Here is a 72,089-nt window from a genome sequence, read left to right as displayed (position 1 = left end):
ATGCAGCAATCGTTGAATGACTCATAATTTGTTTATGCAGTGTGATGACACCGTGTACTCAATTTACTAAAGAATACATTTATTTAAAAAACGTTCCTCTTACAAAGTGATTCCATGCAGTATGTGTTATGAGTTGTAGAAAGGCGGTGTTAGTTTGCTATCCATCTTCATCCTTTCTTACTTTAATGCCTTGACTTTATTCATGTGGCTCTGGGTTGCTTATGGAAATGTAATCACTCACATTAAAACTATAACAGGAGCTTTTAAGAACTCCATCAAACAGAGTTCGGTCTGTGTTGGCATTCATGGCAGCTCAACCTACACATTGGCTCCATTCCAAACTGCAGTGAGCTACCTAGCTAAACAGAATTCTTGATGCAAAGGGTGCTCCTTAAAGTAAACAGAAAATTATGGTGGTGTTTAATGATGAGTGCAGACTGAATGATTTACAGACTTCCTATTTTGATTATTCCTGTTTGGAATTGGTTTCTGTGGTTACTCATTTAGTTCCTCAGCAAGTACCTTAATGGAAAAATGACATGAAAAAAAAAGCCAATCACTTTGATGTCAATTGATATCAATTTGTTGTTGTTTTAACGTCAATGTAATTTAACAATATATATAAATATATATATATATATATATATAGATATATATATATATATATATATATATATATATATATATATATATATATATATATATATGTATGTACGTATATATATATATATATATATATATATATATATATATATATATATATATATATATATATATATATATATATACACATATATATATATATATATATATATATATATATATATATATATATATATATATATATATATATATACACATATATATATATATATATATATATATATATATATATATATATATATATATATATATATATATATACACATATATATATATATATATATATATATATATATATATATATATATATATATATATATATATATATATATATATATATATATATATATATATATATATATATATATATATATATATATATATATATATATATATACGTACATACATATATATATATATATATATATATATATATATATATATATATATATATATATATATATATATATATATATATATATATGTGTGTGTGCTATTACTACAGTAAACATTGATGTATTGTCATATATTTAGCCTTGAAAACTTCATTATTTGGTTATTTGTTTACATTATTACAGTTGTTGTATTATCACAGCAACTATGGAAATATCTCAATGGATTAATTCAAGCACTTTACTATGGTTCAAAAGCACTTAATTTCATATGGGCAGTGTTAAAACGAATAATCTCTTTCCAGTATCTTTTTTTTTTTTTTGAAACGTAAAATTTTAATAAAGCAGAGCATGATACTAGCAACACCAGTATCATACAAGTAGGGTTTGATTAGTGAAGCCCTGATTAGTAAAAGCTGTTAAGTGATTCTAACTGAAGGTACATTTCAAGAAGTTATGGAAATACCCGCATGAAAATAATACTATAGTATTAATGTCTAGCAAATACTAATCGTGATTTTAAACCATCTTATACTGTATATATTTTAATATTTAACTGTTTGTTGTATGGCATACTTAAAATATCAACTGTAGAGAACTCATTAATTCATTCGTTCATTGACTTTAGTAGTCCCTTTAGTAATCTGGAGTTGCCACAGCAGAATAAACTGCCAACTTTTCCAGCATATGTTTTATGCAGCGGATGCCCTTCCAGCTGCAACCCATCACTGGGAAACATCCATACACACTCATACACTACAGACAATTTAGCTTACCCAATTCACCTATACCACGTCTTTAGACTTGTGGGGGAAACTGAGCACCCGGAGGAAACCCACGTGAATACGGGGAGCACATTCCAGCCACAACCCAGTACTGGGAAACACCCATAAACCTTCTCATACACTACGGGCCAGTTTTAGTTCACCCAATGCATTTATACCACATGTCTTTGGATTGTGGGGGAACCCGAAGGAAACCCACACGAACACGGAGAGAACATGCAAACTCCACACATAAATGCAGCCAGAGCTTGAACCAGCAGCCTTCTTGCTGTGAGGCAACTGTGCCAGCAACTGAGCCACCATGCCATCCACAAAATAAACTTAACTTCTGCTAAAAAAAAAGATGCCAGTCTTTTCATCATTGTCTGCATTACCTTAACAGAATACTGAACATTAAGGTTAACGTGACTCCAGCTGCTCACCTTCTCCTCCTCACCTTGGATTATCGCTCCCTCAGAGGACCACACTTCAGTGGTTTTAAACCTCAATCACAGCAGAGCTGGAACTGGTTGCCAAGTCTCTCCAGAAAGAGGTGCTTATCCAGTTCACTCCTGAAATGAAGGCCCATCAAGTTGATAAGACACCTGGTCCCCTCTTAACACAAACTAACATTAACAGTGATGGTATATATATATATATTTGAAGTCAGAATTATTAGCCCCCCTGAATTATTAGCCTCCTGTTTATTTTTTTCCCCAATTTCTGTTTAACGGAGAGCAGATTTTTTCCACACATTTCTAAACATAATGGTTTTAATAACTTATTTCTAATAACTGATTTATTTTATCTTTGCCATGATGGCAGTACATAAAATTTGACAAGATATTTTTCAAGACACTTCTATACAGCTGAAATTGACATTTAAAGGCTTAACTAGGTTAACTACGCAGGTTAGGGTAATTAGGCAAGTTATTTTATAACGATGGTTGGTTCAGTAGACTGTCTAAAAAAAAAAAGCTTAAAGGGGCTAATAATTTTGACCGTAAAATGGTTTTAAAAAAATTCAAAATTGCTTTAATTATAGCCAAAATAAAACAAATAAGACTTTTTCCAGAAGAAAAAATATCCTCAGAAATACTGTGAACATTTCCTTGCTCTGTTAAACATCATTTGGGAAATATAAAAAAATAAATAAATGAATAAATAAAGGGGGCTAATAATTCTGACTTCAACTGTGTATTATATATATATATATAGTTAATTGAATGCATTGTCAAGAGCATAATTCATATTATTTGCAGCACAGGCTGACTTGAAATACATGCCTCAGCCTATTTATATATTTTTTTAAAATGCATTGCTCCGGGTACTTTTCAATGCACATTTCAGATGGTAAATCCACTAGAGGGTGCTGTTTACATATTTTGTGACTCTGAATTACATTACTATAGGATGTTTTGTTATACATTCTTGTATGACTTGTCATAGACCAGTAATCTGCTGACATAAACCCTACCCTAAACCAAACCAATTGCTTTCAATAGCAAACTGTGTAGCATGAACAAACAATGAACAATACATTTATTACAGTATGTAAATATTGTATGTATGAAAGTATGAAAATGCAGTTGTACATTGTTAGTTATGTTAACTCACAGTACAGAAACTACTGTTAACAAGCATGATGTTGTTTTTAATAATACATTAGTAAATGTTGAACTATGATGAATAAATGCTGAACAAGTATTGTTCATAATTAGTTCATGTTAGCAAATCCATTAACTAATATTAACTAATGTGCGACCAAGTAGCCTACTGTACTCCATGCCCCTACATTCACTTTGAAAAGTGTCACCTTTCATTTCATTTTCATTTCTTGGCTCTTGGTAATATTTATTATTATGATTATTATGATTATTATTATTATTATTATTATTATTATTATTATTATTATTATTATTATTATTATTATTATTTTAACGATCTAGCGTTTGGAACAGAGCCAGTGTTTTCTGTTCATCACCTCAACAGCTGTACACGTATGTGTCGGTGGGTCTATATTTCGTTGAGAGGATCTACAGTTCTTTTGTCCAGGTATCCACACTTCCAAACCTCTGTTCAACTCCACAGGGCAGGCATGGATTAGCCAGTCAAGGCTTTGAAGTCAAATTCACACCCAGAGTCAATACACAGCAAGAGCCCCTCAGGATTAAAATCAGATCCACCCCATGACGTTACTTTGGTAACTCAAAATAACAAGGAGCAGAAGCGCTCAGAACTCAGAGAACACCAGGAAATTGAGAAGAAACCTGTTAATGTGTGATCTTTTTTTAATGCGAGAGATACATTCGTACTGTACATATAAGGTGGTGCATTAATGATAAGCAAAGTACATGATGGATGCCGGGTTAGTTTAGTTCTTTTTTAAGGCCATTCTGCATTTGGATCACTTTGACCTGGAGGAGATGCACAAAAAGATTCAGGCTATAACTTTTATGTGAACCTTAACGCAAGTGATCAAAAATTTAGTAAGTGTTTCATGAGACAAGTAATACATTCATTCATTCATTGTAATTTTTATGGATAATTTTTAATATACGTTTACAGTGATAATAATTATGACCATTAAATAAATGAATAAATAAACAATTTCCTCAGTTATTTGCCATTTTACATGCTAAATCTTTTAATGGGCACCTAGTTTACCCCTTTTTAAGACTTAATATTAATATTATGGTTCTTCTGAATGTGCCAGTTTAGATTCAGTTCAAAACACAATTCAGATTTTTTTATTAAAACGGTTTTAAAGTGTTTAGTGTGTTAAAAAGTGTCATTTTGGGGGGGTGTACACAGGTCATTGTTTTACGGGTGTGTTGCTTCACATGAAAATTTGTTTCGACTTCCCGCCCAACTTAACTAGAGGAGCCAAGAGCTCCTCTGCTTTGTGTATGGCAACAGACAGGCAGACAGAGGCCCAATCTCAATTCTATTTTTGTACCCCTACCCCTTCCCCTTGGCCCTTAAAACTGAGGGTGATGGAGAAGCACTTAAAAATGTACCCCTAAGAATTGGGACAGGACCACAGCACCTGCACATGTCATCATATGTCATCGAGATCTCTTGGTTCATATGAGATCAGACAATAGCGACTGCTGTAGTTATTCCAGTTGCTTTGTTTTTTGGGATTTATCTTCAAGAAATCACTGAAGGCATATATCATGTTATCATAACGATCTAATGTGGCAATAATATCGTAACTATACTGTGCATTTACACAGTGGACATATTCATTTATGTAAACACACGAAAACAACATTAAAAAACTGACACTGTAAAAAGCTCATTCCCAGCCACTAGACTTTTCTGACAGGGTATTCAAGTGTCATCAAGTGTCAATGTTGTGGGACTGCTATACAGGATTTATTATTATGGATTATTGATCGCGAAATTTAGCGGGTTTTATTTTAGCGTTTTCTTTTTTTTTAAAGCATGATGGTAAAAGATGAATGCGTTTATGAATATATATTATAATATGAATATATTAAAACATATGTTAAAATAACAAAATTTGTAATAATGACAAAAAAAATACTGATTTGTGGATCTCCTTACTTCTGGGTTCAGCAATACTGCTGTTGTGGCAGGTGTATTCTGGGAAATGTTCTTACCCCTTGATTTCGAGTGTGGTCCTGAAAAATCTTCGTTCAAAGGGTTAATCTAACCCCTCTCCTTAGCCCTACGCCTTCAAGCTAAAGAGAATTGGGACACCCCTACCCCTTGACGTGAATGCGTAAAACGAGGGGTAGGGGTAAGGGGAAGGGCTAAGGGGTAGAATTGGGATTGGGCCAGAGAGAAGCAACATGAGTGAGAGGAATAGCATTCAGTCGTACATGTACGACTCGGACACAGACCAAGCAGACACTACAAAATCATTTGTGTCTTTGTATATTATTACAGCAAACTGTGTGCTAGTTTAAAACTCTGAGCTTGTACACTAACCACGCACCCTGAATTAACTTTGACTGAGGCTATAACTAAAGGGCGTCATACACCAGATGCGCTGCTCAGAGCAGCGACACGGCACACCAGACGCGCACATTTGCATGTTATTTAAAATGAAACTATTCAGATGGCGCTCTGTGGCACGGCAGTGTCTTGAGTCGTGGCTTTGTGCGACTTGCGGCATTGTTGTGTGTACACTGATAGAAACCTATGTTTAGAATTCTTAAATGCATGGCGCTGCAACTTATTTCCAATGGAGGGACGCGCACATGAGGCACTTTCCAGCTGCACCTAATTAAGATGACAGGGAGCTTCTGTGACCGTGTGAAATGCAAACGACTGAAGTTTAAGGAAGATGCAATGAAAAGTACACGTTTGCAAACTCACCTAAAGTTACAAACAATGGCGCTGATGAGAGCGATCATGTTGATCTTGTGTTGAGCCCAATGAGCCTTACATCTAAAAAGTAGAGCAAGGGTGTTCCTTTGGTAACATCGCTTTGACTCATGCTGAAAATGGCAGACGTGAAACAACAAACTGAGGATATGGTAGTGCACGCCTGTCAATGAATTTTGGTGGGCGGGGGGACTGAACTCCTACTTCAAGTTGTGGTCGATCTCAAAACCACCGTTTTTATGTTGTTAAATTAAATAAAAAAGCACTGGGTGTGTTTATATCACCACAATATGATGGTTTCTACACTATACCTACGTATATGTCTGCCCAAACAGATTGAAAATTAATTTTTTCACCATAGGTGCCCTTTAAAGTATATTCATTTATATGTAAGCAGCCAGTTTGGAAGTTGATAACACCAGTTTGCTAAGATGTCGGAGTACATAAAACAGCCTTGAGTAAGAATTGTACTTTGTATGAGTTCTTTTCATTTGTATTACTGACCAACACATATGGTAGATATTGCTAAAAATAAAGTTCAACCAGAGCAGCTTTTCAAACATATTGCGGTCTTTTTTTTTGTATATTACGACATTTTAATGCATTTTATTTTGAAATGATGCAATTTATTCAGAATTTACCAGTGTTGGATCAAATTAACCTTTGATAAATGTTCACATTTATAAATCTTTCTGACCTCCACATATGGTAGATGTCGCTAAAAATAAAGTTCAACCACAGCAGCTTTTCAAACATATTGCAGTATATATTTTTGTATGTTGTTATGATGCTTTTTAATACATTTTATTTTGTATTTTAATATGATGTAATTTATTCAGAATTTGCATCAGTGTTGGATCAAATAAACCAATGCTAAATTAGCACATTCAAAAACCTTACTGACCTCCACATAGTTTATATTGCTAAAAATAGTTCAACCACAGCAGCATTTAAAACATATGGCAGTCTATTTTTTTGTATTTATGATGCATTTAAATATGATGCAATTTCTTCAGAATTTCCACCAGTGTTGGATCAAATTAACCATTGCTAAATTAGCACAATTATAAACCCTACTGACCTCCACATAGTGTTTATATTGCTAAACATAGTTCAACCACAGAAGCATTTAAAACATATTGCAGTCTATTTTTTTGTATTAATGATGTATTTAAATATGACGCAATTTCTTCAGAATTTCCACCAGTGTTGGATCAAATTAACCACTGCTAAATGCATAAATAAATAATAGTATGGACCTCCACATATTGTAGATTGTTACGCTGGTAGACAAGACAGAGGTGGTTGTCTTTTCACAAGTTTTATTCAAAACAAAGTCACTAATCACAAAGGCAATGCAACAGGTTGATGTATATGCTGTTGTGATATTCATACACAGCAATATGAGTGTCAATAGTTGTAGCATTCGATCTCACTAGCGTTTGCTCTCTGTAGACACAGTGGGAGAGTATACAGACACACAGTACATCTAGTAGATAGTGGGTCTTCTGGTAAACTGTATTTTAATGTATTTTATTATGATGAAATGTATTCAGAATTTTCACCCGTGTTGGATCAAATTAACCATTGCTAAATGCAAACAATTATAAATTTAACTGACCTCCACATATTGTAGATAATGCTAATAAATAAAGTTCTACCACAGCAGCATTTAAAACATATTGCAGTTTATATTTTTTGCATTTTAATATGATGTATTTTAACGTATTTTATTTCGTATTTTAATATGATGTAATTTATTCCGAATTTTCACTAGTGTTGGATCAAATCAACCATTGCTAAATGCACACAATTATAAATCTTACTGACCTCCACATATAGTAGATGTCATTAAAAATAAAGCTCAACCACAGCAGCTTTCAAACATATAGTAGTATAGCAGTATATACAGTATCTTTGTATGTTATTATGATGTTTTTAATGTGTTTTAATTTGTATTTTAATACTATGTATAATTTATTCAGAATTTTCACCAGTGTTGGATCAAATGAACCATTGCTAAATTAGCACATTTATAAATCTTACTGACCTCCACATACAGTAGATAACACTAAGAATAAAGCTCAGCCACAGGAGCTTTTCAAACATATTAGACAGAGACAGCTGTAATCTCACCACACGTTCTTTATGACAATTCTTACTCTCGGCCTGTGTGAATCCATACCGTTTTAATGAGATCCATGTGTTTTCTTCACCAGTTAAAAATAAACAAGTAATATTCAATAGGTCTTCTGGTTTGAATGAGTGCCAAAGCTGGCGTCTGTCTCTAAGGTCAACTTTGCTTTATTCCTTCTTAATTTCCCTCTTGTCCTGCAGTCATGTTCAGTCTCTTCTGGCTTGCTTTTATTGTCTGTGAACGCACAGATGTCAGCTGGTATTGACATAATCAGGAAAAGTGGCGCTGATGCAGTGACATTTGCGGTAATAGCATCCTGCTAATGTTCACATTCACACCGGACCACATGGGACAAAGGACAAAACAGTACAAATATACACAGAGGCCATGAATTTTGAGTGCACTCACACAAATACACACATGCAAGAGCCACGCACATGCACACACACACACGCACACACACACACACACACACACACACACACACACACACACACTTCTTTAATATGGAAGAAATAGTTAATTTTGACACTCCTAATATATATATATATATATATATATATATATATATATATATATATATATATATATATATATATATATATATATATATATATATATATATATTAGGGGTGTCAAAATGAATTGTTTCTTTGGTGCACCATGATGCAGATGCAGAAAATTTGTTATGCGTTCAGTAATAGATCCTAACCAGTATATAATATATATATATATTCTGACCAGTGATGATATACAGCCATATCGCACTGCTACGTGTGAAAAATTGCGTTTACGGCATAATTGTGTACATAAAAAAAGAAAATCAAACATGGAGAGTCTCAAAACCCTTTTGTACAAGGAACTACTTTCTTACACCATTCATTCACATTTGCAGCTGATGGTGAAACCAGCAGAAACCGTTGCGTAAAAACACGTCACTTTAGAGCTAGTATTTGAATGATTATCTAGCAAAATGTCAAAATAATGACAAAACAGGTTACTTTGCTTACATGTTAGTATTATAAGGCTGAACGGCATGAAATGCCATCAGTCTACAGAGATTTCCCAGTAGCAATCGGGAGAGCACAATAATTAATCCTGTAAAAGCCAAAGCAAACCAAACACTAGCAAATTACTATGGTATAAATACAGCACTACAACATACAAAAGAAAGAGATTGATTTAGAATGTCACTTATCTGTTTTATAATAATTTGATCAGCTGTAGTTTGAAATTATGCTGAGTTTTTCTATTCTAAGCACTTATTATGCGGTCTCTGTCACCATCTTTTAGCGCAACCGTCTTTGCTCTGCTCAGTATAACAGAAATTATATTTAAATAGCCACTATCCTTATAAATAAAGCTTAGTTTGATAGAAATCGATTGCATAGTTGCAATCTAAACAACTACATTCTCACCTATAAAGCCTCAAAAGTACATTATGTTGTCCAACAGCTGCAATATTTGTCAAATTGTAGTGAGTCTATTGCTCTGCTGTCACTCTGTGAGGGCGGAGTAATACACAAAAGGGAAGAGGCTGTATGAGTGCTTTTATTGCAGAAAATCAGATTCGAGAACCAGACAAAACTGTTTTACATAAAGCTTACAATTATTATTATTATTATTATTATTATTATTATTAGTAGTAGTAGTAGTAGTAGTAGTAGTAGTAACATTAAATATATGTATCATTTCAAATGCAAAAGATAAAAATATCTACACACAGTTATAAATACATGCATTGTAAAATATATAAAATGTCGTATCATGAATGCTGTAAACAAGTGTGCACGTGTATTCAAGATTAGTATTAAAATAAACAAATAAAAAAAAAAATAAATAATAATAAAATATTTATTTATTTACTTGTTTTTTTATTATTATTTATAACTAGAAATGATTAATGACATATTATAATTACAATTGCATATTGTATCATTCTCCCCTGTTAATAATCTCATTTTGAGTTTAAAGTCATCCTTGTTTTATCTTTGACTTTTACACTCTCTATTTGAGTCCCGGGTGTTTCCGGTCACACATCTCTGATGGTGTACACTGTGAAACTCATTGTCTTTCATGTAATTACTTTCAGCTATAATAAGACTGTGTCCTGCCACCAGCTGTGCTGTATGTTTTGTGCGGCTAATATTATGTAAATGTATAAGTTAATCGTCATTGTCCTTAGCAGGAGCTTGTTTGTGTTTTCAGTTTGTCATGCTGGGCTGAGAAATGCAGGAGATTAAAGACTGACATATTATAAATGCAGCTTATAAATACTGAAGCTAGTTATTCCATTTGTTATTTCAGTGGACATTTCATAGCAGTATGTCTTTAAAGTCTTGTCTTCTGAAAGCGAGTGATCATTTCCATCATTATTGCTGTAAAAAAAAAAGATATTCAGTTTATTCTACACACAGCATGTGACACCATTTGGGAACCTTGCCTCAGACTATGGCATGCTTTTCAGCTATAAACAGCAAAGCAATTATACTGTAGAGTTGAAGACATAAAACAATGAAACATAAAAAAACAAATCTAAAACAAAAAGATTTAACTATTTGCAGCCTTCACTTGTGGCTCGTTTCCACTGACTGGTACGGTACGGTACAGTTCGGTTTGGTACGGGTCACCTTTATCAGGCTTGCGTTTCCACTAACAAGGGTACCCTTTTGGTGGGCGTGGTGTATGACAGAAAGTTTCAGTCGACGTCATTCTCGCTCGAAATGTCTACAATAAAGCTGTATGGGTCGTTCACATATCATATGAGAAGCACTTCTCACAACACAGATGCTTTACACACATAAATACTTGTGTAGAAATGTTTATTATTAACTTTTCAATGAACATGAGTTGATTATAACTGCAGATATTTGACAGTGCGAAACAGACTACTGTAACGTCTGTAATTATATTAAATAACTAAATAAATGAACATATATAAACACATACAGCTCCTTACAGTCTCCGATATGTTACCAACTACAGAAGAAATACATATAGCAGACATTTTGTTCGTATTTAGGTTCAAAACAACACAAAATATAGCCTACAGTCAGTGAAAACCTCTCATCTGTGTCTGTAATCTTCAGCAGCACATGTAGCCTCTGTTAGAGAGTAATTCCGTCATTCCCAGTTCATATTAGTCCAAAAGGTGAAGATAATAAGTTAGTTATACATGGCATTTTGTTCATGTTTGCTGAATAATAATGTGCTCCTTTTTTCCGGCTTCTCCTTTGTTTCTTCACGCTTCACTCTCAATGTCAGTGTCTAACAGGATCAGGTTTCAAAAGCACGTCAATAATCAAGCGCAGGTTATTATCATCAGCTCAAGAAATTTGTTATTTCAGATATAATGTTAGACGCGCGCTTGCGCTAGCAAGAAAGCGAAACCGCTCGCGCCTCAGACTGGCTCGTAAAAAACTACGGGGCACAGGGTAATTCTGCTCTTCTTCTTGGCTTTGTGGCTGTACATCAAGACGACGACAAGGTTTGTTTGAGCCCAGATTGACCATGGCTCGTTATTATATGCATTTATAATTCCGCTATAATCTCTCGCTGTGTATTTCAAACATGGCGGGTTTTTTGTTTTCATTCTGGCTTGTTGCGTAAGCGAATGACATATCTCTGTAAACCAATAGCGTTCAGCTGCGCGTGTAGCTCCGCCTTTTGGTACCCTTTCTCGTGTTTGGTATCCTTTCGAAAGGGTGCCGAAAAAGTGGTACGGTACGGTTCGGTACGCCTTTTGACAGTGGAAACGGCCATAAAAGCGTACCAAACCGTACTGTACCGTACCACTCAGTGGAAACGGGCCATTGGTGTCCAAATGCTTATGTGGAAATACACATGAAACTACTTTTAAAACAACACAGCAAGTTTGAATTAAAACCAATACAATTTCCATTACAACCAGAACATTTGTCATAGATTCAATTGGAACATTCCAAGGTAGCATCCCTGATAACAACTGCTGAACTAATAACAGTAACAAATTCGAATTGCATTGAAAAGTGAATTTGTCTACATTGTCTTTCACTGTTTAATATGATTTACTGTGATAACAACTGGCAGGATGTACTTTATTCCTTAGGGCTGATTTATACTTCTGCGTCAAGCACACACGTTTGCTCCGGCACAGCATTTGCACAGTCACATAGCCCTCATCATGGCTGATGCTGATGCTTACGCGCACCGCTCAATAAAAAGTAACTACATGTTGCAACAACGCATATCGCAAGCTCTGTGATTGGTCAGCTCCGTTCATTGATTGATTAATCTGTCAGTCATTTCCTCCCCGGTTATGTCACTCTTACGTCATAGCCAATAGGCAAAGACCCCCATCATAAAAGCACGTATCAGACCCCTCACCAGCCCTTCCCTTAATTTTCCGCTTGTTTATGTGTTTGTGTGATGCGTTGCGTTTAGAAAGAAAACCCTGCTGACTGTATATCTGTTGTTGCCCGTTTTTGTGTGTGCACACTATCCGTCCGTTATCTCATTCCATTTTCTCAGTTTACGTTGTTTACGAGGCTTGGACGAAGCAGACAGGTAAGAAGGTCACGTAACATACATCTTGCAACACGTAGGACTATTCTTGTGTTTAGTACATTATAAGTTAAGGGCTAACGCCACCCCTTGTACTTTTTGGATAGACACGATAGATAGTTAGGACTCTGAAGACTCGTCGCGTGTTTATTATTTTGTTTTCAAATCTTTAGTTAGTTAGTTAGTAGACTTTATGGTCCTCACTTTAAAACGGAACAAAATTAGGATTCTTTAGTGATTTACCCTGCTGTTGAGCTCCTTTCCTCCTCATCCCTGTCTATGAGGCGCCGAACACTGTATCAGTGCACGAGAGAGACCATGTTCACTTCGCTCCATGCTGAAAAGATGCGTTTCTTTAATAATCAATCGTCCTTGTGTCGCACGACACAACTAATCAATTATGAAATTAGTTGCCAACGCTTTTAGTAATCGATTTTTATCAATTTAATCGATTCATTGTTGCAGTCCTATTAGTATCATTAGTAAAAGTACTACAACAAATTAAATTGAGTGGATTACTTACAATATTGTTGTGTTGTTCAAAAACATAGTATTTACTATAAATTACTCCCTACAGAAAAAAAAAAAATGCTTAAACCAGCCTAGGCTGGTTGGCTGGTTTTAGCTGGTCGACCAGCTTGGTTTTAGAGGGGTTGTGGCCATTTCCAGGCTGGTTTCCAGCCATTTCCAGCCTGGTCTTAGCTGGTCAGGCTGGGAGATGACCAGCTAAAACCAGCTTGAGCAGCCTAGACAGGCTGGGAGCCCAGCCAAAACCAGCTATGTCCAGCTAAAACCAGGCTGGTCAAGCTGGTTTTAGCTGGATTTAGCTGGTCATTTTCCAGCCTGACCAGCAAAGACCAGGCTGGAAACTACCTGGAAATGGCCAAAACCCCTCTAAAACCAGGCTGGTCAACCAGCTAAAACCAACGGTTTAAGCTGGATTTTTCAGCAGGGCTAAAGTATTTAGTATTTTTTGTAGCCCTATATGGATGCACTTGGGCACATTTGCAGGACAAACTATAAGTTAATTTAAAACCAACTCAACTAACTCAACTAACAAATATTTAAAAAATCTAATCAGCTTTTACAAAAGCATAGCATCAGAAATAATATTATTTCATCTTAACATGTACTTTTCGATTTAATTCGATTCACCTTTATTTGTATAGCGCTTTTACAATGTAGATTGTGTTATAGCAGCTTCACATAAAAGGTCATAGTAAATTGGAACAGTGTAGTTCTCGAGATATGGTAAAGAGGAATCCTGCTTAACAAATAACCCCTCTCCCTCAGTCATCTTTCCATCAAGTAAGTTAGCCTAATTGTTAGCCTAATTGGCTGGTGACATCACCGACCAGAGTGAGAGGTGGCAGTAACGCACCAAAAAGTTTGTTGTCGACCATCGCAAGACAGGAAGAAGAAGAAATCATCAGTCTCGCAATCATACGGATTTACTTTCATTGGCATCGACGTTACCGCCACGCTACTGAGAAATGTAGTTAAGTTAGTAGCATCACTACTTGTAGTGGACGCTACTGCCCAACACTGCTGTCTGCAATACTTGTTTCTTATTCCACTTCACATTGGACTGCTGATAAGCTTTATGCAAGGGATGAAGTAAAAATTTATTCTTTTTTCAATTCTTTTAAACACAAAGCTGACAAAAATTAACAGCTGCATTGAGCATACACTAACCTACATATTATTTAGTTACAAGATGGTGTCAGCAGTTAAATACAAACATAAGTGGGAACGTATTCAATAATAATCAAGACGATTCAAAGTTCCCATATGAGCCTACGATATTAGGTTCAGCATTTACTATTTGGGAATAACCTACCTTGGAATGCCATGATTGACCAATCAGAATCAAGTATTCCAGACAGCCATATAATAAAGCAAGATGGCAAATGTGTTAAAACATAAATGCTACATAAGTAATACAAAATACTAGCAGTACTCTCGCAAGACAAAATGCTAGCAATGTACTACAGCATGCTATTTGTGTGGCAATAAAAATATGATGTTTGATTGCTAGAAAAATGCTAACTCACTGAAACATACAGCTAAATCACTAGAAACCTGCAACCTATGAGATAAGTTATGTTAGCATTGTTAAATTATGTAGGTTATTTACTGCAAGCTGTGCTGTCATGCTAGAAACAGACTGCCATTAAACATGGTAGTCGAGTGCTAAATCAGCTTCCATGCTAGCTATCTGATAAACAACAGTGTTAATATATGTTGAATCATGCTAGCTGTATGCTACAACATATTAGCAGTGTGCTAAATCATCTTAGCAGTGTGATAATACATGCTAGATCTTAGCAGAAACATGCTATACCTACGTAGCAAAACAATTGCACTGCAATAGTAGAGACATTCTCTCTACGTGAAAATCTTAGTAATTCTTACTACGAGCATGCTACCTATATGACAAAATGCTAGTGATTTTGCTAGCTAATATCCAATGTATTGTCAGCTACTTTGGAACTTTTGATATTGTTTACATTCCAAATTCTTACATTTTGAATTAACTTCTCACAAGACAGAACAAAGTTGTTTAATATGTATAGGCTACTGTAGCTAGAATTTTATTAAGCCTAGGCTACGTGTTCCAATCTTGTAAACTTAAGCGAGACATTCATATTGTGGACAGTCTTTGTTTCTAACAGAGAAGCAGGTCTAATCTGAATAAAACATTAAATCTGCCAGGCTTTGCCATGTAAATGCATGCTAATTTATGTGTGAGTGATGTGCAGGTGTTGAGCTGATCAGTTGTAGAGGGGCAAGGGGATGTGATTTCTCTTCCATGTTCATTTGTCATCATCAGTGTTTTTCACAGGGTGGTCAGGGAATGATTCGAACCCCACCCCAATATAAATATAGCTTACATGTACATGCTGAGCTCAGACATTTTCATTGATATACACTATATGAATAAGTGGTTGACATTCAGTAAAAGTTCTAACTCAAAACAACAAAGTAATACTGTATATAGACTAAAATATATAAGCCATGATGATTTAGCACACACAATAATGTGCTCAGATTAGCATGGCTAATGTTTTGCTAACAGTTGTATTATGTGATTCACTGATTATATGAAGAGCTGCAGAAATAACCTTTTACAAAATGTATTTACATAAACAAAAGATGTATATTGCTAATGACAAAACTGGAGTGTGAATTGTCTAACTCAAAATGTAATGTGTATCTATAGATGTTTTTGTCATGGTTCTCTTGGTATGTGAACACTGACAGATGTTTTAGGACTTTTACATGATCACATGAACATGATCGTGTAACACTGAAAGGAATAATGTCTTCTGAAATCTGGGCTATGTATTTATTGATATTTTGTATCATCATATAACTCATTATAAAAAAAATATGTATTTATCAAACACATTCTTATATAGAACTGTACTAATGTGATCAGGCAATCCTAGGACCTTTGTGGGAATGTGCAGTTTTGTCCAAGCATAAACAGGTGTCTGTCGCCCTCGTGTGTCAGTGATAGGAAATACACTTTCCATCAGCCACTTCTGATGTAGAGCAAGGTTGTCAAAACTTGACCCTGGAGTGCTATGTCTTGAAACGTTCAGTTTCATCTCCAAATACCCTGATAATTAGGGTCTTTCTGTCATAGCCTGTATCTGAGATCGCAGCCTATCTACCCTCATTCGCTATTCCCTGCATTAGTTCACAATAAAGGAGTGAATGAAAACGAGTGAGTGATTTCGAGCAATGAGTGCACATTTTCTTTGATAAATCCTTGATAAATAATTTGATAAATCCTTCAGACAGATTATATTTTCAACTTCTTGGTCAGACCCTGTGGTAGTTAAATAACATGTCTCTATGAACAGGAAGTCGCTGAGACTTTAATTTTACTGAAATTTGAACTGAAATCGAATTTTGAGTAGGGAGTGGGTTTTTTTGCACATCACTCATAACAATCTAATGACAGGAGGGGCTTGGTTATTAATATTGTGGCTGAAGCCATCAAACTGATATCAGCAGTAAAATACAGCCAATCAAAATGCAAAAGCAAATATTCAGGATTTGGTTGAAGATTATCATAAACAATTTATTATTATTATTATTTTTTTTTTTGTGGATTAACTTGCACGGATTAATGGGCTATATGCACACAGACTTTTCAAGAGTTCACACTTAGCTGATGATTGATTATTAGCAAGTTTGGCATGCTGTCCCGGGAGAGAGCCCTGAGCCCAAAAGGTCCTTGAGCCCTGGGCTCCCTCCCGTTTGCAGGAGCCTTTAGCTCAGGTATCTCGACAACTCCCCCCTTGATAAGAGCTGATGACTAAAATGAATGCTATGAATGATATGCTGCAGGATGAGAGTTTGACTGTAATGCTAAATTTAGATTGATCAATTCACTTGTAGTTCATGTTTTTGGAATATGTGAGGAAACCAGAGAACATGGGGTAAACCCACGCGAGCACGGGAAGAACATGCAAACTACGCACATAAACAACAGCCGATCTGTTAAAAGACTAGAACCGGTGACTTTCTTGCTGTGAGGCAACAGTGCTAACCACTGGGCCACATGCCACCCTATGAAGGAAAAGGTAGAGAAGTAGGGGTGGAAGCAGGGATTCTTCAAATCAAAGATGGCTGTAGTGAGAAACCCTGGCTCTTTATAGTGGGTTAGGACTGGCCTGATTGGTGGATCATACATAGCTAATGTTTAATCATAATCATGTGATCCTCTCGAATTTAGTTTATAAATAAACTTCACTTAATTTTCAGCAGGCAGCCCCAAGGCTTCTGGTGAACTGTCTTTCCATTACAAAATTGTCATGTTTAAGATCTGATTTCTTTAAAAAAAATCAATGATCTTCACTGCCTGTTAGATATATACGATATGAAGCAGGTCTCAGATCAGGAAAGCACTGCATTACATTCTATTTCTCACTGCCATGTCTTTAAAATATGACAGTTTATTTTACCCCTGTATTTTCAATGGAATTTCTGCACTAGCCTGTTGCTACTGATGGCGCAAGTCTAGTCTTTCATCTCATTTACGCTTGAACAACTAAATGAAAGCTTAAGCCTATTTAACTGAATGCATTGTAGTTACATTACAACATCAATGCTGTAAAAACAGCCTTGTGAAATTTAAAATAGTCACAGCCATATCACATATGCAGTCCAAGACTGGTTACTCACTGAAGCTAAGCAGGGCTAGGCCTGGTCAGTACCTGGATGGGAGACCACATGGGAAAACTAGGTTGCTGTTGGAAATGGTGTTGGAGAGGCCAGCAGGGGGTGCTCAACCTGTGGTCTGTGTGAGTTCTAAATCTTTCCAATGAGATGTTAAACTGAGGTCCTGACTCTCTTTGGTCATTAAAAATCCCTTGGCACTTCTCGTAAAGTGTAGGGGTGTAACCCCGGTGTCCTGGCCAAAGTCCCTCAATTGGCCCTTATGATCATGACCTCCCAATCATACCCATCCATCAAATTGGCTCTATCAGTCTCTTCACTCCACCAATAGCTTGTGAGCACACTAGCGCCATTGTCCTGTGACTGCTGTCGCACCATCCAAGTGCAGGATGCTGCACACTGGTGGTGGTGTGGAGAGACCCCCCCTTCATGATTTTGATGCTCTTTGGGTGTATGGCCTTACACAATAAATGCGCTATATAAATACACATTACATTAAGCTTTCACCAGAAGTTTATCATTGGCTTTAAAACTCTAGCTGTGCATAGAGCCCATTGTTCCCCTAAAGAGCAACAACATGCACTAGCAAATTAAACATTTATATTTAGATTTAACACAAACTGTAAGGTTATTCAATTCTAAATTTTTTTTAATTTTTGTATGGATTTTTTTTTTTTCGTCTGAAAAATTTGTCTGATGCGTATTAATTAATCCGTTGCAAAGAAAATGTAGACAGCTGTCTAAAAGTAATGAAACAAATGTTTAGATTTTTGTCTTGTAATGTTCATTGAACAATTATTTATTTAGAAACGTACACTGCTGTAATTCCGCTGTAAGTACCATCTTGTGGTCATAAACAGAAATTAGTTTGTTATGAAAACTCTCACAGTACATTATGGGTATTCTCAAGCTGCTGAGTAAAGCTGAGGTCACACTGCACTTCCATTCATACGCACACAAATGCGTCAGACCGGAAACGCAAGCTTGTACAAAAAGTTTCGCAGTTTGCTGCGTTGGAAAGTTCAAGCTTGGTGAACTCTGACCTGCGAAATCACATCACATGATTTCGTGAGACCAATCATGGATCAAACGCTCGCTTTTTAAATGTCTAATCCTCTTGTCTAATTCAGCCCCTATTCGCAGCGCCTTATTGCCCACTCTCAGTCTCTGGGCATCATCGTTGGACACCCAATCAACTTACCTACCTGTTCACTGTTAATCCTCTTACTTCCCTTCCCCTTCATCCCACTGTTCTCTCACCATCTCCTTCATCCCTACAATAAAGTGTAGCTCAAAGTGTGTGAATTTAAGGGTACTGTAAGGGGAGCGATAAGGTAGTTTGACCTATACTGTACAGGACAATGTACATCCAAGAAGTGTGGACACCACTGTTATATAGTGCTTTATTTGTTTGTATGTTTGCTTGGTTAGACCAATCCAGAAGTTTTTATCTCACTGATTTCTTTCACAAAAAAAAAAAAAAAAAAAAAAAAAAAAAAAAAAAAAAAAATATATATATATATATATATATATATATATATATATATATATATATATATATATATATATATATATATATATATATATATATATATAAATTAATTTCCAGGAACTTTTTGAAAATATATTAAATTCCAGTGTTCCAGTGTACTGTATATGATTGTTTTACCGTTCATCGCGATAACCTAAATAAAGTGGGGTAATGTATTTTATATGTAATGTAATGTAACGGGAGCAATGTGGTGGCTCAGTGGTTTGCACTGTCACCTCACAGCAAGAAGGTTGCTGGTTCGAGTGCCATCTGGACCAGTTGGCATTTCTGTGTGGAGTTCTCCCTGTGTTCGTGTGGGTTTCCTCCGGGTGCTCCGGTTTCCCTCACAGTCCAAAGACATGCGCTATAGGTAAATTGAATAAACTAAATTGGTCGTAGTTCATGTGTGTGAATGAGTGTGTATGTATGTTTCTCAGTACTGGGTTGCAGCTGGAAGGGCATTTATTTAAAATCAATAAATGTAATAGAATGTTAATCGCAGACCTAGTACAAACACGCCACTCATGTCTGGTTTTGGCCTACAAAGTATGTCATCCCTAATGCAGCAGCGGTGGGCCAAGAAGACAGAAATAACATATGAAATGGTAAAGTTGGATGTTGTTGAAAGTAAGAGTCAGTATTCAGATTTTGGCCAGTTAGAGTTGACAAAATTAGCAGAAAAATCACAGCCCCAGATTCTGATTGTTCACATAAATGGCCCAGTTGGATGAGTTCAAATGTGCTTCATATATAGAGCCAATTTTAGAACGCATGCTGTTTGAGGCAATGAGTTTGTCGTGTTCAGAATGACTTGAAAGTCTGATCCTGTTGCTTGATGCCAAGTTTTTTTTTCCACTGTATTCATTTACAAAGCAAATAGTAAGTAAAAGATGCCAACATTCATGTAGTGTATTCAACCCCTTATGAGGCCATATTGATGCTTTGCAAAATGTGCATATGAAATCAGCAACAAAGCTCTTTACTGTTGTGTCTCAATATGCTTGATACTAATAAATTTTGTACTTAAATGGTCTTCTTGTTATTTTCATCAGTGTTTTTTTTCTCCCAAAATGCTCTGTTCCAAACTCTTGAAGACCAATATTTATGAAGTAAGTTCAGACAGTAATTGCTGTGTTATTGAATTGGCCTTTCTATGAGGCAAAACTAACATTATTTGCCTGCTCCAGTATGCACCAGCATAAATAGGGTGCATTTTACACTACTTTGGACCTGTCAAATCTGAATTCGTTCTCCAGCTTTCCTGCAGAAACAAACAAAGTCAGGGCTTTTTGAGGAATGTTATATTCACCAGGGGTCTCATAGCACTTATGTGAAGTCTTATACTTGCATCTTTCATCATTATGGCCAACTACCCATTCGTTGCTGCTTCAGACTTGATGCTGTGAGTGTTGCGATCACTTTGATCATATCTGCTTGCTAGAATACTTGTGTCTGTAAAAGAAAACTACATTTTTCCCAAAGGCAACAACTTGAGAGATATGTTAACATGATTGCACGATAATACAAACTGAAATATGATTACTGAAATGGAATGAAGACATAAAAGTTTGATCTTTGAATGTCAGTCTTCATGTTGGTATGGAAACCTGGATTATATTTACAATAATTTACAGTTCTGGGTCTACAAACATGCCAAAATCATAATTTGCAAAAAAAAGTTAACTGGTAAACTGACCATTGCTAACTTTAGTCTATTTTTATTATTATCTAAAGTATTCAAGAAATATTTTACCCAAAACTGAATATTTTGGCATTATTTACTCACCCTTCACTTCAATATTGAACACAATATAAGATATCTCGAAGAAAGATGGAAACCTGTATCTGTTGACTTCAACAGTATTTGTTTTTGATCACTGGTTTTCAGTTTTCTTTAAAATAGCTTATTTTGTGTTCAGCCGAATAAAAAAAGTCATAAACGCTTAGTTTACTGTTGTGGTAAAGCAGGAGCTGAGCCGAAAGGCAAAGCTCTCGATTTACTGGTCAATCTACGTTCCTACTATCACCAATGGTCATGAGCTTTGGGTCATGACCGAAAGGACAAGATCTCAGATACAAGCGACCAAAATGAGTTTCCTTCGCAGGGAGGCAGGGGGCACCCTTATAAATAGGGTGAGGAGCTCTGTCACACAGGAGGAGCTAAGAGTAGAGCCTCTGCTCCTCCACATCGAGAGAAGTCAGCTTGTGTTTCGGATGCCTTCTGGATGCCTACCCAGGGAGGTGTTACAGTCATGTCCCACCAAGAGGAGGCCTCGGAGAAGATCCAGGACATGCTGAAGGGACTATGTCTCTCTGCTGGCCTGGGAACACCTTGTGATACCCCAGGAGGAAGCATCTGGGGAGAGGGAAGTCTGGGGTTTTCTCCTGAGACTGCTGCCCCCACGACCCGGCCCCAGATAAGCGGAAGACAATGAAATGAAGGTTTGAAATCACTTGAGGGTGATTTAAATAGTAAGTACATTTTCTTTGGGTGAACTAACACTTTAAGTGGTGATTTATCCACTGGTTTCACCAGGGGTTGCTCAATCCCTCTCCTAGAGCAATAGTTCTCAATCACGTTTTTTGGAGCCCTCAACACTACATGTTTTGTATATCTCCTCAGTCAAACACACCTGATTCAACTCATCAGCTCATTAGCACAGAATTCAAGACCCGAAATGCTTATGTGGGACAAAGGGGACATGCAAAATTATTGTGAGTATTGTTGGGTTCCAGGAATGTGGTTAAGAACCAGAGAGCAGCATTTCTCAATACTGATCCTAACTTCGAATCAATCTGCATATTTTGAATGTCTCTCCTATTTAACCCAGCTAACCAGCTTGCTAAAAAGTTCCATGTATAAACTGTGTCCTGTTCGACACGTACCTACGCAGTGTGAACTCTTCCCTAGTATCTTTTCCTTCAACTCTAACGAAGCACGAGAAACTCTAATTGAAATCATGGCGTAATATTCTGGAGTCTACTTTGCAGGGCACTTGTGTTTAAATTGGAACAAATGTCTGATGTGAAGAGAGAAACATGCTAAATGTAGACTGGTGGGGCATGGGGACCGGCTTTGAGTAACCCTGTCTTAGAGGAACACTGGCCATGCAAACTTTAGCTCCTGCCAGCTCCAACAAACATGGTTGGAAGTTTTTATGTTTTGATCAACTCTTTAAGCGGTGTTGTTTAGAGTAGGAACCCTGCAGGACAGTGTCATTCCAAAACAGACTGTTAATTCTGGGAGATTTTAATATGCTTGTTTCCTGCACAAAACAACATCTTGTCAAGAATTGCACCATGAATTCTTCACTCGTTTGTCCTACAAAACGGATCAAAAACTTCAGACTAGAGGTTTCTAGAGAGCTTTATTATCTGGTTCAGGTGTGTTTAGTCAGTGATGAAGCTATAGCTTGTGCAGGACAGTGGACCTATTAGGAATCTTATATTCACAATAACACTGATAACACAGGAAGGCAAAATGTATGGTCCTTTTCATATAAAAAAAAGTCATGAACTTGATTTAACTTCTAGTTTTCATGTAATTATCTTGAAATATTAAATTCTGGAATCTCCAACCAAACATGTATTTTAATTGTTTCTCTGTAGCCATATCCTGTGTACCACAATTATGTTTTTTTTTTTTTATACAAATCCACAGCCACACATTTCACAAATGTCTATAGCTGCTTCTACTTGTCATATCAAAGAAATTATTACCAGCACTTCAGACACCTCAAAATTGGTTACATTTTTTAATACAGCTTTAGAATTTACATAATGTTTTCACTCTCAAGTTGCTGGGATGAAAAAAAAAAAAAAAAAAACAGCCAGACATCCAGCCCTGGCTTAATTGAGCACCACTCTATTAGGCAGGAATGTAGGACAGCAGGGTGTAAGGCGAAGAAAGAGGACAATTTCTGTCAAGACTGCAAGAGCTACACTAGTTACCTTTTGGAAATAATTGCTAAAAAGGCTCATAGCTATGATGAAAAACACAGAAATAAAGTTCATTGATTGATTGATTGACACAATTCAAGTCATTAAAAAAAGAACATGGATCTTAGACCCACGAGTGGAATAGTGATCTAGTTTAAGGCACATGGAACAACATGTTGTTTCCGTAGCCTATTATAGCAGAAGTTAGCCAAATGCAAATTGTGAAAAGAAACAATCTAATATAAATCCAACAGCAACACGAATGCCATGCCAGAATTACTAAAGAAACATAAAATGGTTTAGCCAGAAGAAATTAAGAACAATTGAGAGACTCATCATACATGTGCAAAACACAGATTTGTAACAAACAGGCTTACGCATAATTGTGTGATCCTATCTGATCATATTTGTGGAACATAATGGAGTAACACAGGATATTTTACCTGTTTGGGTGGACATGGTTTCCAAATGAAGTCTCAGCATACACTGGTTCTGTCAGGTCAACAAATCGCAAGAGAAACTTGCATGATGTTGCTTTAAAGTACAAAGCAGCTTCTGCTTCTGTGTCACATTATCTGTTCTGGCTGAGCAGCAATCAGTGCCCTCTACAGGTGAACACATCCCAAGGAAAAGTAGTTATGTCTTCGGACACAACTACACAGGTAGAGTTCAAATACAACATAAGGTAGAAACATAAATAGGCATAATAATTAAACCTGTTTACATGAAATATCAATGCAGCCCTATTTGATATTATTTTTCTTCAAGGGAAAATGCAAATACTGTATGAGTACGCTGCACTTCATTATTAACATACAGTATTTTGTTAAAACAACTTATATTGCCTATTTTACAGTGTACTTTATTTAAGAGTGAGTAATCTCGTTGTCATAAAAGCAACAAGTTGATTTTACTTTAAAAATCAGTAAACATATTGACTTAACTTTTAGAATTGTGCACATTTGTTCTACTTTAATAATTATAAGGCAACAAGTTTACTCTCTTTTTTAAGTAAGTCAACTAATCACATTTTACAATGTAGAGCAGGGGTGCCCAAACATGTTCCTATATAAAGGGCCAAAAAGCAAACTTGATTGAGGGTTGTGGACCAAATATATATATACCAAACTGTTATGACATTTAGTTGATGTGTGCGGATATATGCTGCCATCTTGTGTTCTCTCTGTGTGTTTATGCTTTTGTTTGAAGGAAGGCGGTTCCTGGAGGAAATTTGAGGATGGATTCGATTGGTTCTCATCTCATCTCAACCTTCCCTGAACAAAAGGACTTGCTGAAGCACTGATCAAAGCCTTTTGTGCCACAATGACTGGTTTATGTGTTAGCTTTGTGGTCCTTCAGCATATTTCTCTGTTTTGCCCACCATTGAGCACTATGCCAGAGAGAGATTGAAATTTGTTTGGTATGTATAGAAACGTTTAACAAAGTGATTAATGTTATGACTTTGTCTTAGTTTTTGGTTATTTCTTGTCTCAATTTATAAGTTTCTTGCTCATTCATTTCTACGCATAATGTCAAGAGTTGTGGTTAATACAATACACACTTGTAATAATACACACTTGTGAATAATTGTGAGAGGAGATGTAGGGGGATTGACACTTTTTTTTTTTTTTTTTTTTTTTTTTGTACGTTTGTTATTGTTTTGGGAAAAGGGAGTTAGGTAAGTAATTGCTGTTTTTTTATTTATTCTTTTGATTTTCTTTAGGTAAGATAGTTGGTAAAAAAAAGATATTTTTGTTTGCTATTTTTGTGTGTTATTTTTGGCCTGGTCTTCCCCTGAAGGTATATCCTTATCTCCTATAATAAACAAAGCGTGTTACATTCAAATTCTCTCTGGTATTGGCTCTCTTTTCTGTTGTGATCGACCCCTAGACGGTCATAACAAAACCGTATATATTAAATTTGCCATGGGTAATTTCCTAATTTATTCGGTACTGTTAGAAAATATTGCTTTAAATCAAATTAACTAAAGCAGTATAATTTGTAACATTTAATAATGAACTTATTGAAGTAAAAACAATCCCATTTTTAACACAATGGAGTTCAATGCGGAAAACACTAGTTGAGCTGCTCCTGCCTTTGCCTGGACATGCTTGTAGATATCTTATGCATTATCCTGTATCTTCCAAGTGACAGTATTTACATTTTAAAAGTCTGATTCATTTACAACTTTAAATGAATCATTTACAGTTTTTCTCAGTCGCTTAGGTGCATTTCTCACAACACTATTTACATTTGCACAACAGTTAATGTATTTCTCAAAACAATTAGCCATTTGTGCACATCATAGTAGAAGTTTCTCATTCATTCCAACACATTGCAAATGCTTTTGGACATGCATCAATTGTTTCCATGCAACTCTCTGCTGTTTTATAACATTATCATTCGCGTATGTCATGTCAGTCAAAATTAAGTAAACTTGTAAATGCTGAATAGTCATTCCATATAAAACTAAGAGTCCTCAATTCATTACTTGAGTCATTACATACAAAAATGTTGAACTAGTTGACAAAATCTGGCAAGCAAATTTTCTAAAACTTTTTTTTTTTTCTTGAAAATGTCTTCTAAATAGAACAATTTCATGACTGATTTATAGACCTATGCATGTTGTAGGTTCAGTTCCAATATGTACTGCGATTATTGTTTACAGTTATGCACAGCTCTAACACAATGGAGTTCAATGCGGAATACACTAGTTGAGCTGCTCCTGCCTTTGCCTAGACATGCTTGTAGATATCTTATGCATTGTCCAGTATCTTCCAAGTGACAGTATTTACATTTTAAAAGTCTGATCCATTTATAACATTTAATTGAATCATTTAATTTCATTTGGCTTTTTTGTAGCTCAGAAATAAAACAAAGAAACAAAAGGTTATGTTAAGGCTATTCAAAATGATAATCTCTGTCAAAGGCATTCACCCCAACTGCATCCCCATCAATCTCCCTTTCTTTTTAGATAGGATCAAATCAAAGGCTACCATGGGCCAGCTTTGGCCTGTGGGCCCTACTTTGAGCATCTCTGGTGTAGAGAAAATAACTTGGACTGTAGAGGACCATAATGATCAGGAACTTACTAGAAATCTCTTAATAAGATACTTTTTATAGATTTTTTAAACTTTTTTTTCCCTGTTTTTACATTGAAGTTTTTTTGCAGTTCACTTATTTGTAATACATTGTATTCTTGTTTGTTGGAAAGTCTGAAGGTGCTCCACACACAGTGACTTAGTAAAAAGCAGCACGCCTGTCTGGCTTTTAGTTCCTGAATATCCCACAAACTTAATCAAACACAGACCATCTCAAAGTCCTGCTTCCACCCCCTCTTCCGATTGGCTAATGTGGAGCGCTAGAGAGAGAAATGCAGGGAACGCCTCTTTTCCTACAGAATAGCATTTAGGTTTTAAACACCACTATTCTAGATCTCAGTCTTCTGCCAGAGAAAAATGGCATCAGAACACGACAGAGCAGTTTTACAGGCCATCTTCAACCCTACCAGCCCTATTGGAGATGTTCCTGGATTAAATCAAGAAGAGGAGTTGATGGATGATGGTAAGGTGAAGATCTATTAGATTAAATGTTCAGATTTCCACAGCCTGACTTAATTTTTGCACTTTTAAAGAATGGATAGATAGATAGATGGATGGATGGATGGATGGATGGATGGAACGATGTATAGATAGATGGAACGATAGATAGATGGATGGATGGATGGATGGATGGATGGAACAATAGATAGATAGATGGATGGATGGATGGATGGATGGATGGATGGTGTGACATCTGACTGGTTATTTGGCATCCCACAGGGCTCTATTTTGAATCCTTTGCTCTTTTAGCAATGCATGTCTTTCTAGGCTTTCAGATGTATTGTGATGCCTCTATATTTATTTATTTTTTAAGTTATTTCCACTCATAGGTATTTCAATAAGATACAATTTTACCTTCTATATTAAGTTTTATCTTAAATATTACATAACCATTATCGAACATTAATGAGACAGACTTTTTACTGGGTCTAAGTGTTTAATGCTATTAAAATACATGTTCCCCTTTGTATTTCTTTCACACCCATCTTTCTTAAGACAGTGCTTTTGACCCAGAGGTGGTGAAGCAGGTGAAAGATCTGGAACTGCAGGGAGTTTCATCTGCTGAGTCTGGAGACCTGCCTGCTGCTCTTCAACATTTTAATCAGGCCATCAGTGTCCTTCCTCAAAGAGCTTCAGCATACAACAATCGAGCCCAGACCAAACGCCTACTGGGAGACACTGATGGTGACACATCTCTGCTTTTTCTCAAACAATCAGCTTTCCAATTTTAAATTCTGAAACATATTAATGGAGATGAAAAGACCATCATGGAAGCAGATTTGAATTACCATGTGTCAGACAACGCTGTGAAAAAACTTTCAATTTGCATTTTGGGTATTTTTATACCTGCTCAATCAATGTTTAGTGGTGAAAATTTACATTTATTATTAATTTACACTTTTAGTAGTCTGAAATAACATATTGTACAAGGGAGAGTGTAGACATTTGGATTAATTTGTTTTTGTATTATAGTTTACCTGTTCAAAACAAACAAATTTTTTTTTCAGACGACTAAAATGTGAATGAATAATGAATTAAATTTTCAACATTAAAAAGTTTTCATTGTGGATATCAAGGTCCCATAATACGATTTGAATGCATAAGTGAACTGAAATAATAATAGTAAAATAAATAAATGAATAAAAAACAGGGAACTACAGCCCATTAATTAATGTTGTATTTATTTATATTTTATTTATTTTCACTGTGTAGTGGCAGTAAAACACTAACAAGTTTAATTTCTGTTCAGACAAATTACATTTACAGTGGCAGAATATTGATTAAGACAGATTTTCACAATTGTTTGCAAACAATCTGTTTATAGAACAGAAAAAAATAACTTTTTTAGATTCTTTTTTTTCAAAGGCACAAAAAATTTTATATATATATATATATATATATATATATATATATATATATATATATATATATATATATATATATATATATATATATATATATATATATATATATATATATATATATATATATATATATAGTACACACCTCACTAGACCCTCTTTTGTCTTCAGAACTTCCTTCAACAAGGTACTGGAAATATTCCTGAGATTTTGGTCCATATTGACATGATAGCATCATGCAGTTGGTGCAGATTTGTCAGCTGCACATCCATGATGCAAATCTCCCATTCCGCCATATCCCAAAGGTTTTCTATTGGATTGAGATCTGGTGACTGTGGAGGCCATTTGAGTACAGTGAACTCAATGTCATGTTCAACAAAACCAGTCTGAGGCGATTTGCACTTTGACATGGCACGTTATCCTGCTGGAAGTAGCCATCAGAAGATGGGTACACTGTGGTCATAAAGAGTGTGGTCTTCTGCTGCTGTAGCCCATCTGCCTCAAGGTTGGACGCGTTGTGCGTGTGTGAATCCCAGTAGATCAGCAGTTTCTGAAATTCTCAGACCAGCTCGTCTGGTACCAACAGCCATGCCACGTTCAAAGTCACTTAAATCACCTTCCACATCTTCCCCATTCTGATGCTCGTTTTAAGTCTACATGACTAAATGCCTAAATTGAGCTGCTGCCATGTAATTGGCTGATTAGAAATTTGCATTAAACAGCAGTTAGACAGGTGTACCTAATAAAGTGGTATATATACAGGTACACACATCATACCATGTCCATCATATATATATATATATATATATATATATATATATATATATATATATATATATATATATATATACTGTAAATATATATATATACTGTGTATATATATATATATATATATATATATATATATATATATATATATATATATATATATATATATATATATATATATATATATATTACACACACACACACACATCATACCAAGTGAAAATCTAAACCTTTACTCATATTACGCCCTGCTTTCAAAAGACCTCCGGGATAAAGTTGTAGAAAGGCACAGGTTAGGAGAAAAGGCTACAAAAACATTTTAAAGGCTGGAAAATTATTTGTATTTTGATTTGATTTCAGACTGTATGAAAAATCAAGTTATTTCAATGTAGTATGACGATTCTCCATAGGAACTGCAAACAATCGAATCTAATGTATTTATTATGTTTTGTCATTCAGGTGCAGTTGAAGATCTGGAGCGTGCCATCTCTCTCAGTAATGGCACTGGACGCTCAGCCTGTCAGGCTTTAGTTCAGCGCGGGCTTCTTCTCAGGCTGTCGAGTCGAGATGAAGAAGCTCGGCTGGATTTTGAGAGGGCAGCAGCTCTGGGCAGTGAGTTTGCCAGGCAACAGGCTGTGATCTTAAACCCTTACGCTGCCCTGTGTAACCGCATGTTGTCAGAGGTCATCAGTAAACTACGCAACCCAGAAGTGTCCGAAACGCAATAAAGGCAATATAGTAATAAATATATGAACTGCATTTGAGCAAAGGAGTTTGTTTGTTAACATTTTACATGGTGATTTTCATAAGTGAATAAATTCAGCGAGTTTTCAAGTGATTGTCGGAAATTTGGGATGTGAAATACACAAGCTTGTTTCCACCAAGGAATCACAATTCTGCAAGTTTACATCTCAAAGTATATATAACTTATAATTATATTATTTTTTTATTACATTTTTTCTTACAATTGAAACACAAAGTTATTTAATAAACAATAATAGTAATGATAATAGTAACAATAATAATAATACACTGAAAAAAGTGTTGCATTCAAAACTGTTGCAAACAATTTATTTGTGTTGAATTTAAACAAACAAATTAAATTGAGCAATGTTCAACTTAATTTGTTTGTTTATATTCAGCCCAAATAAATTGTTTACAACCACTTAACGTAAAAAAACGTGAGTAAATCCAAGGAATCATCTTTAAATAATTTTTTTCAGTGTACATTTTTAAGCTTAAATCAATAAGGTGAAAACTGCAAAGTTTCAAGAAACTTGTGAGATTGTTGCTATCATGAAATTATGATTTTTTGAAACTACTCAATAATTAACTCATGTACAGTACTTTTATTGTATTTTATTGTATATATATATATATATATATATATATATATATATATATATATATATATATATATATATATATATATATATATATATATATAATAGTGTATATTGTATATTCTTATTATTTGGGAATGCAAAAATGAAACAATAAAGTACACTACCTGACAAAAGTCTTGTTATTGATCCCAGTTGTAAGAGCAACAAATAATAACTTGACTTCTAGTTGATCATTTGGAAAAGTGGCAGAAGGTAGATTTTTCAGATGAATCATCTGTTGAGCTACATCCCAATCATCACAAATACGGCAGAAGACCTATGGGAACCCACATGAACCCAAGATTCTCACAGAAATCAGTCAACTTTGGTAAAGGAAACATCATTGTTTAGGGTTACGTTCCGTATGGGGGCATGCGGGAGATCTGCAGAGTAGATGGCCTGAGGTCAACATCAACAGCCTGAGGTATCAAGACATTTGTGTTTCCCATTACATTACAAACCACAGGAGAGGTCAAATTCTTCAGCAGGATAGCGCTCCTCATACTTCTGCTTCAGTTTCTGAAAGCAAAGAAGGTCAAGGTGCTTCAGGATTGGCCAGCCCAGTCACCAGACATGAGCATTATTGAGTATGTCTGGGGTAAGATGACGAAGGAGGCATTGAAGATGATATTGATGAACTACGGGAGTCCTGCAGGAATGATTCCTTTGCCGTTCCAGATGACTTTATTTATAAGTTATTTGAGTCATTGCAGAGATGTATAGATGCAGTCACCCAAGCTCATGGCAGTCATTCACAATTTTATTTTTTTTCCACTGCACCTTGACTTTATATTCTATACTGTTTATCCTTATTGTCCTAATTAAATAAATAAAAATAAAGGCATGATCATTTTTTATTTTGATAAAATAAGTGTATTCTAGAGGCATTTGCCTTTCATATAAGCTAAGTCTGATACCAAATGATCAGCTAGAAGTCAAGTTATTATTTGTTGTTCCTAAAACTTGGATAGGCAACAAGACTTTTGTCTGGTAGGATATTTACAAAAAAAAAAAAATACGTTAATATATTTCTGAACATTTTAATAAAGCTTAATTCATGATTTTGTTGAAAATACACTTTCATGATTAAAAAAAAAAAGATATTCAAACATAAAATTGTCCAATATTTTGCATTTTATACACATTCCTTGTGTAAATATCAATAGTTCATTTTGTAATGACACAAATTAAACCCCAAAACAAGCATTTTCACAAGTATATACAAAAATACTGAAGCCATGTTGCATTTTGATCAGATAAAATTTGCAGGTTTTTTAATGTACATAGAAAACATATTGAATCCAAGTTTACAAATAAATTTAGTTTACAAATAAATTGTGAAAATATGAATGCAATAATGTTCCACTGTCAGTGTAACATGTATGCAAAAAATGAGCATTACAATATGCTAAATTTGATCATGCTGCATTTTAAAATGATTACAAACAAAGCATTAAGATTTAAAATGATAGTATTTTAGATCTGTGCTCTGATCTCTAAATAGTGTCATCATATGATTATTTTTTTTAAGAATAGTAAATTTTTTTTTCATGAATCCCTTTTTTCTGTTTTATCCATGTGCATTTATAAATTGTGAAGCCTTTGTGAGTGTATTTTTCAGTCACTAGAGGTCAGCAAAGCTCTTTCAAATGAAATTATATCATCCTTTCCTCACTATAGTGTTGTCCTGACTGTTCTGTATGACACGAAGACAGACTGATAATGGCTGCTATAGAGTAATGACATGATTAACTTTTTTGAGTGAACTATTCCCTTAAATTAAAGTACAAGTTAACACTGACCAAAACATAAATTAACATTTACAATAAAAACATTGCTGCCACAAGCAGTCTCTTATTCTCCATGTGCCTTGTCAGTAGTAAAGATGTTGTTGACTAGAGTCTGGAATTCCTCTCTTCTCTCCTGGAGACCTGTCATACTGGGTAACGCCACAGGTTCACTTCTGATCTCCTTCTGGTAGAAAGGACAAACCTTCAGGTGTTCTGCCATGGGGGGCATGTCTTCAAAAACCCATTTATCCACTGGAGAGAACAGACTGCTGAACTCCCATGCCTAGACGAAGATGAGAAAGGTAGATCCATCAGCACTATTTCAGAGGACTGTAAATTATGATCTTAAAAACCCTCAAGTAATACTTTGTCATTATATTATAAAAAATAGTCAGTTTTTGTAAACCAAGCAGGCTGCAAAATAAATAAGAATCAATCAATAGGAATTTACCAAAACCAAAAACATTGTAAAAACTTCCCAAATGTACCCATATGAAGTTAGGCTGCATGTTTTCTAATCAATGAATTTGGCGTTAGAGTCAGCAGCGTGACGTGTGGAAAATAAAAATGTATATAATATATGTCCAAATTAACAATAATAACAAAAATAACTGAAAAGTTATATATTCTTTGGGTTTGTTTTAATATAATTTAATTCAAAACTCTAGCAGCCCAGAGAGACATTAAAACTTTTGAGTTCCTGAATATTGGCAGATCCCAAAGTAATGCTAATGCTAATGCTAAGGGCAGAATCCCAACAACTGTGCCTTTGTTTGCATAAATGTCTGGGTGATACTTTTAGGCCATTTGGGGCAGATGAAAGCTCAGGATCTATACAAAACCTTAAACAAGACTTTCAGCTAAACTTGTCATGCCAGTCCTTTATCTCCACCTATTAATTCTGCCCCCGATAACATATGTATCAGACAGAACAACTGACTCAAATTAAACTCTTGTAGACTCTTGTAGAATTATTTGAAGATGCCTGTTTGACTGCAGAACAACCAACATGGAATCTGTGTGAAATGAGTCTCCAGGCTTGGGTTTTGAAATTTACTACACACACAATCATCACATTGCCTGTAAACAAACTCCCTCGGATTGGCAGTATTGGACACACTGGAAAATTTTGTTTTAAATTATTTTTTGGTTCATAAAGTGTTCTTGGAGCTTCATATGATTACAGTTTAATCACTGAAGTCACATGGATTTTTGGAATTTACACTAGAAAGTCTTCAGTGCATAACTGTGAGTGCATTTCAATGAAATTCAGGACATCACAATGGAGAACAGTGTTCTTTCCTCAATCCTCAATTTATATCACCTACAGGTTAAACACTGGACTATTTAAATAAAGCTTTTGTAATGACTGGAAATAATGATGTTAAAGAAAAATATTTGGCCATTTAAGAAACACTTATGTCAGTTCAAAGTGCAAATTAAACAAGAGTAGCCTACAAAATCAAGAGGAAGTTACTAAAACCAGAAACCAAAACACTGTCAAAACATTATATGTGACTTCAGTGGTTCAAATATAATCACACGAAGCTCCAAGAACATGTCTATGTACCAAAATCAATGTAAAAATGAATTGCAACTTCTAATACTTTGTTCTTACTATGGGCAAAATAACATATTTGCCCCTGGAATCAGGAGCACAACATGCAAGTGTCGTATTGCCTTTAGTAAACACACTCCTTGACATTGGCAGTATTTTGTGTACAAAAGTTACAGAACCACCGAAGTCACATGGACCTTTTTGACAATGTTTCTTATCTGGACGTTGGACGTTTCTTGAGCATTGCTGTCTATAGTGATGCAGAGCTCTCTGATTTCATCTAAAATATCTTAAATTGTGTAACGAAGATCTTAGGGGACTGAAACAAACTGAGGGTCAGTAATTAACAAAAAAAAAAAAAAAAAAAAATATATATATATATATATATATATATATATATATATATATATATATATATATATCTTTGGGTGAACTAATAGTTTAAAGGGCACCAATGGTAAAAAATCTACTTTTCAAGCTGTTTGGACAGACATATGTGCATGTATGGTGTATAGACTGTCATATTGGGGTGATATAAGCACACCCAGTGCTTTTTTTTTCAATTTAACAACATTAAAAATGGTGGACCAATTGGAGCTGTTTTCAAATCGACCGCTACTTGACGTAGGAGAGCGATCCCCCCACCCACCAATATTGATTGACAGGTGCGTCATCATATCCTCAGTTTGTTGATTCACGTCCGCCATTTTCAGCGTTAGTCAAAGCAATATCACTAAAGGAACACCCTAGCTCTTTTTTTAGATGCAAGGCTCATTGGGCTCAACGCAAGAGCAATATTCTCCACATTATCGCTCTAATCGGAATTATTGGTTGTATCTTTAGGTAGGTTTGCAAACATGTGTACTTCTCATTGAGTCTACCTTATACTTCAGCCGTTTGCATTTCTCGCAATCCCAGAAGCTCCCTGTGATCTTAACTAGCATGCGTTTTACAATTCTGAACATAGGTTTCTATCAGGGTACACTCAAGTCGACGGCTGGGCGTCACAAAGACACATATGATTTTGTACTCTCTGCTTGGTCTGTGTCAGAGTCGTACATGTACGACTGAATGGTGATCCTCTCTCTCCTTCTCCGTCTGCCTGTCAGACTCTCTTGGAAACGCAGAGTGGGTGAGCTCATGGCCCCGCCCCCTTGTTACGTTGGCGGGAAGCCGAAACTAATTTACATGTGAAGCAACACACCTATAATTCAGCGAACTGTGGACACGCCCCCAACATGACACTTTTTAACACATTATAATAAAAAAATCTGAATTGTGTTTTGGACTGAACCTAAACTGGCACACTCAGAAGAACCATAATATTATTATTAAATCATAAAAAAGAGGTAAACTATGTTCCCTTTAAATTAGGGGTGTCAAACTCAGTTCCTGGAGGGCTGCAGCCCTGCACAGTTTAGTTCAAACCGTGCTTCAACACACTTCCCTGTAGGTCTCACACAAGCCTGAAGGACAAACAAGTTTGACACATATGGTTTAAATAATGTTTATATTGGACCCTACAGTAGAATGGCTACATGACTGTATATACCTTTAAGGTAAATTCAGGTCCTCACAATGGTGATCAGAGTATCCTTTCCTTAATATAAGTCATATCACCTACTGGTTAAACACAAAGATAAATTACTTCCCAAACAATGGATCAAGAGGGGAGAATGACAGAGAGGGGGACTGACCACCTGTCATCCAATATCAAACCTTTAAAAGCATGAAGCTCACTGACATGGAGCCAGAGCGGGTAAAATGACCCATGTACGGCCTCTTTGCTGCTCCCTGACCCACATACCTCAGAGAACAGATAACAGAGGACAAACGTACTTAGGATGTTTATCATGCCCTGCAATACCGCTAATGTTCCTGAAATAAAATTAGACAGGGTTGAAAAATATTAAAGGTTGTGATTGTGCAGAGGATTTGGAGACTCATGAGAGTCTTGTTATGAATCTTTACATGAATTATCAAGTATTAATGCAAATTAATAATAAAATACCATTCACAAGAACTGCAATACAGTCCATAATTAATATGAACTACTTAAATATATGAGGACTTCCCAGCTAACAAGAATGTTTCTAAATATGAAAATAAACATTAACTAATAACTTTTATAGATTGTTGTGTACAGTATATGATGGCCCGATTCATATCGTACCTCAGCAGAAGTGAAAGTGTTTTTCAATCAGAAATTCATTCAGTTTCTTTTCGGCTTAGTCCCTTTATTAATCTGGGGTCGCCACAGCGAAATGAACCGGCAACTTATCCAGCATATGTTTTACACAGCGGATGCCCTTCCACTGGGAAACATCCATACACACTCATTCACATACATACACTACGGACAATTTAGCTTACTCAATTCACCTATACCACATGTCTTTGGACTTGTGGGGGAAACCGGAGCACCCGGAGGAAACCCACGTGAACACGGGGAGAACATGCCAACTCCACACCGAAATGCCAACTGACCATGCCGAGACTCGAACCAGAGACCTTCTTGATGTGAGGCGAATGTATGGAGAGAGATTAGACTCAATAATAATTCACGCAAAAGACACGATGTACACATGCGTAGCCAAATTCACGTACGTAAAATATTTATTTATACTTACAAAAACAATTCACATGCACAAAATAAAAATACATTTTCATAAAATACGTTTCACAAATGCAAAACACCATTTGCAAATATATAAGAGTGTACAAAAAGTTTTGAATGTTTAAAATTCACGAGTTCATCCTGAATGAGAATGTGCAAATCCTCTCTCACGTACGACTCACCCTGAATACGAGTGTGTGCATTTTTGAGACTTTCCTGTCAGCACACACCTCCCACGTGAGTCACTCGTGCCCTGTAGCCAATAAGATGCGAGCTTACATGTTGGTTAGAGGAACAGACTGCGCAAAAGGAGCGCAGAGTAGTTGACATCGAGTACAGCTCTCATCTGATTGGCTGAGAGGTACGAGTTGCCTGTTTCTGGCAGGAAAGTCTCAAAAGTGCACACACTCGTATTCAGGGTGAGTCGTACGTGAGAGAGGATTTGCACATTCTCATTCAGGATGAACTCGTGAATTTTAAACATTCAAAACTTTTTGTACACTCTTATATATTTGCAAATGGTGTTTTGCATTTGTGAAACGTATTTTATGAAAATGTATTTTTATTTTGTGCATGTGAATTGTTTTTGTAAGTATAAATAAATATTTTACGTACGTGAATTTGGCTACGCATGTGTACATCGTGTCTTTTGCGTGAATTATTATTGAGTCTAATCTCTCTCCATACGAATGTGCTACCCACTGCGCCATCGTGCGGCCCCAATCAGAAATTATTAGATGATTTTTCACAGTACACAGTGAACTCTCAGGAATAGTACATTCTCAGAAATACAAGGTACAAAATCTTTCACTGAGGTGGTATATTTTTTAAATGTCCACTTTTGTACCTAAAAGGTCCACTTTTGTACAATTAAAGTTCCACAAAGTGCATGTTTGTATCTTTTAGGTGCTTAATTTGTAAATTGCAAGGTCCCGGAACAGATCGGGGTAAAGGATCCGACATGGTACCAGAGGAGGTAGAGGTGTTGTGGAACGAAAGTGAAGTGGATGTTGTGTCGCAGATGAAAGTGAAGAGGGTTGGGGAGTTGCGGAAGAAAGTGAAGAGCGGGGGTTGTGTGTGTACGAGGGGGATCGGTAAAATGAGGTGCTCAAGCCTGGTAAAATTAAGCCTGGTAAAATAAATTAATATGTACCTTGAAGGTACAAAAGTATTGCTTTAAGGTACCAATTTGGACCTGGTAGGTATAAAGTGTAGCTTTTGAAAAAGTACCAACCCAGTTACAGCTTTTGTGCCTTTATTACTAAAAGTGTGTAGTTATAAACAAACAAACATCTGATTTAAAGTGGGAGCCATTGAAAAGTACGAAAAGATAAATTCGATCTAGGCATTTACCTGTTTCCGGGCCCTCCAAGTGAATCCTCCATGAGAGTATGTCTTTTTCTCCCATTTGAGTGACACCATGCCCTTCTGCTGAAGAACAGTACTGCAAACTTCCCTCATTAGCTGGGAAACTTGAGATAGACGACCCAAAGACACACTATCCAGAAAACTCACTATGTGTTGTAAGATTTCAAAAGGAAGTCTGCTCAAGGAATCCAAATTCTTGGCACGTTTGCGTTCGCTGTTAACGGTTTTTACTCCTTTGTAAAGAGACGCTGTCACTTCTGGTTGTAAGATGAAAGTGCTAAGATCTGCATCATAGCTTATAGTGGCCTGATATTTAGATGGGCGAAATTGCTTCTGGCTAAAGGTGCAACCAAGGTAAGCCAGTGGGCACCGCTGTAAAAACCAGCCAGTAAGACATGACTGGATGTCTCCATGCACATTCCTAAAGTGCCAGGGATATTCATCACGCCTGAAGGCATGACGGCACAGGTAAGTAAAGGCTGAGCATGATTTGTTGTGCCTCCTAGTCACACATTCGGTCTGAATTTGTACGTGTAGGCTTTGAGGCTGATCTGCAACAACATCGGCCAAAGTTGCATCACTTTTGAATGGAGCAGAATGGAAGTCAAAGGTTTGGGTGCCAACGTCAACATACAGCCCATCGATTCCAACACTCTCACAAATCTGATGACCTTTTAATTCTCTTTCAAGGGAGCACAGTAGTGTGGATTCCACCAGTTTTGCCTTTGGAAGCTCTTCATTTGCAATGCCTAAATCAGATGTGTCCACAGATCGGTGTGTCTTTTTAATCATTTGGGATGGATCCTTCAGATGGCTACGTTTGGCTCTGTAGCTGGTCGGCACATTGAAAGAGTGTATGGTTTGAACTTCAATGGGCTCTAAATTTCCATAAACAAAATCCTTTTCTTTAGGTGTGCAAGCTGCCAGCTGGCCGAAGTTGATAAGCATGCATCCGTTGTGCACCAGATACATATTATACTCAGCCACGTTGACCTCTTTTCGGAGCCTGTCAAGAACACCATCTTGCCAAGGAGCTAAACCTGTCCTGTCAATGTCTAGATTTTCGGAATTCTGAGGGGAATTCTTGTCTTTAATCTGACAACTTTTATCCTCTAAATTCTTCACTGTCTGCTTGCACCCTTCCTTCTCCTTCGCAAACATTTTCTCCCATATCCCATAGTTCTCCAAGCAGGCTACATCCTTACTTTCCGCCAAAGCGAGACGTTCCTCTTGGGTTAGTTCTTGGACTTCTTCTCCATTAAGGCTATCTTCCAACGATTCGTCTAGGATTAAGATCTGAGACTGCGAGCACTCTGGATCAAGTCCTCCAACGGCACCGTCCAGTGGAACCTCAGGCTCCTCTACCCTTTCTATCAACTCAGGAAAGAGTGTCTTCATCTGTATTGAATCAAACAGAAGCTTCTGATCTCTAAGTGCCATTGCAAGGTCCAACTGACTCATCACGTTTGGATCCCGGAGAGCATTCGTATAGAAGGCTGTATCGGTCTCATTCACCGGCCATCGGTTCCATTCCAGGGAACAAGTGACCACACTGGCAGGACACACTTCTAGGTGCTGGGCAAGTCTTTGTCTTGTCATGGTCATGGGGCAGCCATAGCCAGAGTTGAGACATGGTACTGTTTCCTTAGGGCATAGAAGTCGATGCTCATCCTCTTTACAAAGGTGGAAGGCAGCTCCGCAGTTCAATCGGCAGGAAATGAAGATACAAGATGTCAAGACATCTATGGGAAGCTTGCAGTTCTGATTATGACATTTTTCACAGTGAGGATGAAGACCAGAACTGCTGGTCCTATTCTTGCCCTGGAGGTGACGTACAAGGTAATCACATTATTGCAGTTTCACTGTTTGATACATAACACTTTGTTTGTTTGAAAACAAAAGTGCATGACAAGTTTGAAACTCGAAGCTTACCATGACTGTTGATATTTGCTGTGTTTGAAAATAGACTCTGTAATGAGACAAGGGAATAGACGCTGAAAGGAAACAAGTCTCGGAAATGTTTCAGTGTTGCTATTGTCTAGACGATTATTGACTTGTCTTTCTAGACTAGACACAGCATAAAACCACATAACAAGACAATTCTCAGACTACACCGAATAAATATTTACATATCAGACTATGATTTCCAGAAGAGTGAGCATAACATCTGAACCCGTAAAACCTGAAGCTATTTGACCATTTAAATAGCAGAAATTCTAAGGTATATTATAACTAAGCCCACACAGAATTTGATTTGAAATCTACAGATTTTGAGCCCAGCTTTCAATCTATTTATTTACTAATGTAAAAGCATGTACATTTATTAAGTTTTATATTAGTTTCAGTGATGCTATTGAAAAACATGCAATTATTTTAAAAAATGTATATACTATACAATTAGTAAACCTTTCTATATTTTGGTGGATGTTTTATATGAGAGACCTACTGTAGCCCTGCTTACCAAACAAGTGGTTAACTGTATACTATAAAATATATTATTTTATTTTAGGTTTTCAGCTCCTACACTTTCCGCATATGTCTGCAGATTTTTATTTCATTTATTTATGTATTTATTTACCAAATGAAGTGCAGAAATAGCAAAAAAAATTATCTGCAGAGATGGTCTGGCGCAATATGCACCTTCAATGCCTGTTTTATATTTTACAAAGCCTTTACATTGAAACATAAAAGAAGTTTACTTATTGCTATAGTACTCTACCTGGCTATACATCTATGTTATTGTTAAGGGTCTAAAGTATAAATATAGGTCAGTCTCACTTACCCTTGGCTGCTCGGACGATGTCAATGTGGCTTGTGTTTGTTTAAAGTGGTCTGTGTAGATGTAAATACCGCTCCACTGTTCGGCTGTTATAAATAGACAATCAGTCAGACTGAGCCTTTGTGAAAAGAGGTTACATCACCCACAATTACAGTCTCCGCGGAACGATTGATAGCACTGACTTACCAGACAATTGAGTTTTACAGTGCTGAGTAAATATTAACTGATATCAAGAGGCTAATATGTTGTTCTAAAATTGCAGATCTGTTCAAAGAATCTCTTCTGAGCATATGAGTTGCTGATTTATAATCATGTCATTGCACATCCCCTCCACTAGATGTCAATACAGCACTTTGATGAAGACAATAGAGCAATTCAATATGATTATCAGCCTTAAGACATTGTTTGTGTCAAGACCAGTGAAGTTACATAAAACTGAACAGAAAGCATTAGCATTTAAAGAACATACATCTGACAATCTGACCTTTTTTCCCGCCTTTATTGATTCAACCTGCCTTGGTTTATGCTAATTTATCCAAGATCTTTAATCATTGGCTTTATTTGACTCTGTGATTCCAATGCTCTTTAAAATTACATTCAAAAACTAGTTGTGTCTACAACATAACAATGACCTTATTAGCATCCTTGGAGTATTAAAAACAAGTTAATCAGATGTTGGCTCTGAAGTGAAGCCAGTCAATAAAGTGAGAAACTGCTGATGCCTTGTTAGTGAAATTATCAGTTCTCGCTTTCATTCAACCTGTATAAAAAATGGCCGATGCACGCAGGTGTTAATGATCATATAAATTTAGCCCATCAACAACAAACCCGCATCCAGTCTCATGCTATTAATGTCAAAAAGTAATTAAAGCCACCTTGCGATGATGTCTTTACTGCTAATACTACTTAATTAGGAAAGGGATTTTATAGGTTCCCTCGGGACACGAAACTTTGCCTAATTTTAATGAAGAAAGTTTTAATCAGGACAAAATGAGTTAAATTGAAACGAGGCATTATGGTGGAGCTGTATTTTTTTTTTACAAGCAGACAGACTAATAACAGATTAGAGCACCAGCTACAGCCACAAGAGGATGACGTGACCGTAGGTCAGCGCATCAAATGGAAAAACATCAACTCATTAAGGTCAGGCTACTCTGAATGTCAGAGCTCTGTGTCACGGGAAATTGCAGATTTGAAAAACCTCTTTTTAAGCGTTAATATTCTGACAATGATGCACTCAAGGGGTCAAGGTTTGCCTGGTTGAAACGGGCAAATAGTATGTTTCTGCTTTGACGGTCAAAGAAAAGTAGCTCTTTATTGGAATGAAAAATTCAACAGCAAATGTATCGCAAGACGTCTATTATATTGCCGTAATTGTGTCAAAGCATTCAGGGAAGATCCAGGCCCTGTGCTTTCAAAACAGATAGCCTAGCAACTGCCATTTGAGATTAATGGAAATGCTGCTGCTCTCTACAGGTTTATTACAAGCTCTTGAGTGCACCCATATGGCTTCCTTTCTGACCTTTAAAATCATAATTTAGTGATGGATAATTAAGCTTGTGCGAATAAGTAAAAAAATCTCTCTGCATTTATGCAACTTATTAATTACAACACACTCTTATACCGCCATCACACTTCAGCAGGGGTAGCCAAACTTTTTTTATGAAGGACCAAAAACCTAACTTGATTGAGGGTGGAGGGCCAAAGGTAAATATACCAAATGATTACATTAAAGCTGCCTCAGTAATTTTCTACTTTATTAAAATTGTACAATAAATAGAAAAAAAAGACAGTATTATTAACTATGCATTTTATATTTTATAATGAACTTCTTACAATAAAAACATAAACACATTTCTAGCACAATGGTGTTCAATGCTGAATATACGAGTCAAGCTGCACCTGCCTTTGCCTTTATTTGCTCGTTGAGTGTATTGCCTCTGTCTTCGAGTGACATTATTTACATTTTTAAAAATCTGATTCATGCACAGCATTTAATTGACCCTTCGCTAAACCCCGCCCTTCTTAGTTACTGTTGCTACACCTGTCAAGCTTTCGTGCCTGGCACGGCTTTTACAGTGTGTATGTGCTGGTGTGAGACATTGCCAGGGATATAATGTCATTTTTGGCGAACAGGTGAGATATCCGAGAATGCCAGACAAAAAAGGACTGCAGTATGCATTACAGGGGTATATTGACAATATAATAGGCAACCGATTAGAGAATAATTCAATCAAAATGAAGCTAGCTTAGCCTAGCCGCCTCCTTTGCTGACCATTCAACAGCTTAGTTCATGCACAGCAAGAGAGATGAAATTAAAAAAAAAAACTAATAATAACAAATTAAACCGTGATTTCTCTATTTTTAGCCAAAAAACCTGATAGACTATTGTTGTGTAATGAAATATAGCGTTACTAACCGACGAGGAAACACGCATGGACAGTGCTTCTACATAGTTCATTCATAATAAGAGCAGCCAGAAAGGGGAAATTGATGGACTTATGCCGAATATTAGCATCATTGACCCATAACAATGTGCACTAAATTGCCTATTAATGTCAATATGTTTGTGTGCTCTTTATAAATTAATGAAAAATAGGTGCTGGTAAAGTATATTGATCACAAGTGCTCAGTTTGTGATTGCATCTGTGTTTTGTTGATTTGTAATTTCAAATATTCGTAGCTTGAAATAGATGGAAATATGAAGTTCAGTAAAGTTAGCAACAGATTTGCAGATTCGTATTTTCCGGATCAATAACTCATGACCTATTAGCTATTAGTATGACTAATGTCACTAAGGCGAAGGCTTAAACGGAGCAGTGCTCACAATATTGAGCGAAAAAAAAAAAAAAAAAAAAAAAAAAAAAAAAAAAAAAAAAAAAAAAAAAGAAAAGAAAAAAAAAGCTAGTCTTAGCTGGTCAGGCTGGGAGATGACCAGCTAAAACCAGCTTGACCAGCCTAGCCAGGCTGAAAGCCCTGTCAAAACAAACTATGTCCAGCTTAAACCAGGCTGGTCAAGGTGATTTTCCAGCCTGACCAGCTAAGACCAGGCTGGAAATGGCTGGAAGCCAGCCTGGAAATGGCCAAAACCCCTCTAAAACCAGGCTGGTCAATTTTTCAGCAGGGCCTGCAGACCCTAGTTTGGGCATCTCTGCACTAGAGTTTGCGCATGCAAAATTCTGTCTTACGGTGCTGGGAAAAGGGGTGGTGTAAAGCAAGATGATTAGACATTTTTAAAAAAATCAAGTGATTGGTCCATATTTTAAATTTGTCAAGAGAGGTCATGCTTTGATCTTTGATTAGTCTCACACAGTCACATGATGCGATTTCGCAGGTCAGAGTTCACCAAGCTGAAACTTTGCAATGCAGTGAACTGCGAAACATGGCATACGAGCTTGCGTACCCGGTCTGTTGCATTCGCGTGTGTATCTATGGGTTGAAAAGTGCAGTGTGACCGCGACTTTATAGGCCACTTTATATGGTGCACCTGTTCAAATGCTTAATTTCTAATCAGCCAATCACAATGCAGCAATTTACCACATAGGATCATCAAAAGTGCACAATTTTTTTTACATATCATAAACAAGTTTAATTTTCACAACACAAAATTAGTTTTATCTATATAAATGTGGCATTCACAGTAAATGTCTTTCATGAAGCTTTTACTATGCAAGTTTTGTAGTAATGGATGTATTATAGTAATGGATTTGCATCTATTATCATTCAGTTGAATACATTTTGTCTTTAACCCATTAATAATTTATTATACCCAAATATTTTCAAGTTGTCTGACTGCTGTTTGATAATTTGTAAGATATAAATTGCTGCATGAGGGCAACTGGATTGCTGCATTCGAGTCTCGGCTGGGTCAGTTGCCATTTCTCGGTGTAGTTTGCATGCTCTCCCCGTGTTGGCGTGGGTTTCCTCCGGGTGCTCTGGTTTCCCCCACAATCCAAAGACATAGTTGAATTGGGTAAATTAGGCGAAGTGTTTGAGTGTGTGTGTGAATGTGAGAGTGTATGGGTGTTTCTCAGTACTGGGTTGCAGTTGTAATGGCATGCGCTGCAAAAAACATATGCTGGAATAGTTGGTCCACTCTGCAGTGGCAACCCCTAATAAATAACGGACTAAGCCGAAGAAAAAGATTGATTGAGTTCCGTAACATTACAGTAATGTTCATTCAAAATTGAGAGTGATTTTGAAACATGTACCTTGTATTGTTTACTATAAATGAACTAATTGGTAATGTACTATGTTGGAAAAAAATACAAATTTTACTGTTGTCTTTTGGTGGATAACAAATGTTCTAAATACATATTACAATGATGATTTGAAAGAAAGACGTGTGGTCAGTTTAAAAATCAGTTTTGTGCTAAAATAATTGAAAATGTACACCTTACTTATAAAATAGCATCAAACCAATAAAAAACTAGTACATTTTAGACGTTAGCATTCTGTCTTACAATACTGCAAAAAAAAAAAAAAAAATGTATTTCGGAATCTCGCTTCTAACCTAATCTTTTAATTTCAGTAAGGTCAGATCTGCTACGACTTGGCTCACTTACGGTTTCTTTTTTTTCACATTCTCCATAGTAGGTAAGTGTTCGATTTTGGTTGCATCCCTGAGGTCCTCACTTCTTCTACTGTAGGCAAGTGTTTTGGAGCAGGACATTAGACCTCAGGAGCAAGATTGAATAACCCTAATCAAGACAATCTGGTTCAGTTCAAATCAAGAATCGAAATGAGGAATAAAGGTGATGTTTGTTGACAGCAGATGGAGCTGGAATGAGAATTTCAGAAATTTCTAATCTGATTTTCAGAGAATAGTGCAAACTGTCTTCCATTATAAGATCACAATGCACCCAAGATGATACTTAAGTAAGGCCAAGTAAGGTGTAAACTGGTCAATGAGTGTACATTTCAACCCAGGCTTATTCTGAAAATGTAGCCCTATGTACATTTCTGGAGATAGTAAAATATACGTCACATTTTTTTGCAGTTTTTGCTTATGCAAATCCACCAGAGGCTGCTGTGTACGCATTTGAGATCTCAAATTTCTTTTGCACCTGCTTTCTCGCGTAAATCCCCTAGGCTGCTGTCGACTGACTGACTGACCAACCGACCCATCCCTCCACCCACCCACTCCGTTCTCTTAACCCAACCAATAGTGTTTTTAAAGCACTGATTGACCAGCGCCCAAACACTTCCCTAAACCCAACCAACAGTTTTTTTTGAAAAGCAATCCAGAAAAAGAAAAGCCCCCTCATTTATACGACGTTTTCAGATCTCACCCTGTTACTTACAGATTTGTTTTATTTTTTGGCTTTTGTTTTTGTCTTACTTGCTTTTCTTAAACTGTTCTTCACCAGATTCGAACCCCATCGTCGTGGTCAACTCCTCTCAACATGGCGAGCTACTAGACAAACTGGTAACAGCGGAAAAACCATCCATATGGAGGTAAGTGGTCAGTTGCTAGAGCGAAAAGGAACGGCATCATACTGCCTTGTATCATTCATTTCAAAGACAAAATGCAGCCATAAGTACTTCTGGCTACATAATTTGCAATCTTCAGAAATGTATATAGGTCTACGTTTTCAGAATGAGCCTGTGGTGGTACATTTCATACATTAATTTAGATGCATTACTACTTTGCTTTCAAGCTACCGATAAAATGAACTTTTATATCAGCAACGGACAAAAAGGCAACCAAATGTCACCTATAGCTACAAACTGATAAAGATAACTTCAATAACATCAGGGCTTGTGTTGGAAGAGTGTGCGAGTTTGTGTGTGTGTTCACTTGTTCTTGTGTGTATTTGCTGTTATGGAGCTATGAGATAAGAGGCCTGTTTCTGATAAGAGAACTGAACAGACTTCTGGGAGATGGCACATGTGGTTCACTTTGGCCGGCTGATGGAAACATGGTCTATTTAACACAGCCTATTTATCCTTGCTCCATATTTCACCTTCGCTTTTGTGCTAGTCGCAGCAGTGCACCTTGGTAATCTTTTCTTGTTTAGAATGAATTATGGTGTTTGTATGTTTTGAAAGGTGAGGAAGGAAGACTTCATCTGTTTATTCTCTTTGCACCCCATCTGGTTTGCAAACCTGAATACGGTGAATTTGGAAAGTTTAATATCACTTCTTAAAGTTGCACCATGCTGAAAGGAAATATGGCCAAATCTGCCTGATCTCAGAAGGAAACGTAACTATTTTTGGTATTGTCAGAAAGGTGTTTACAAATGTCAAACCTATTTTACTTTTCCATCTCTTTATTCTTAAGACTACACACCCTACAGTAGCTAGAAGCTATCAATAAGAGTCAGTAAATTATAGAAAATAAGTATAACAATTCTGTTAGCAGAAGGTTAAAAATATCACCTTAATGTAAAAACTAAATCCAATCTGCAGTGAGTGACTACTGTATATCACTTCTGATGACAAACTGTGACCACTAACCATGTCTCTTATTAAAACACTTTCCATTCTCTCGATTCAAAAAAAGAGCCCTGACATTTCTTTCATTGTATGTCAAGGCTTGAATAATTGACATTAGCCTGAAGTCTCTTGCAATATACAATTACAGACTTTAAATTCTCTTCGTAGTAAAACTACCATTCTGAGAGGAATGACCCTGTGTGCCACACAGAAAGAAAGTAAATGCAGCCCATTGGAAAAAGAGTTGCCAGCGGCAACTGTAATCATATGCATTGATTCCCGCACATTTTGTGGATCTTTCAAATTGAAATGTGCAAAGACTGGCACAAAAAAGATGAACACGAATCTGGAAATGATTCATTAGTTTAGTTTTTATGTACTGCTGCAGTTCCAAAATAAAATGCTCATTTAGCAGCTCTGTGGCTTTCGAAAATAGCCACTAAACACTAATGTAAACCTAACCAATAGTGTTCAGAGATACAAACACAGAATAAAAATCATATTCGCTGAAGTAACCATGCAACGGTAGCTGATTTATATACACTTAAAAAATTTGCTTTGCTATTTGTTCAAATGCCATTTTTAAAAAATGAGCTGAAACAACAATCTTGAATTTGTTGGGGGACAACCTCATCATTTTTTGCTCAATCCACTTAAATTTGTAAAAACAATTAAGTTAACTTAATTCCTTCATGTTGTCCCAACACAAATTGATTGTGTGGAACCCAGTTTTTTTTTTTTTTTTTTTTTGCGGTTTAAGTTTTCAGTCATAAATTGTGGTACAGCCATGACTGTAGTAATTATTATTATTAAAATTATTACCATCGATCTATTCATGAAAAAATATTCTGCTACTGTTACAAACAAAATAAATTTGATAAATAAACAAACCAACCAACCCACCAAATAAATAAACAAATAATAAAACTAATAATAATAATAAATTATTATTATTATTATTAACATCTATTCATAAAAAAAAGATTCTGCTACTGTTACAAACAAAACAAATTTTCTAAATAAAAAGATGCATAAATAAATAAATAAAAGTGTGAAGTGATAAATTGTGGTAGGAATGTTTTATTTTTACTCAGGTGAGCTTTTTTATTTTATGAGCCATATGTTTCAGCCTAAACAATTTTCTGACTTTCTGTGAAAAAGCATACCCTTGTTATGCTTAACATCACATATTGCAATGTAGATCTAATGTTATGGTAAGAAACCTAATTACAGTTGAAAGGCGCAAATATGTGGGCGACTTTCTCTTTATATTATGTCTCCAGATGAAGAAAGTGACTCCTACATACTCTGCTCTTGCTTCGAATGCGTTTGTTAATAAAACTTATTTCACTGAAAATAAATGCTACTGTCTTCTATATGTGTATATATATACAAGTCTCTTTTTAAGTGTGTTGGCATTATTTCAATTGTTCTCACACTTGAAAAACAAAGAGCTCTGCATAAACTTACTGCAATCCTCAATTAATCACAGTCAGCATTTTGAAACATATTGTTTCATAGTTTCTAGACTCCTTTGTTATGAAGTGAGTTGGAGAGATTAAAAACTATAGGGTGAATGTAGCAGGCTTGTTGTGAATATTTTACCAACTCATTCTCATTGTTCCACAACTTTATAGTATTGTGTGTACAGTAACAGCACATGATTAATATGCAGGCTCCCTTATTTTTTAACGAAGTTAATAAATAAATCACGTAACTGCAAATACCTGTAAATACATTAATTTAGGTTGAGTATTTCACAGATTAGTAAGCACTGAGTTTCTTCCATGACAGCATGTAAACATGATTTTCTTGATTATTATTATTATTATTATTATTATTATTATTATTATTATTATTATTATTATTATTATTATCAATCATCAACATAATAAGCAGTGCCAGTTTTATTAGGCTGCATTTGTTTTTTAGGCTGCGACTTAATTTTATAACCAAATTGTATTTTTATCAAATATAATCCTATTTAATATAACTACAACATATTTTAATTATAACAAGCTTTTTATTTTCTTTAAAATAAATTTGTACACATTTTTTCAGTCTTTCAATAATGTTTATGTTCTATATTATTTATTTATTTACCTTTTTTTCACAGGTATGGTTTGATTTAGCAGTAAAATAATCACTTATTAAACAAAATAACACAGATATTTGTTCATTAACCAAAAATAAAACAAATAATAACAATATTCATGTAATAATATCAGTGCATCTAATGTGTTTTAAATGCTTCTTATTCCCTGCAGGCATTGGTGATGACTTCAAGATGATTAACGTTGTACCCAAATATCATGGGACGTTGCATTTTCTGGTAGAATTGAAACTCAAGTTGTGTCCAATTTTGGTCAGTTTCCAACACAACCTAAAAACAACTAAATATCAACGTCTAATGATGTTACAGGTTGAGTGTGTGGACGTCACCATTGTGATGTCTATTAGATGTTGGATTTTGAATGCCATACTTGACGAATAAAGGTCTTTGCTCACTGAAATATTTGTATGCGTTTTTTTTTTCGTTTTCATATGCGAAAAATTCATCATGTAAACAAACCTTGCACACTTGAGTCCGATGCGTATAAATTACTCCATTACGAAAAAACACAAAACATTTCAGAGTCAGTATAAGCAGTGACATGTTGTTCTCCTCTCTTCTCTAAAGTAGAAAGAGGAATAGGCAGCATATTGTGTTCATCCAATACTGCAAAGAGAGGAAGGAGAGTTCAGCTAGTTATCAAAGATCTGCGCTAAGATTATCCCAACACAATCTCACGGCAATTCGAAACTTTTTGATTGAAGCTGTGGCCACACTGGGCTTTGTGTGTGCGAAATTCTGTCATACTGCGCTGCGAAAAGGGGTGGGATTAAACAAGATGTTTAGACAATAAAAAAGCAAGCGATTGCTCCATGTTTTAAATTTCTGTCCAGAGAGGTCATGTTTTGATCCTCGATTGGTCTCACGCAGTCAAGTGATGCGATTTCACAGGTCAGAGTTCACCAAGCTTGAACTTTGCACCGCAGCAACCTGCGAAACTTGACGCATGACCTTGAGTTTCTGATCTGACGCATTCGCGTGCGTATGAATGGAAATCTATGAAAAGAGAAGTCAAGTGTGACGCAGCTTCAGTGGCTAATTGGCTGATCGTACGATCAAATTCGTACAATTTAGTACGATTTGCTCATCCCCCAATGACGGTTGGGTTTAGGGGTGGGGTTGGGTTGGGTGCCACGCCTCCTTTTTGAAATCATACAATTTCGTAAGACTGAACTCCTACGAATTCGTACCAATTAGCCACTAAACTGACAAAACGTAAAATACTTATGTTTTCTCATGAGATCAAGCTCGATTATCCCCAAATGCAAAGTTTATTTCCGGAAATCAGTGGAATTTCGATACATTGCTTGTAATGGCAGTAGCTATAGACATTATAAACGATGGCGGCCGCGTTGACCAGTTGAAGCAATGGAACGAAAGCGGACCATGCTTTCTATTAAAATGTCTAGGAGCAGTGCGTCAAATGTATGGACGCACACACACCAAACAGCAGCAGGGGAGAGGTGCGTCAGTCACTGAATCCAGCATAAAGGGGTTCTCAAGTGTCCACCACATTCTGTCTTTATTTTATGCACTGTGTTTGTCATAAAGTTATCTGTAGCTCAAATGACAGCATTCTGTATTTAGCTTTTCACTTGTATGGTGGATCTGTACTGTAAAAACACCTCTCAAAGCCCTTTTCGGATGCAAAAAGCGAAAAAAAAAAAAAAATCGAACCCGGTTCGAATCTTTTTTATGATGGATGAAACTTTTGGAGGCAGTGTGTCAGTACTATTCACACAACGTGAGGTCAATTTTATTTTTTAAAATGCAAAAAATACGAATGGAAATTTCGGATTCAGTGTGCAATAACCTTAAATGTGAGTAATTGACGTCAATAAGAAGTTGGTTTAAGATGTTGGCTTGGCTTTGGATTTTGGTCACTTTCCAACAGAACCTAATGTCAACCAAATATCAACGTCATTTGACGTCATTATTAGATGTCAAAATAACATCCTTAGATTCTGGCTAGACATTGAATTTTGGTCACCTGACATGACAACCTAAAACAAACCTAATATTAACGTCTTAACTTTGTTTATAACGTTGTGTGACTGCTGGGTTAATTCATTTATTGTGTAGAGTATGGAGTTGTGTCAATTTTGCCCCTGAATATTAAATAAATCTCATAGATTTTAACTAATTGGATCTGGCTTTTTCTACCTATTTATGCCATATTCATATATTTAAATTTATTAAATCTAATAGTATTTGATTTTAAGAGATTTAGATTGATTCTAAGGAATCTGACAACATCCTTTAAAAAAAAGACAAAATCAAAAGGTCACAAACAGTTAATCATAAACTTTATTGTGATTCATTTTTGAGTGTACTTACCCACTAGCTGGGTGTTTCATGAAAGTACAGTCTTGTAATGGATCTCGTATTTTGACTTTCATTTTATCAGCCCAACAATGGAATCCAATGCAGGTTAAATGCGTTTAAGCGCTTCTGAAAATAATTTTGTTATTTATTAGAATTTATTTTTATTTGTTTTTCAGCTTTGAGCTCAATTTGACTCCACTTTTAATTATTTCAATTTTACAGTTTGCATTTATCTGATCATATTATTAGTTGTGATATAATTTAGATTTTGATATATTCTTGGGTCCGATATTCTTTATTGTACGTTCATTAGGGACCAAACGTCGCTTTAAGTTCCACGCCCCAGAATTGCGTTTCTTCTACACTATCTGAAAATCTGAAGTTAGTCAGAGGAAGTAGGGTTAACTAAATACCCAAGTCATTTCCATACGACTTACTAATATCAGTGATGAGATGAATAAAAGGTCTTCATGCTGCCGTGCTTCCTGCTTCGTACAGTCAAATGCATCTTAAAAATCTATGAAATCATGTCACAACATAGATGTAGCGCAGACTCTTCATAGTATACTGGATACTATAAATTCAGGAGACTCCAGAATTAATTAAATAGGTAAGCATTTATTACAAGTGTAACATGCGAATTACAGAATCATACAATAAAAGCCAATTCAGAAGTAAATGAACAACATCAAGTACTCAAAGATAAATCTAAGAGTATAGATTAAGTCCAATTTATACATAGCGTTGAGCTTGAGAGCTCTTCACTACAGGCCTCTCTGGATACAGACTTGCGACCCAGAGATATTTCGTCATTCTCTTTATATACCCTATGAGAGCAATAAATGGTTATTTTGTTAAAGATTTACTCATCTGTTGTGATTTATTAGGGGTTCGAGCACGAAGCGCTGAAACCCTATTGTTTTTGTAAGTATTTTTATTATTATTATTATTATTATTATTATTATTATTATTATTATTTTACTTCTGCCATAATCACTATTGCCCAGGCCAAACCGTAAGGCCTATAAGCTTCAAACTTGGTCAGATTGTAGTACTCCTCACCGCTACTCAGATCCAAAGGCTCGTCCAAATCGGCCCATAGGTGGCGCTACAGCGCTAAAAACTAAAAAATTTTAGTAATTTGGCAGCCATTTGTAAACCGTTTGTCGTAGGCTCAAAAACTTTACACTTTTGGAATCCTTGGGTCAGCCCGAACAAAAGTGGAGTCACTCAGATTTTCTCTACGACGCACTGTTTTCCCGCTACATCGCAATACGTCTGAAACCTACTTTTGCGAACTAGTCCTAGTTATAATTTAATTTAATTTGATAAGTAATCAAAAATATTGAACAAAATCTTGTTACCAGTCACACCTAAGCATTTATCAATACCCGAGGGAAAGGAAAGTTCAGGAAAGAGGGAAAGATTGTGTCTATCCTGGGCCTTTTTCTTCAGATTCTAGATTTTTTTTTTTGTTTTATTACACATATTTAAGTCTTCAAACAGATTATTGAAGAATAACATGGTGTTAATCTTCATCTTTCTTAAAAAAATCATCAGTCTTTTTTCTGTCATTTCTAAGTGTGCTGAGTGTCTGTCTGGTCTTGAATCTGCAGGGTGTTTTGTGGGTGTCTGGTGTCTGCTTCGGGTTCTGGAGGCTAGTTTGTCGCAGTGAGTTGCACAGAAGGGCACAACAGCATCCAGATGGCTGCACTGAGTAAACTCTTCTCACTCTTAAACTAGATGAAAGTTCAATTTCACAGGCTTTTTGATTTGTCTCTCTTTCAAAGAGGATGTTGTTTGAGTGCTTAGAGTGAAACCATTCTGTCAAAGTAATTGTCACACGAGTCTAATCTGTATGTATACTTCTTTCTGTCATAAGTGATTATTACAACTTTTGAAAAGACAGAAAGCTTAAAAGAGATGAATTTCAGTTGTTTTTCAAGCCCTCGCCTGATTATTACCATGTTTTTAGATTTTACTACATTCTCACCCTGTTATTTACTTGTTTACTTTATTTTTTGCCTTCTTGCACCCACTTTCTGGAACCGTTATTCACTGGACTTGAACCCCTTCATCGTGGTCAACTTCTCTCTGCGTCTCAAGTCCACAAGCATATATGGCAAGCCACTGGACAAACCGGTAACCACGGGAAAGTCATCCATATGGATGTATGCGGTCAGCTGAGAAGCGTGAAAAGGAATGGAATCATACCGCCTCATAGTATTCATTGTAAAAACGCAATACAGCCATACGAACTTCTGGCTACATAATTTGCGATCTCCAAAAATAGGGCTATTTTTTCAGAATGAGCCTATGTTGCAACAAAAACAACAACTAATGAACAAAAATAGAATCTAATAGACATCTAACAAGAGTCCAAAAGTAGACTAGTCGTGCTAGTATGCTATCTAGTCTATTTTAAACTATTAGGAGACATACTACTAATTTATTGTATATATTAAAACGTATAGCTGGTGTCTGAATTTTATTTATTTATTTATTTATTTTAATTTACTACACAATTCAGGAAGCAGTCGTGTATCAATGTATCATTCTTTAGTTCTGTACCAGGTTAAATACTGTAGTAGTTTAAGAAACACATGATTGATATTTAGTTTTTTGTTTTTAAAAGGAAATGCGTGCAGTGCAGGCTTTGAACGTTTAACCTGCATTATTAACATACGCACATAGAATTCAGTGCATACACAAACATAAAAACAGCTCCATTTAAAGAGCCGGCAGACACTTGAACGCATTTCCAAGCTCTGTGTTCTCACAATCACAGCCCCCTATGTAGTGAACAGAGAGTGAATTTTTTTTTTTTTTCACATAAGAACCTCAAAGTGCCGAATATATGGCATCCAGTCTTTTTAGCCGCTGTGATATGAGATCATCAAAGGTGTTTTTTCCCCCTTGTTTCCCAAATGTGTTTTGAGGAATGTCACCGTTTCTGTGTGATGCTTTGTTTAAACCACAATAATGAAACTCCTTTATTTTTCATAGAAGCATTTCAATCGGGTACATCTGTAGTTTATTTTCAATGATAAAAGATAATGCACGAGCACACATATTGTCACAAACATTATATCTATTATATATGTAGTTTATGTCCATATACTGTATGTCCATATATGCAGTATCTATCATCTGCATTATTGTGCTTATGCAGCAACATGACATGTAGATATTTTAGTTGCCATGTAACAAACAAACAAAAAGGACAATAAGTCAATTAATAATAAGTAAACCAAAATTGATACAGAATATAAAACTTTGTACAGTATATTCAATGGATGTCATACTGTATATACTTTGTAAAGGCCCGTTCACACCTTGACGCTTTTTTCTGACATTAAAAATAGGATCCAAATCCCTCCCATTTTAAAGCTAACCACAATGTGACAGGAGTGCGGTTTCCCCGCCCACCGAATTTAGCCGCGTATTAAAATGTGTCCATATTAATGCGCATAATCATATCCACAAGACAGGATGTGCGCAAAGCAACTGAGAATAAAAGATCTGTTCCAACTCTCTGTGATCATCAGCATCTCAAGAATTTTAGTTTGTAAAATAAATACAGTAAAATCCCTTTGTAATTCATCACCACAGCCGCATGTTAGTACATGAAACATGCAAACTCCACACAGAAATGCCAACTGACCCAGCCGAGGCTCGAACCAGTGACCTTCTTGCTGTGAGGCGATCGTGCTACCCACTGTGCCACCGCTTCGCCCAACCTAAATTGATACAGAATATAAAACTTTGTACAGTATTTACAACGGATGTCATACTGTATATACTTTGTAAAGGCCCATTCACAACTGGACACTTTTGTCTGATGTCAAAAATAGGATCCAAATCCCTCCCATTTTGAAGCCCACCACAACATGACAGGAGTGCGGTTTCCCCGCCCACCGAATTGACAGCCGCGTATTAACATGTCTCCATATTAATGCATATAATCATATCAACAAGACAGGATGCATGCAAAACAACTGAGAACAAAAGATCTGTTCCAACTCTCTGTGATCATCAGGACCTCAAGAATGAGTTTTACAAGTTTAAAATGTTTTTAAAACAGTGCATGTTTGTAATAAATACAGTACTTCATCACCACAGCCGCATGTTAGTACAATTATAAAAGAAGACGCTCTGTTTGTGGACTTAAATCAGGTTCATGTTGTACATTAACATAATCGATGTCTATACTGTAGTGTACATTATCGTATAACCTGTCACATTTGCTGTGAAAAAACAATGCAAAGCGTGAGCATGTGTTTGTGCGTGTGCAAGCTAACCAACTTTATTACGAAATTTTGTGTGACTTATCTTTGCAGAAAGGCTTGAATTATCTCCACAACAAACACATCAAATAACATCGTGAGATGCATATTATCTAAGGCTCTGACACGCATGTGGGAATGGTGGGCAGGAAAAAACAGCTCATTTGCATTAACTCTTTGACTGCCCCTCTATCAAATGGTTGACCATGTTTTTACTGTTTTAAATAATGACTGCTTTAAAAAGTGGAGGTTTTTTTCCCTCTCCGCTGTCGCCACTGGCTTGCATGGTTCGGGATCTGTAGAGCTGCGCATCGTTGGATTTGCTCTTCAGTGTTTGGACTCTCAGTAGTGATTATTAAACCACACTGAACTGAGCTAAACTGAACTGAACTTAAACACTACAAACTGAACTACACTGTTCCAGTTTACTATGACCTTTTATGTGAAGCTGCTTTGACACAATCTACATTGTAAAAGCGCTATACAAATAAAGGTGAATTTAGTTGAATTGAAATAATGGCTTATACACACAGCATTGTTGGTTTACAAAAAAAAAATAAAAATCAAACAAACTTCCTGTTGCACTACAACACTTGATTATGGTTTTATTGTAAAAAATAAATAAATAAGAAAGCATGTTAAATGAGAATCTGAAATATATTATATTTTAAAAAGGTGATTTAGTATTTTGAACACTTTTAAAAATAAATTGGTCTTACACTTTGTATTTTCAGATTTTTACATAGTATATATATTAAGTCTGCTACTTTTACCACAAACCGACATATCAACCATTTGGTAGAGGCTGATATTTTAGAAATTACGGGATGTGTTCGAAAAAAAAATGCATTGAATGTGTTAACTAGTGACATTAGGAGTTAATAAATGCAATCCAAACTTTTTTTTTTCTTGGTTGGGCAGTTAAAGGGTTAAAGGCACAGGCAACAAAAACAGCTACAATATCATGACAGCTCAAATTTCCGAATTTACAGAAAGGTATTATAAATAATATGATGGGTATTTTGAGCTAAAACTTTACAGACACATTCTGGAGACATAAAAGACTTATCCTAAATGTTGAAAAAGAGGTAAAATAGATGCCCTTTAATACTGGGTTGCATTACGACACATTCAAGGCTGTTAAAACTGCATGAAGCCTTTAGTTTGGTAGCAAGCCAATGTGTTTCTCAAGCCTTATTAGTAGTAGTAGAAATAGTAGTAGTAGTAGTAGTAGTAGTAGTAGTAGTAGTAGTAATAGTAGTATGTGATTTGAATTCTGTCTACACCTGATATTAACATACATTTTTTTCAGTCCAATTATGCTGGAATGATGCAAAGTACAGTGTACATGGATAACCAGACTTAGTTAAAAACACATTCTGTTGAATTGTTTTCATAGTGTAAAAATCAAGGTCAAACGCATTCACACAACCTCAAAAGACCACCTTCATTCTGTCTACTTACGAAGGTATGCGTGTTTCAATGCGTTGTATATAAACTGTAGCCTTCCATATGCTTCTTATCACTTGCTTTCTGTGAAACAGACTTCTTGTATTCAATAGTATGTACAGTATGTGTCACATTGAGCGCTCCAGCAAATGTGGTGTGAAGAGGATGATGAAATAAGAGGGAAGGGTCTAGATGAAATCTGTACACAAGTGGTCATATTTGAAGGCATGGTAATATCTGGTAGAAATAGTAAAGCGTCTACAAACATGTCAATAAAAGTCACTATTAAAAACTTTTCATCATCAAACGCTTTTGGAGGTAAGATCAAGAATCCAAAATGAAATTCAAATGCATAATTAAGTGGAAAAATATGAATCACGAAATAGGGAAATCTGTCAATTTACAGATTTTTTTTACAGTAAAGGTACTGTAGCTAAATGAGGTCTATTTTCTTTTTTTATTAAAATATCCATGTTTCCTCTACTAAGTTGAAGACCCCCCTTCATTGTGGCACCATAGGGCCAAGCCTCCGCCATGCCCCATTACACTCAAAGTCTCCCGCAATGAAGAGAAACGTATTCATTGAGAAACCTCAGCGTGAAATCCACTTCAATCGCCTGTTGCATCTTCAACTGTGTGGAGCAGGATAAACCGGTTAGGAGTCTGCAGGTTTGGGTTCATCTCAGATAGCACAAAAAAGCTGCTGAGGAGATTTGTAGGCATCCAAAAAATAGATTTTTACCAGGGCTTCTAGAGGATGCCATGCTTAATTCCAACAACCCGCGGTCCAAGGGCACACGCCACCATAATGAGCGAGTACACAGCCTGCATCAGCTTCCCTCAGCATAAGTGCCCGTGACACTTTATCAGACCGACACAAATGGTTTCCTGGTTTGCTGATCTTTCCGCAAACTACAGCTAAACCAGAACTGGAGAGGCATATTGAAACTGACGCATCCACAATTCAAATGAGCTGCGTTTCACCTTGCATCGGTTTTTTTTGTTCCTTGAATTTAGATGCGTTTTAAAATAGGAACTCTCGAGCTGCTATAGATAAAGAGGATTGCACTCCAGCGCTGTGAGGAATCGGGCCCTTCTGGGCTCAGCTGTAGGTTATTTTATTCCAAAATCAACTCATTTCAAAGTCATCTCAAGTTTGGGAAACTAGCAAAAAAGTGACTGTGTAGCCCACAAAGACAGTTCGGCGACACACACTCGGAAGGAAAAGAGGGAATCGCAAGCGCCAAGGGCCAAAAATGTTACTGAACAGAGAAGAGCACATAAAATGCACTGTAGCATAACCGCGGCAGCTATGACGGCTGTTCATTATATGCAGCTCATCTGGGTTTGCACAGAGGAGGTTTATAATACCTGAAAACTGTGACAGTATCTGTTAGCATTCCATTTCAATGACAACTGCTTGGATGGCACAGTACCCTCTGAAATATCCGTCCTGCGAGGTTGTCAGCTATATATACAAAGTATATGCGAAGTTTAAACAGATTTTGAATCATTTTGACTGAGTATAACTGCAAAACAAATATGCTTCCTGAAAATTATGGAAATTACTAAAAATGTAATTGTTATACTTAGAAATCATATGTTGGCATTTAAAACTGACGAGCAGACAATTTGAACACAAAATATTTCATGTTTTGTCTGGTCAACTTTTGTAGATATACCTCATTTTCTGTCATTCAGACCAAGCGGCAACCTCCCGCTCTCCCTCAGGAATCCAGTACAGAAGTAACTAAAACTGCAATTCATCGAAATTCTGCTAGTCCTGGCTCCGTATAGAGCAAATTTCTTTTGAGCCCACTTTTAAAACGGCCAACTTTACAGAAGAAAAAAAGGTGTTTACAGCCTGATACAAAAAACAATTTTGGTTCATATAGCTAATATTACCCTTCACGACAACTGTGAGGGGGTGAATTTTTTATAACTCATCCATTTCCTTTATATTAGGTTTTATTAAGTCTGCATAATTAACAGCGTGGCCACTTGAGTGACAGCTAGGTCTCGCTGGTCGCCGTCACTTCACCTCAGCTGATTCCGGCTGATTAGCTGCTGATCTCGGCATATACATCGTGTTTTTGTTTTGTTGTATGTGGCTTTACACAGCCTGACATCTGAAGCATTGTCATACAGTGCTATGCCTGGGTTTCATAAATAGCCTTGAATTTGCTAACAGACTTTATTTGAAGTATTTGGATGTAATTCGTTTTCCTCCTGTTGAAAAATAGCATAAGAACAATGCTTTGTGGCTCAATATATTACAACAGTGTTTATAAAAGGCTAAACACTTTATTGATATAGTATACAACCGATCACACGTGGTCAGAACACAAATGAGTCACAGGTAATGAAGTATTAAGCTTTTCTCCCATAGGAATGCCTGTCTAAGAAAAATGCCAGCATTCAAGAAAGGTCTAGTCCTTTAGGAACAAAGATGGGCCGAGGATCGTCAGTTTGCCAGCAAATATGTGAGGAAATTGTTGAAATCTTTAAAAACAATGTTGCTCAAAAAAAAAAGGACCAGGGCACGCACCTCAGGCCCACCCGCCCACTCATCACTTTCTTCTGTGACTCCTCAATTTTCTTCATTTCGTCCACGACACTCTCCCGCTCGTCACTTTCATCCGCGACACAACCGTACAACAACCACAACCCCACTCCTCACTTTTGTCACCTCTCTCTCCCCTGGTAACCACTTCAACAGTGCATACCATAATTAAAAGATTCCATGAATCTGAGGGAATTTCAGTGCATAAAGGATAAAAAAACAAGACTAAGCTGAACTACCTTGATCTCTGATTCCTCAGGTGGTACTGCATCAAGAATAATCATTCATCTATAAGCGATATCCCCACATGGGCTCAGGATTACTTTGGCAAACCTTTGTCAGGTATCCACAATACATAGTTACATCCACAAATGCCAGTTAAAACTGTACTTTGCCAAAAGGAAGCCCTATGTTAACAGTGTCCAGAAGTGCCATCAACTTCTCTGGGCTTGGAGGCATCTGGGATGGACCATCACACAGTGAAAACGTACTATAATCAGATTAATCAGTATTTCAAGTATTTTTTTTAGAGAAATGGAAGTCGTGTGCTCCAGACCAAAGAAGAAAAGGATCATCAAGACTGTTTCCAGCAACAAGTACAAAAGTCAGGATCTGTCATGCTATCAGGTTGTGTCAGTGCCCTTGGCAAAGGTAGCTTCCACTTCTGTGATGGCACCATTAATGCTGAAAAGTACACATATTTTGGAGCACAATGTGCAGTGGAGGAAGAGGAGACAGGTGCTTGACTGGCCTGTCTGCAGTCCCGACCTGTCTCCAATAGAGAATGTGTGGCACACTTTGAAGCGGAAAAAGCAACAACGAAGACCCCGTATTGTTGACCACCTTAAGACTTGTTTGCAGGAAGACTGGGACAAAATTACAGCTGAACCACTTCATCACTTGGTGCCTTCAGTCCCTAAATGTCTTTTAAGGGCTGGAAAAGGAATGGCAACATTACAAAGTGGGAAATGCTTTACTGTTCCAATTGTTTTTTGCACATACCAAAATTGGAATATGTGTTTATTTTGAAAACAAATAAATAAATAAATAAATGATGAGGGACACATTAAATAATGTTTGTTGTGTTGTCTGCAATAAAACACAAGTCAAAGTAAATTTACTACTTTTTTTATTTGTGTTTTCCATACTTTCCCAAATTTTTCTAATTTTGAGTTGTATCATAAAAATTCTAATGGATAATCTGGTGTTGTGGAACTGATGTTTGATTAGTAACAATTATGTTTCATTAAAATGGCACACAAACACACAATAAAAAACATCTAATTTGTCTACAAATGACCTATGAATAAAGAAAACCACTAACATAACAGGGTTAAATTCAGGAGGGTTGCTCTTGTTTACTCGGTCAGATGGTCCAAACCTGCAGCTTGAAATGAGATAAACGAGAGAGCAAACACTTAGGTCACCGCTGTGGTATTGATTACCTATGGCACCCCTGCTATCTGTCTCAACCTCTATCTCTTTCTCCCGCTCTCTCCTTCGTAAAACACTCTCTCCATCACTCTCACCTCTACCTGGTTTGTCTTCATAAGTTCTTCTAGACACAAATGCAGACAAACAAAAACAAAGCGAGGACGAGATGTCAAAAACACGGCACGAGGAGGAATGTTTGTTTGGAGTCACTTTGTTAAGTCTGGTTTGACAATGTGCAGAATTGAATGCTTTGGCCTGAAGACGCATTGCGGTGTCAGTTATCCGTGAAGCGAAGCATGGGCTTAAAAATATGCTGTGTTTAGATCGAGCGAGGCAACTGTGACAAGCGGAGAAGTATGAATTACACAAATCCTGTACCTGGTGAAAAATTACTCAATTAAAATGACTCGTTTTGATTTTCAACTTGTGGAAAATAGTATTATATTGTGTATTTCCTATGCAATCTCACAGCAATTAGTAACCTTCTGATTTAATGGCTATTGTGTATAATCTCATTCATACATTTTAGTTAGATTTGTTATCTACCAATGAGGGGTAGGTTTAGGGATAGGGTTTGGCGCCTCATTTTACAATCATATACTCATCGGCCACTTTATAAGGTACACCTTACTAGTACCGGGTAATCCCCCCTTTTGCTTTCAGAATTGCCTTAATCCTTTGTGGCATAGATTCAACAAGGTACTGGACATATTTCTGAGAGATTTTGTCCATATTGACAAGTTAGCATCATGCAGTTGCTGCAGATTTGTTGGCTGCACATTCATGATGTGAATCTCCCGTTTCACCATGTCCCAAAGGTGCTCTATTGGATTGAGTAATGGTGACTGTAGGGGCCATTTGAGTACAGTGAACTGTCATGTTCAAGAAACCAGTCTGACATGATTCGTGCTTTAGGACATGGCGTGTTATCCTGCTGGACGTAGCCATCAGAAGATGGCCCAAAGTGTGCCAAGAAAATATCCCCACACAATTACACCACCATCACCAGCCTGATCTGTTGATACAAGGCAGGCTTGATCCATGCTTTCAAGCTGTTGATGCCAAATTTTGACCCTACCATCCAAATGTTGCAGCAGAAATCGAGACTCAGCAGACCAGGGAACCCTTTTCCAATCTTCTATTGTCCAATTTTGGTGAGCCTGTGCAAATAGTAGCCTTAGTTTTAAGTTCTTAGCTGACAGGAGTGGCAGCTGGTGTGGTCTTCTGTTGCTGTCGCCCATCTGCTTCAAGGTTAGACGTGTTGTGCATTCAGAGATGCTCTTCTGCAGATCTCCATTGTAACAAGTGGCTATTTGAGTTACTGTTGCCTTTTTATCAGCTGGAACCAGTCTGGCCATTCTTATCTGACCTCTGGCATCAACAAGCTATTTGCAAAATATCAGCTTTTTTTTCTATGCAATTTTACTAAACATTAAATATCAGTTGAGCTAATAATTTAAGTGTGTTTGCTTATGAAAACAACAAAAGCAACATAAAACATAAACAGAGGAATAAAGGTGAAAATTGAACAGATTATAAATAACAGTTCTCTTACTAATCTACAGTAATCACCCGAGAATAAGGGTGTACTCACACTAGGCTATTCGAACCGTGCCCAGGCATGTTTGACCCCCATTTCCCAGTTCATTTGACAAGTGTGACTGCTCCGGTTCAGTTGGCCAGCCCTGGTCCGGTAGGAAGAGGTGTGACAGAGCACGGTTTGGTTGGCCTTTGGTGGGGTATGCTTGTGGTAAGTGCAAAGCGCGTCTAAGTGCAAAACTGAAGGTGCGACTTCACATTTAGGGGACAATTTCATATGGACTTATTAATCATTCTTACTTTTCAATGCCCCTATAACCCCCACTTCACCTTCAGCAAATCACCTAAGACATGCAGCACGATGACTTCATGAACATTTGGGAGCGTCAAAAGTGTTGGATCTGTTCAGTAAAAACATCCATACACATTGTTTCACACACATACACTATGTCCAATTTAGCTTACTCAATTCACCTGTACCGCATGTCTTTGGACTGTTGGGGAAACTGGAGCACCTAGAGGAAACCAAAGTGAACATGTGGAGAACATGCAAACACCACACAGAAATGCCAACTAACTATACTTCAACTAAAATCAACTATATCAATAGTATCCAGCACTAGTAATATGCAAGATCTAAGATCAAACTGTCATAAATATAAAGTCAAAGAATATGGATTGTGTATATTGTAGTCATGGCATCAGATCCACTTTGCCTCAGCCTGAAATAAGAATGACACCGTGACTGGCAGTTTAGATTGATTCACAACCACAAAAGTATGGAGTGAAGAAACATTTGAGCAAAAGAGTTGACAGAGATGTCAGAAAGAGAGCTGGAGAAAATGATATGTTTTTCTGACACCGAGTAAAGCTACTGATGTTGTCACAATTTGTGTTGTTAACCTTTCACTTCTGCTCCTATTTGTCTGATCCTGATTACTGCTTTCTCACAAAAGGGATTTAGAAGAGAGTATCTGTATCACATAAGTAGTAATTACCTAGATATATCACTAAGGATTTTCATCGCATGCTATACAGAGCTATAGAAAGCTTTTTCTACTATTGTGACAGAACAGGCTCTTGGTTGGCAATAGTGGGGAAATAACTGGGTTTGGGGCAAAGACTATAGATATACAAAGATGGTTCATTTGCATTTCTAAGACTGGAGAGAAGTGAAATGCTCAGTATGGCTACCACAGCGATAGATGTACCGCCTTCTGATCGAAATAACCAATCGTCAATCGTCTTGGTGGTGTAGAGAGACCCCCCTCATGATTATGAAGCACTTTGGGTGTATGGCCATACACAATAAATGCGCTTTATAAATACACATTACTTACTTATTTTTATAGTCACATGTAATTGTGAGGGAGGGATATGTACAGATTTGCTTAGTTTTATGGCATGCCCTGTTGATTGGTGAAAACTGTGTACATGCATTGATTTTGACAGGAGATAAATACATACTGTGTCCATCCAGGGTCGTCCTCCAGTCTTTGCTCAAGTTTTGTTTGTGTTCTTCCAGTGTTTATGAAAATTGGAGTCATGCCAGTATTTACACAAACTGAAAATTATGTGTTTCAAATGTAATTAGAGCATAAGCAACAACAACAAAGGGACAGCGTACTTTTTTACAGATTTTATTGCTGATTTGAAAAACGTTAATCATTGTGAGTTCATTGAGTAGTTTTTAAAATTTCCGGATTGCTACATTTGTTTAGATAGGATTTTGGTCTTGGATGAACTGCCTGGGGGCATTGCAAATATTGCCAACCGTGGTGGAAAGAGTATTGAAAAATCATACTTAAGTAAAAGTACCATTATTTGCCTAAAAATGTAGTGCAAGTAGAGTAAAAGTATCTGTTGTAAATATTACTCAAAGCAAGAGTAAAAAGTAGACCTTTCAAAAGTACTCAAGAGGAGTGAGTAGTGAGTATTACACTGTGAAAGGCTGATGCATTTACATGTAATTTGTGGATGTGTGTAAACGTAACATTCTGTAGTGCATTTAGTTATTGTCCAGCAGACACGCATCATCATAAAATGTTTATAGTAGGTTAGATTTGGATTGTGATGTTAAGTGACCAAAATGTAATGTCTAGCCAGCGTTTAAGGACAACATTATTTTGATGTCCAAGAACAACGTCAAATTATGTTGATATTTGGTTGATTTTAGGTTGTGTTAGAAAGTGACCAAATCCAAACGTAGAGCTAATATCTTAAACCATCGTCATATTGACATAAAATACTGACATTTATTTATCAGGTATGGCAAGCAAAATCTAACATGGCATCATAGTGGTAACATCCACACAAGGTCAAGCTGTAACATCATTACTGTAGATATTGATATTTTGTTGATTTCACATTGGACATTGACGTCGACCTGACACATTGGGTTCCGTTGTAAACCCAATTTTCATTTCCAAACAAAATGCAAAGTCCACATGGCTTCAGGTTGATGTCTTGTGCCTGTTGGGTGTTTAAGGCCATTTCAGTCATCATACAGTAAACATCTGTCATTTTCTCATCAGTGACATGCATCTAAACAGTCTCTAGGTCATTCTCTGCGACGATTTTGGACATCTTCTTGGACACTTTTAATGCTTCCAAACAGTTTGCTGCAATTATATATCGCCCATATCTTGAGGTTGTTCTTTTTATGAGTGATTTGATTGGACAGGAATCACAGGACTGATTTTTCTAAACACTATAGACAAGAGAAAATTAAGTAGTGACTGCAGGTTGAAGGAAAGTAGTGGAGTAAAAGTACCAATTCTGCACTAAAAATGTACTCAAGTAAAATTAAAGTAAAAAGTACACATTTATAAAAATACTTATTACTCAATTAAAATATTAATACTGCCACTCAATATAAAAAATAAAAAACTACTCAATTACAGTGGTTTAAGTATTTGTAATTAGTTACAATACACCTCTGATGGCAAATGAGTGATAAGATTTTCCTTAAGAAGGACTTTGGTTTGGGGGACAAAAATCATGCCTTAAGACACATTCACACCAAGCACGATATCTTTAAAGAATAAGATAACGATAAAAATGGAATTGTAAAATGTAAAATGTTCTGAATGTAAATCAACAGCAGAGTTCAGACCACAGCTATAACAACAGAGAAACATTTTCATTGTGATCACTTTCTGAAGGTTTTTTTTTCTTAGCTAATTAAGGATAAAACACTGACAACCAGCTAAAATCCATTGAAATGTGAAAGGCTTGCTTGGAGGGACATGCCCTCCGCTTCGAATATAGGGCTGCAGTTAGGCCTGTCACATTTTATTCTGTGATAACAACTGCCTGGATGTACTTTATCCTTTATTTAAAATCTAAATGTATTATTCAACACCATCTCATTGGGGTCATGTGCCCAGGGATACATATTTGGGAAAACCGCATATACATGCCCTGGCATATGTCCAGCTGCATTTTGTATGTGAATGTAAGTATATAGAGCGATATGATGCTACCGACAATTTCTGTTCCTATTGCGCTACTGCTGACAGCTAAACTCTCTATGAACAGCTTTTCTGGCATGATCAGTTTGCTAGATAGCTCGCCTTGTATTTCATTGGACTTGCAAATTGTATGTCTTTGGATGCATAGTGAACTGGTGTTTGAGTCTGCCAAAGGACAATTCCATAAAGAGAGTACAATAAATTACAAAGTAAAAAAAAACAGCCTGATCTCATGAGGAAACATAATAATGCTAATCTTATGTTTTGTCAGTTTAGAATTTGTTCAGTCGTATTGAAATGTACGATTTTTAAAAGGAAGACTGGCCCAACCAACCCCACTCCTAAACCCAACCATCATTGGGGAATAAGCAAATTGTACTAAATTGTACAAATGAGAAAATACGAATTAAAGAGCCTTTATTATGCATTAAAAAGGTCATATGTTGGTTTTGTGGGTGTCAACAACAGGCTGATATGCATGCAAGGTCAAAAGGTTTCATTGCCTTATAATATGCATTTCAAGAGTTTACACTAAACTGATAATTGATTATAAAGCTTGTTTGGCATGCTGTCCCAGGAGAGAGCCCTGAGCTCATAAGATGCTAGAGCCTGGGGCTCCCTCTCGTTTGCAATGCGAGAGGGGAGTTTGAGCTCAGGTAGATCTCGAGAACTCCCGTGCTGTAGTAGCTAATGAACATATAGTGATTGCTCTTAAGAGATAACTACTTGCAAGGAGCCAATTGTCTATGGTGCCAATTTGGATTAGTCAATTAATTTAAGTTGCATGCTTTTAGATGGTGGGAGGAAACCGGGGAACCCAGGGTAAACCCATGTGAGCACGGGGAGAACGCGTAAACTCCGCACAGAAATGTCGGCTGGCTTGGTAAGGACTAGAACCAGTGACGTTCTTGCTGTGAGACAACAGTGCTAACCACTGGGCCACCGTGTCGCCCATCTAGGAAAGGAGGAAGAGTAGGGGTGGAAGGGGGGATTCTTCAAAATGAAGATGGCTGTTATATGGAACTTTATATATTTATAGTGGCTTAGGAATCGTCTGATTGGTGAATCATAAATTGGATAATGCGGGACCAGCCGCAAGCAATCACAAGCATATGATCCTCTCGAAATTAGTTTATACATAAACTTCACTTATTTTTACCTAAGGATCCCAATGACAGCCATATTATTTGTTCAGCGATTAATTTGTTCCCAAACACTTCCTTAGCATTATGCTAATCTGCTCTGATTGGCCCAATGACCCAGTCTGTTCTGATTGGTCGACTGCGTTGAGCACAAGACAGAGAAACACCCTCCACGGCTTATCAACATTGTTGAAGTAGTCAGAGTGCAGAGTATATGTGTGAGCCCAATACAAGAGTGCATTAAAGCATTTAAACGGCAGCAAATTACCCTATTCTTAACCATAAGTAATAACAATGACACACATTCAGTATTAATCCACACAGTGGCAAAAGCTGAATTATTTTGAAACTTGACTGCAGCATGTGTATAGGAACGATAAAAGGCAGAGGATTGCGAGCTAACAAATGAATTTAAATCCCTAAATAAATCGATACATGCAGAGTTTTTAGCGTGGCTTTAGACGTGATATGTGAATATAAGGTGTTAACCAGATTACAAGTAACAAAACACGATTAAAAACATATTTTGCAAGTTAGAGAAAACAAGGAGGCAACCATTTTAATTGCACTTACTTACACTTGTGAAATGGAGGAAGAAACTGATCCATAAACTGTGTAATGATAAAGTCCCATATATCAATGATCTTTTCTGATCCTTCCTTTAACAAACAACTGACGAATCTCCCATTGCAGGGTAGATTATTGCATTAATCACACCAGAATGTTAACTTATTAATGTTCACTCATCTTAAGTCTTGATCAGTCCCACACACCCACACTAGCATTTAAACGGAAAGGCAAGTTCACGTTTTACTGGATCCAGCATTTCATATTTGTAAAAACAGTTTGAAATCTTGGTAAAAGCATGTACCCACAATGCGCAAAGATGAGCAAACATGGCCTAGTAACATATTTGTGTTACACAAAAATGTACACAGTGGCCTCTGGTGGACATTAAGTAAAGGACATGTAAATGGCACATACTGTATGAGAATACACGGCTCACTAATGTAGTTGAAATTGTAAAATTTTAAAAATAACACAGCGGCCTCTAGTGGATTTGTAAGAAAAAAAAACATATTTTATGGTTCCAAAATGTTTCCCTAGGCATGTATTTCCAATGAGCTTGGGTCGGTATTATTACATACTAAATTGTATGTAAATCTGAATACAACTGTCTTAGATCCTGACTTTAAAAAAATAAAATAAATGCCATTCAGCCTAAGGTGCAAGACGACAACAGAATGAGCGACAGCACTCTGTTGAAAAGAGAAAAGTGATCCAATATCCCCCAGTGGTGTCTGCACACAAAACTCAGTTTATGGGACATGTATTGGAGGGGATTCAACTGGGTGTTTATTGAAGTCCTGAACCCTTCCATCTCTCATTAAATTGATTCATGGGCTCAATAAGCAGTGGCGGGGCAGCAGGTGTGAATGCTGGCGTGAGAGTTGAGTCTGGTTACATCCATCACCCTGAGCAGGCCCGGGTTAAGACCGATCTCACACAACTTCTCCAGAGGCCCTGCTGCCAGCCCATGAGCACATCACCTGCTACTACATCTCAATGACTTCTTCACTATTACCGCTACTACACACACACACGCACAGTACAGAGAGATAGACAGATGCTGTGGACATGTGGGCCCACATGCACATAATACTCCTAGGCTACCAGAGGAGGCCAGAGGGTCAAAACTGCAGTCGAAAGGGCAACTTTCAAAGAGGTTAAGCTTGTGAGGTGTTCATTTATCAATTTCTAAGACAACTTACCAGACTAATATTTCAAAAAATGACATTTGTGTGTGATGGTCCAGCTAAAGAATTTGGCAAGGAATCTGCTATAAGAAAAAAGTATGATAAAAGAGTGAATGAACAATCTAGCAAATAAAAACAAACAAAATAATAATTCAAACGAATAATGACAATAATAACACTGTTTATGCAAGCTGAGAGGACATTGTCCAACCTGACTTCAATTCCATGCCACAGGAGACTGGTTGTAATCACCAAAGTAGCCAATGAACTTGCCTCACGACATTTAAATACCTCAGCAATAGCTTGTGTTAGCAATTTGCAGCATGTTTTTGGACTATTGTAAGTACAGCATTTTGTACTGTTTTATTGTATGTTTGCCGCAATATGGTGATCAGAGGCGTAGTCAGCAATTTTTGGGCCCTCTAATCATAAATTGAAGACCGGGAGCGGGATAGGATGGTGCAAAAGGGGTTCACAGTCATGGTCAAGTGTAAGAGTGAACGTAAAATGTAGAATGGCAGGAGTGGGTGAGGGAGTGGTGATACGGTGTGTTTGGTGATAGTGAAGAGCATGATGGGGGGGGGGCTATTGGAGGTGGTGTAGGGGGTTGTCATGCGGGCTCCTCCGCTTGCCATTGCAGGGCCTCTAAATACCCAGAGCCTTATGTAATTTGTCCCCTTTTCCCCCCCACTGGCAACTCCTCTGATGGTGATGACCATAACAAATTACCAATAAAGTAGTAGTAATAAAGTACTACTACTACTATCTATCTATCTAAATCTAACAAGTGATAAGTGAAGAGGATCTTATACTTTGTGAAGTGAAGCAGGCATCCTTGATCTGCTCCTTGAACTTGATGCCAACAAGTTAACAAGTTACAAATAACCATATAGGTACTGAGGCACCTTTAATGCTATGTGTTTATAGAGTTTACTTTCTGCGACAATACTAGCAATCACGTAGCTAAGATTTGCTACAAAGCATTTTGTTTTGTCGTGCCTGAACAGGTAATTATAGCATGGGAGGCAATGCTTTAACAAGCAGTCAAAAGACAATGAATTATGTCCCTAGAGCATCTCTTGGTATCAAGGGAATAAGGTTTAAAAGGCACAGCACTTCCCAGCTGGGCACTCAGTGTTCTTAACTAAACCTCATTTCATCCGGGTCACGGCACCAATGCAAACCCTCTGGTACAACACCCAACTGTCTACTCCAAGTACGGCTCAAACCAGCGATTCCTGCATGGGAGGCTGGACTCTAATGAAGAGGCTAAAGACCGCAGACAGTAGCATCTGTTACAAGAGAAGGTTGTGGGTTCAGGGGAGTAAGGTTTACCTGCACAACCCTCACCAGCTGGCCTCCATGGTGCATACATGCAGACCAGGGGTGGTCAAACTCGGTCCTGGAGGGCCGGTGTCCTGCATAGTTTAGCTTCAACTCTAATCAAACACACCTGAACAAGCTAATCAGTGTCTCCAAGATCACTAATTATCTATAAGCAGATAAACTGAGCAGGACACCGGCCCTCCAGGACAGAAATTGCCCACCCCTGATGTAGACACTACTACTGCACTACTACTGAGCAGGGACGGACTGGCCATGGAGAGTCTGATGTTCAATCTGGCCTGCCACTGTGAATCTGGCCTGTGTGAATCTGCCGTCCCCTATACCCTCAGCTCGACTTACCGATCGATCACTACCATCCTCCCTCTTCACTTATCGATCAAGATTGTTAAGAGTTAGGTTTCGAAGTTGTGGGTATAATTTATCATTAGTTTATTGTAAAAAGTCAAAAGCTTCATGGGAAGTTATCAGTATAGTACACCAGAGATTGAAACAACGCACTACATGTGATGACATTTCTGAATATCTTGGCTTGGAATCTATTTGTCTAGTGTGAAGATTGCTTCAGATGCCTTGGAAACCTCTAATGATAAATTAACAGGTTGGCTAATAAGGTCTGATGTGTAATTATGAAATGTGTGATGGATTAGCTTTATGTTTTGAAAGCCTGTTACGTTCATTTATTCTTACTGTACCGCTATACCTAGAATGACACTGTGAGAGTAGTAGTTTTCTACAAGGCATGCTAATACAGTAATTATATAACAAAGCTTTTAATTTGGTATTAAATTAGTCACAGCATATACATTTTTGCTATATTCTTTAAGATTTGCTTATAATGTTAATTACATTTATGTTGGTTATATATAATTACTCAGAAAAAAAGAAGAAGAAAAACACATTGACATTTAAAGGCTTATAGGTTAAATAAGTTAACTAGGCAGGTTAGGGTAATTAGGCAAGTTATTGTATAACGATGGTTTGTTCTGTAGATTATCGAAAAAAGAATTAGCTTAAAGGGGCTAATACTTCTGAATTCAACTTATATATATATATATATATATATATATATATATAGTTGAAGTCAGAATCATTAGCCCCCCTTTGAATATTTTTTTTTCTTTTTTTCCCAAATGATGTTTAACAGAGCAAGGACATTTTCACAGTATGTCTGATAATATTTTTTCTTCTGGGGAAAGTCTTATTTGTTTTATTTTGGCTAGAATAAAATCAGTTTTAATTTTTTTTTTAAACCATTTTAAGGTCAAAATTATTTGCCCCTTCAAGCTATATGTTTTTCGATAGTCTACAGAACAAACCATAATTATACAATGACTTGCCTAATTACTCTAACCTGCCTAGTTAACCTAATTAACCTGCTTAAGCCTTTAAATGTAACTTTAAGCTGTATAGAAGTGTCTTGAAAAACATCTAGTCCAAAATTATTTACTGTCCTCATGGCAAAAATAAAATAAATC

The 72,089-nt window shown here is 36.6% G+C and overlaps 2 protein-coding genes and 1 long non-coding RNA gene across 3 annotated transcripts; 2 read left to right on the top strand and 1 right to left on the bottom strand.

Annotated features, from left to right (window-relative positions):
- Window positions 1-26,880: 26,880 nt before the first annotated feature.
- Window positions 26,881-30,020, top strand: ttc36 (tetratricopeptide repeat domain 36). The gene is made up of 3 exons (XM_056478437.1): window positions 26,881-27,084; window positions 27,618-27,806; window positions 29,711-30,020. The coding sequence occupies exons 1-3, from the start codon at window positions 26,979-26,981 to the stop codon at window positions 29,977-29,979; spliced, it is 564 nt and encodes a 187-aa protein (XP_056334412.1). The 5' UTR covers window positions 26,881-26,978; the 3' UTR covers window positions 29,980-30,020.
- A 1,922-nt stretch (window positions 30,021-31,942) lies between these two features.
- LOC130246043 (F-box only protein 40) lies at window positions 31,943-40,829 on the bottom strand. The gene is made up of 4 exons (XM_056478886.1): window positions 40,752-40,829; window positions 39,902-39,938; window positions 37,955-39,790; window positions 31,943-32,709 (listed from the first exon to the last, which is right to left on the bottom strand). Exons 2-4 carry the CDS (start codon window positions 39,902-39,904, stop codon window positions 32,491-32,493), a joined length of 2,058 nt encoding a protein of 685 aa, XP_056334861.1. The 5' UTR covers window positions 39,905-39,938; window positions 40,752-40,829; the 3' UTR covers window positions 31,943-32,490.
- On the top strand, window positions 39,718-49,677 carry LOC130246044 (uncharacterized). The gene is made up of 3 exons (XR_008839389.1): window positions 39,718-39,808; window positions 46,118-46,205; window positions 49,454-49,677. It is a non-coding gene; the product is annotated as an uncharacterized LOC130246044 (long non-coding RNA).
- Window positions 49,678-72,089: the final 22,412 nt, after the last annotated feature.

This window comes from Danio aesculapii, chromosome 18 (genome assembly GCF_903798145.1).
Source record: "Danio aesculapii chromosome 18, fDanAes4.1, whole genome shotgun sequence".
NCBI lineage: Eukaryota > Metazoa > Chordata > Actinopteri > Cypriniformes > Danionidae > Danio > Danio aesculapii.
This window is presented reverse-complemented; position numbering and strand designations above follow the sequence as displayed.

Bases quoted from the DNA above. Each gene is read 5' to 3' on its own strand.
- ttc36 (XM_056478437.1), top strand. From the start codon at position 26,979: ATGGCATCAGAACACGACAGAGCAGTTTTACAGGCCATCTTCAACCCT. The intron at 27,085-27,617 runs GTAAGGTGAAGA...ATCTTTCTTAAG, and splicing joins AGAGGAGTTGATGGATGATG to ACAGTGCTTTTGACCCAGAG. The intron at 27,807-29,710 runs GTGACACATCTC...TTTGTCATTCAG, and splicing joins CCTACTGGGAGACACTGATG to GTGCAGTTGAAGATCTGGAG.
- LOC130246043 (XM_056478886.1), bottom strand. The intron at 32,710-37,954 runs GTAAATGCCTAG...ATCTTCGTCTAG, and splicing joins CTTGGAGGGCCCGGAAACAG to GCATGGGAGTTCAGCAGTCT.